We start from the raw sequence: 72,089 nt of genomic DNA on the forward strand, positions 1-72,089 counted from the left end.
AGATTTTCTGGAAATCAACCAAGAATAATATAATCAATTATTTAGCTGGATAATCGGTTATTCCAGAGAGTTGTTCCTGGGATAATCGATTATTTTGGCAAATAATCGATTATTACAGCAAGGCATTCCACTTAGCCTATTTGCTTAAATAATCGATTATATTTAACAATAATCGATTATTTTGAGTTAGTTCTTAAAATCTCATTTTAAGACTCAAAATAACTTTTCAATGTTTTTAACTCATCATCATATACTCTCTACTTAGTTTAGATAAGATTTGCTCATGCACAAAGCATACTAAATACACAAAATATAGAAACACATTCAAAACAATCTATATCCTAAGTTCTATTACATAGCTCCATCTCATAGCATTTTCTTGATTCTTCTTTGACTTTGTTTTTGTGCTCCAAGTTGTTGTTCTCATGTTGTGATCATCAAAACTCTTCAAGCTTCTCCTAAGCTCAACAGCTAACACTATCTATCATTCCTCTAATTACAATATAATCTAACAGTATCAAACTCAACAATATCAACACAAGGAGAACATCATCATCATTATTATCAAAGCAAAGCATCATCAAAGTACACAACAAACAAAACACTATCAGAATACACAACAGAATCATGATAAGTACATAACTCATGGCCGATTGGATCGACCTGCTCTGATACCACTAAATGTGACACCCTTACTACCCCCAACACATATATTGTAATAATGCAAATAAACTAAGGAAATAAATTTTTCAACATCGGTAAAAGGGTTCACATAAAAACCTTTAGAAACATTCTTCAATATCTAAAATATTTTGAAAATGAAACTTGGAAAATAAAACATAAGTGGTTACAAATTGTTTTCAAAATAATAAGTACAACTCCATACACAAATAAAATCCATGTCCTAGAAATCCTCTGCCTCGATGTCACAATATCAGAGCATACCCATAATTCAACTGTTGGTATTCTAGATGCCACTCATAGCCAGATCTTCCTCACCTAAAATATCCACAGATTGTACGGTGAGAAAAGAAAACATCTACATGTAAAGCACATAAGGAAAAACACAAAATAATCTCATCATAACTCATTACTTAATGAAATATTCACAAGCATTTCTATATATCATAACTCTATCAACCATGCATCATCTTCACGTCATAACTCACAATCACACCAATCCATCACAAATCTTGCAATTAACACTATCATTTTCACATTCATAATCCACACAAATCTTACAATTAAAACTATGCCAAGGCCATGCTACGACTGACATAAGTGATACGGGTTAATTGCCTCACTCATCCCACACTATGCCAAGGTCACATCGTCCTTGTAGCATCACTTACCCAAGGGTCGTGCCATCCCTGGTCATTAGTGTGAGGAACCACAATCACATTCATAATCCACACAAATCTTACAATTAACTCTATGCCAAGGCCACGCCACGTCTGGCATAAGTGATACGTGTTAATTCCCTCACTCATCCCACACTATGCGAAAGTCACGCCGTCCTTGTAGCATCACTTACCCAAGGGTCGTGCCATCCCTGGTCATTAGTGTGAGGAACAACAATCATATTCACATTCAATACATCTCATCTCATAATTCAATTTCATATCACATACACACAACAGATAAGTCTAACAAAATAGTGGTTCACATACCCCTCAAGCAATTCACCATGAATTCACTTCTAGATCATCAAGTTTTTACTATATAATATAATATAACAATAACATTTATAAAATAATATAACACTTAATTGAATCACTAATTTAATAGAATCTTAACTCAAATAGTAAAACCCACAATTTTTCCAAAACCTAACTCACAGACACTTTTCTACAATTTCGTTCTCTCTCCCAGATCATCATTTTTACAAATTAATTATATATTCATAATCCTTAACATATATAGAATCTCATAATACCAATAATTCTCCAAACAGAAACAATTATAAAATTACTCATAATATTACGAGCTTCCTCCTCTACCCAATTCCCTTATGTAACTTTAAATATAAATAATTTCCTTTTCCCACGTACCTCGATAACCAGTAGCTGAAACTAAGCAGGATTTGGTTGGTCTCCTCCGTTGGGTTCCCCTCGGTCTTTAGAGAGTGTAGAAGAAAAGAAGTCAGAAGTGAAATGTGTGCTTGTTGGGAGTGCCAGAGTGCTCTATTTATAAGCATCAGGAGTTGCCAAAATGGCCCGTTCTTGACTCTTATCATGTGTAAAATTTCACATACAGAACGGCCTGTTCTAAAACCAGAATGACCAGTTTTGGGGTTACATTTTAACCCATAACGGCCATGTTTAGAACGAACCGTTCTTAAACCGACCCATTCCCATATAGGGTTACAAGCCTTTTTGGTCGCTTGGAACGCCCTGTTCCAATTGGGAACGCCCCGTTCTCAACTAAGATTTGTAGGCAATTTTAGTAGTTTGGAATGACCCGTTCCAGTTTAGGAATGGTCCATTCTGGGCTACTAAATCACTCTTATTGGGCTTTGGGCCTTCGTACTATCTGTGAAAATTGGGTTGTTACATAATGCATCAACGAATACTTCTAATCTTAAGGAACTTATAATGAAGACAGAAAAAGTAAGCTTGTGAGAAATCATCAAGGTTTTGCAACGGTCATCTTCATCCAAGCTACTATATAAGAAACTTCAAGAGTAGAAAGAATGATGATTATCCTGTGAAAAGATAACTTTTGTACAAATTATTATTCATTCATTCTTTTTCTAAAAAATATTATTCTTAATTGGTTGTACCATGTCTTGTCTGTAAGACGAAACAACATTTGTAAAGATTTTACCTAGATATAACTGTTGTTATAAAGTTGAGCTTGGAGAGGTTTGTATGTAAAAGAATACTCGTTTAAGCTTAGACTTAACCATAAAAGAATACTTGATATTGAAGCCTGGAGAGGTTTTGTATGAAAGAATACTTGGGTAGATTGCTTGAAGAGGAAATTCAAAGAACACTTAGGTTTGAGCTAGAATAACTTAATGTAGTTGGATTGAGAACTAGATGTAGTGTTGATGGTTAAGACAAGTATGTTTTGTCTACCTCTTCTTTTTCACTCTTTACTATTAGCATTACTATTTCACTACTTGAAAAAGCGCAAAATATTTTATAAATACTATTCAACTCCCCTTCTAGTCTTTGTGTTTTTCCCACATATGTCAATATACATATATGCTTAATCAGTAATAATGCTATAAAATGTATAATAAGATCAAAAGAATACACAAATATACATACTTAAAAGAATGCATGTGTAAAATTGAATTGCTTGTGTGACACCCTATTTTACAAAGATGATAATATTTTTATATTATTACATTTTGGTCATAAATATTTTTATTATTATAGGGGGAAAGTATTTTATATTATATATTTAGTTATTCATTTAATTATTTTAGGAAAAAAAGCGGGTCAAGAAGAGAAGGAAAATGGGTTGGGTTGACTCGGCTTAGTGGATTATTTTAAGAAAGGGGTTAGGCAGAGTTAATCTTATCTGCCTCATTTTGCATTCTGAAGGGTTAGAAGAGAAAGAGAAAAGAAGAAGGGAGCTCTAAGGAGGAGTGCTTAGGTGCAATCCCAAACTAAATCAGAATTGTTCCTATTATCTCAACAAGTTACAAGGAAAAGTGAGTGTTTAATATGCGTGGTTACAAGAGGGAATGTGTAGAAGGGGAAGTCCCTAAAGTTCTTAATTAGGATTTTCTAATTCATTTCTGTTTATGATTTTGATAATTTAATTAATTTCTGTGAAAACGTATGGTTATAATTTAGGCACTTTTTGATAAAAATTGTTGTTCTATTTGATAATTTAATCCACTTGAAATGCCTCTTGCGCTAGGGTTTATGAGGGATTGAGATTTTGTTGATTGGTATGTTGTTTTGTGAAATTGGAAATTCAATTAGGTTTTATATTAATTTATAAATATGGTTGTTATATTGTTTGGTAAAATTGATGATCTAGATGATAATTGAGTTCATTGAGATGTACTCTGTAAGTTAGCGTTCTTGTAGATTGATGAAAACCCTTAATTATATAAATTAATAAGTAATTGGGAGATTTTACTTATGGATGTACCTTAGTATTTTTGTAATATCATCTTGTGCGATTTACCAAATCAATTTCCATTTGGTGGATTAGAAATTAGACACTTGGGGCTATAATTTAGACTATAGAATTGCGTAAAAATGTTAAGAATTGATTGAGTTATGCAAGTTATAAGTTCAATCTCCATTCGAGTGTGTGAAATATTAAGTTTTATTTTGTTAGCCATGCGAGGTGACCTTAATGACATTTTTAGGCTTTATGATCTTCACAAAAGTTGTATGCTTGGGTGTTATCTTTCCATTGGTGTTGGAATCACTCAAAAAGGATGTGTATAACTCAAGTTATGATCAAAATAGTGAATACAGGTCAAGTTATTAGGATTTACGGTGCCCAACACGAGTATTCTATTTCAGTTTATGATTTTGACGTTTTGGGACTCCTTTTTGGCATGTTTGTGATACTTTATGATTTCTTAGTGATGTTTTATAATACTTATGATATGATTGAATGAGTTTGATGTGGGATTATGAAATATGGTATTATATTGATGAATTTTGATAATGGTTGTGAATTGTATGATGTCCAGTAATGACTATTGTATGAATATATATAAATGGTATGTATTTGGATGAGTATATTTGAGTACAAATGGTTTGTATTCAGATGAGTGATATATAAATGTGGTTGTATCTGAATGGTTAATAAATGTGCATTAGCATGAATGAAGATGAGGAGTGGATTTGGTGGTATGGATTAACCATCGATAGACGCATATACATTACCCTAGCATGTATGGTGATTAATATGGAATGTATAATATATATGTATAACTTCCTTGGCCTGTGTGGTGATTAACAAGGTAGTGCATTACCTTGACCTGTGTGGTGATTAACAAGGGATGCATGTTATACTTATATATCCACTTACTTGTGTGGTGTTTAATAGTCGGGAAGTGCATGGTGGTGCTTTGAGGGGATTGATAAGGTTTTCCCAATGTGCGGTGCTTCGAGTCAATGCTTCTTAGGAGGTTGTAGTGCATTAGCATTGGTGTGAGTATGCTCATATGAATAATCATGTTGGGATGTGATGATAGACTTGGATGGCTTTGGAATTGCTAATATGACGTGAGATTGATTGATATGTTTAATTATATATTTTTTGGACTAAGTTGTAATAGATGAAATTTCTTTTTATAACTTACATGTGAATGCTTACTTTTTTCACCGTACTATTTGTGCTTGTTTTATGTGAGGATGAATTGGATGTGGGTGGCACTGAAGGTGTTGAAAGTTGAAGTATAGGTTGCTCTGATAGTGTGACATCGAGGCAATGGGCTAGATTTGGAGTTTATTTCATTTGCACATTATGTTTCTTTGCTAGATGCAATTGTAAAGTTTATATTTTATAAATTTTGTTTCAAATTGGTTGGATGTTTAGGATTGTTTTATATATGATCTGTTTTACTCAAGTTATAACTAATTTTCTTCTTTATTATATTTGTTTTATATGTTGGGGTAGAACGGGTGTCACAACTTGTATGATCTTATACACAACGTTTGACAGATGCGTTCTTGTACTATAATAATTTTATAATGCTTCCATGTCTTAAAGAAAATCTCATTAAACAATTTTCTCTAATTAAGTTTCAAAAAAATCACTTTGTCCTAATCAACATAAATATTTTCTAAGACAAGAAAAACCTTAATTACAAAAATGTGTTTGTCACCATCAATAAGGGGAAGATTGTTAGGTCAAAAGACGATCTTGGATTCTTGAAACTTTTAAGTTTTAATGATAACAAATAGAATATATTTGCAAAGGGAAAGTATTCTTATAAAATATAAAACAAACGAAGCATAAGACATAAACTTTTAGACAAACGATGTGTCATAAAACAAAGCATACACTCTTACTTCATAAAATATTAAATATGTATCATTTACAATGAGCAATGACTACTTGGTGCATGACTAATCGATTCCTTAACGGATCAAACAAAGAAATCTCATTGGAACTCACAATTTGTAAAAAGTTAATGAAGCTATGTTGTGCACAAAAAACAAGGACAAGCAAATCCCTGAAATCAATAAAAAGTTAGCAAAAGTTGATGTAGAACTTGCTTTTCACTGACACACAACATAAAAATTCCATTTGGCATCTTAAAGTTGATAAGTAGTCTCCTTGATCATATAAGAAGTGACAATTTGGTGAAATGTAATAAATGCAAGCATTTAATATATCAACGAATATTTCTTATCTCAAGGAACTCATAATAAAGACAGACGAAGCAAACTCTTGAGGAATTATCAAGATTTTGCAACGGTCATCTTCATCCGGGCTACTATATAAGGAACTTTAAGATAAAAAAGAATGATGATCACGCACTTGCTCACCATTATCTCTAGGAGCATTATAGAGGGAGGTAATACATATTTAAATGAATTTACTTATTTTAATTGACATTTTATTGTTTATTTATTGACTAATGTTTATATATCTTTATTTTCAATTTATAGATGTTTTAAAATCTAATTTTATTTATCGATGAAAAGTTGGAAGACATTTGTACTAGGTAGACAACATGTTTGTTTTTACATATCCTATGAACATTGGTTTCTTTAGTTATGACTTGTTTGCTTTAGATTTGTTTTGTAGTTAATTTACATCATATGTATGAAGTATAAATTGGTTATGACATTGATTATAGTTTATTACCTTTGTCTACTTGTTTATTAACATTTCTACTTTATCATCATGTTAATTTGTTTATATTTTGTCACACATACATATCATAATATATCATATTGTAATTTGTTCATAGTTTAACATTACCTACTTTAGTTTATGCACAAATTATACATATATAATGAAATATATAATATACAAGGTTGTTACTGGTAAACCTTATATTATATTGAACTCTGTAAATTTTGTTTTTTGTTTATAGGTTAGGAAAAATTAAAAAATTAAAAAAAATATAAAAATTCTTTCTATGGCAAGTGTGACCTTAACTTCCATAGAAAGTGCACTTTCTATTATAGGTGTAATAGCTCCGACACATCAGAATGAGATGGATCTAGAGACTTGTACAAGTGTGAGACTATATAGTTGAGAATGACTTAAAAGTATTAATTTGTACTACCTATACCAACAAGATGCATATACTTTTTAGTAGCTCATCACATAAGAACTTCACAGTTAAGTGTGCTTGGCTTGGAGCAATTTAGGGATGGGTGACCTTTTGAAAAGTTTTCCAAAAAAACATGTGAGTGAGGAAAAAACATGTTAAAAAGTCTTGTGTTGGTTTGTGGGGTCAGTCATTGATCCTAAAAGTGGATAAAAATCTTAGAAATGGATAGCTATGAAGGGTTCTGATTGGTGAAGGATTCTGACTAACAAAAAGTTGTGTGAAGTATCACCGTGTGAAGTGTCGTAGAGTGGAACTGTTGAGATGTCAAATCTAAGAGGAGTTACAATAGGTAAGTCTACACTCGACATAGAAAGTGGGTTGTCAATGTGTCAAAACACTACATTCGGCACACATACTATGATAGGTGTAACACCCACCATGCATAGAAAACATGTTACGATTGAAAGAAGAGGAAAAGTATCTAAAGATATTGAAGAATTGAAGAAGGTTTTAGCTTCTCACATGAAGAAATATTGAAAAACCAAACTTCAAAGTCATAAAAGGTCAAGTCAAGGATAAAATTAATCAAATAAAGTCAAGTGAAGCAAGTCTACTTAAACTTAAAAGTTTTCTAAATCGAAAATTTAAATAAACAAGTTAAAAATAAAAACATGAGACACTACTAGAAAAATTAAAATTAGAGAGGGAAAAAATCCGTCACTAAACTTCATAAAATCCGTCACAAATAAGTTAGTGACGGAATTTGTGACGGAAATGATTCCATCACAAAATTTGGCGTCACAAAATATTTAGTGACGGATTATTTTCTCCGTCACAATTAGTGACGGAATTAAGGCGTCACAAACAATATAATTTCCGTCACTAATTTGTAACAATAAATGTTTAGAAATTAATAAAAATCCGTCGCAATTTGTGAGGGATTAAATCCCTCGCAATTTGTGAGGGATTAAATCCGTCACAAACTGTGATGACTCTAATTAAGTAGAATCCGTCACAATTTGCGAGGGATTAAATCCCTCGCAATTTGTGAGGGATTAAATCCGTCACAAACTGTGATGACTTTAATTAAGTAGAATCCGTCACAATTTGCGAGGGATTAAATCCCTCGCAATTTGTGAGGGATTAAATCCGTCACAAACTGGGATGAATCCCTCACTAACTGTTGATGACTAAATCTGAGGAAACCATTGTTTTTAAGAGTCTGGTAATCGATTACCTATACATGTAATCGATTACCAGACATCATATGTTCGAAATTTACTTATTAAAAGGTTCTCTGGTAATCGATTACCCATTTCTTGTAATCGATTACCAGAGCAAAATATCAAAATAAGGTTCAGCTAAAGCAATATTGAAATCAGAAACCCAAAATATAACAATTCTAAAAAGCAGGGAATCAAATTAAAAGCAAGGGATAGTAGAGCCAATTCAAAAGGATAACCAAAGCCACTTAAAAGAAATCCAATGTAGTTAGTGTTTAAAAACATCCAAGTAAATACAATATAGCGCAATGTGACCAGAAATTAACAAGAACACAACAATCACACTACTATAGGTTTAAAAACCTCACTCTGTGCCAAAATATCACCAATCACAGTACTCCCTCTGTCTCATTAGAACATAGTTACATATCTAGAATCACTAGTCAAATGAAAAGATCAAGTCAAGTGAGCAAAAAAAATTAGGAAACATGTATTAGTTGTAGGTCATAACAGACCAAAAGAACCTTCTTAGTAAATATTTATACGTTACTCATCAACATAAATTCCAATACCCCCTTTTCTTAACATATTTGTGCACAACAAATATATAAATCTAGTGTTCAATGAATTATGGAAGGGAGATCTTCATAAATTTTATACATCATACATATTAACAAACATAAATAAGGTACCTTGCTATCAGCATCATACATGTAACAGCCCAAGCAACCCGCATGAGGATATTGTCCGCTTTGGCCCACGGCCTCACGGCTTTGTTCTCGGGAATGGCCAACACCACCCCAAAACGCGTCCTCAAGAGTAAGGTATCCACACCCATATATATGGCATGCTTCGTTCACCTTACTAGCCGATGTGGGACTTCACAATCCACCCCCCCTCGGGGAGCCCAGCGCCCTCGCTGGCACACCTGCCCGGGTCCCGGCTCTGATACCAAATGTAACAGCCCAAGCAACCCGCATGAGGATATTGTCCGCTTTGGCCCACGGCCTCACGGCTTTGTTCTCGGGAATGGCCAACACCACCCCAAAACGCGTCCTCAAGAGTAAGGTATCCACACCCATATATATGGCATGCTTCGTTCACCTTACTAGCCGATGTGGGACTTCACAATACATATATAAAGCATTAGGGGAATTGCTAAGAAGGCATTATCTTGTATAGATTATAATGCCTACTTTCCCCATCTGGGATCATACATATATAACATATTTGTGCACAACAAATATCATAGAATGCCACACGCCCATTGCTAGTTCCAGCAGTCAGCATCCAACCATCATCTCTAAAGGCCAACGAAGAGAAAGGTGCTTCATAAGAAATGCAAGATGATGGTCTTCTAGCAAGGCCAACACTAGCAATGATCTGTTGATTGCAGAAAGATACCAGAAAGCAAAATCATATTAAGTCAAAGAAAAGTCTCACTTTCAAATCAAGCTTTTATGGTTGCACCCTGCTTCCCAATCAAGCTTCCTGCTTGTGTATCTGCCACTAGAAGCCTGGTAACAACTGAACGTGTAGTAGCCAAAGTGTTATCCCCAAGGTCACGGTCTACATTGATAACTTGCTTATGGAACCTTAACAAACCATCAACAGCAGGCGGTATGGGGCGATCTGGCTCTTCTTTTGCAGAAACCATTACCTTTCAAAATCATCAAAGAAAAAGAATTCAAAAATACTAAATAAGAGATGATGAAAACTAAAAAGTATCAAAAACAGGGAAGTTAAAATAGACCGAATTGTATTCAAAGAACCAAGGAGATCAAATAAATAAGCATGACAAATAGACAATGATATATATCCAATGTCATCCTTACTGCATAAAATAACAGGGAAATTGAAACTCACTTCTCTTTCTGAGATTCCAGGTGGGCCATCAAGAATTTCAATCCGCGCCTTACTCTCTCCTGTAATTTTTTTTTATAAACTTGCCCTTTCGACCAATGATACTGCCAACCTTTTGCACTGGAACCAACATCCTGAAAACATTCTCTCCCAAAGAAAACTTGAGTTTTGTAACACCCCAGTTTTCCAAAATGGTTATTATTATTATATTTGATAGTTATCTTTTATTCCAAATGTAGCTAATTCACACTACATTTATGCTTAATTATAGGCTTTAGAAACATATGTATATTGTTGGGATTAATTAGATAGTTGTAAACTTTCTTTTTGTTAAAATCGTTTTCGCTGGGCTGACTGGCAAGCCTCGGTTTTTGGGGAATAACTCGGTCTGTGGTTGTCCAAATGATACAAACTTTATATCAATGGAAAGCTAAGATAAAATACGATAACTTTTGTGAAGAAACCATTTTCAAATTCCTTCATCTACCATGTTGAATATTCTAAACACCGCAACAGCTTTGACTCACGCTGGCAGCCTGACTCCTATTCACTAAAACGGTCATATCTGGAGTTATAGATCTCCTTTTTCGGTGATTCCAAAACTATTGAAAAGATAACATCCTAAGCTACAACTTTCATGAAGACCTCGTGACCAAATTCAGTCGTCTAGAAGGTCAAAATGGGAGTGCCAAAGGACGTGTCCACTAAACTCCACTAACCATCCACCATCACCACTAACTCCTCCACTACCACCACTAACTCATCCACTAAACCTAATTTCCTTATATTTTAATGTCTTTTGAAGGCTATAAATAGCCCCTCAATTCTTCATTTCAGAACCTCCCTAAAACACTTCTCATTTCTCTTCTCTTGTAATTTTTCTCTCTACGTTCTGCTTAGACTGAAGGAGCCTAGGGGAAGAAGTTCTGCTCTAAGTTTTAGCGAGATTCTGCCCAAATTTCTGTATATCCAGGTAAGGGGGGAGTGGGAAACCTTGCTTGGGGGTGTAGAAATAATTGTTAAATAGTCTGTTTGTTGGATTGGCTCCCGATCCCTTGTCTGTTGTTTGATTATTTGAATATATATTACTACTGTGTTTTGTTTGTACTACTTGATTTTCTTGTTGCGGTAATTAATAATTATAATTAATGGATAACTTCATTTTTACTATTATAAAATATTCATTGAATGGAAAACTAAGTCTCCTATTAACTTATAAATTTAGACTTTATTATCTAAATGGAAGGCCGAGCCTCCTTATTTTCATTAAGCTTCCTATTTTACTTAAGGATTTAATTATACCATGAAATATAAATTATATGATCCCTAAAGACCTTTGAACTATTGGACCCTTGACTTAATGACCTTGGACTATTGAACTGTTGGACTGTTGGACTGTTGGACAATGGACTATTGGACTATTGAACCTTTGCACTATGGGACTATTGAAGTATTGGACCTTTGGACTATTGGATTAATAAAATATAATATAAGTATGAATTATGCTTATGATATGGTATATTATAGGAAATTCTGTAATATGTGAAATGTTAAGTTTATGATTGTATGACATGCATCATATGCATATATACTCCAGGTGTGCCGCTGAGGCCGCATACCCACGACTAACAAGGTGTGCCTTTGGGTCACCAATGATGTAACTAGGTGTTCCTTTGGGTCACCCACGATATGCTAACTAGGTGTGCCTTAGGGTCACCAATGATGATATGTGAACTTCCGTATGGCGCCACATGCATATATTTATGAGTTGAGTCTATGACATCATTGCATGATAAATAATTATTATATATGATAATGATTATGTGTGTGTGCTATTTAACTTTTATTTCTTCATCTACAACTGAGTGAGATGTTTCTCACTCCCTTGTTATTTTTTTGTATATGTTTAAATTTATGTTGCAGGTGATCATCATCATGAGGATGTTGGTGATGAGGCCTAAAGGCTTCTTGGGGCATACTCTGATAGGATGTGACATCGGGTTTAGCTAGGATTTCTCTTATGTCTTTATTTTTCTAAAAATATTTTCTTTTCTTGTGTAATTTAATAAATTATAAATTGATTCCTAACTAGGAGGCACTGCCACCTTTACTGGGATTAATTTATAATCTTTGTTTTATAATAACTTCTTGAGTTTAATATTTATGTGTATGAATTATGAATGTGCATCTTCTACCTTATGATACTTATTGTTTTATATCATTCTATGAAAATCTTTTATAAATATAGTTTATGTTTATTAATGATGTTGGGGTAGAGGGTGTCACAAGTTTCCTGATTCGTTCCTATGATTCCTGAAATTATGATTTGAAGGAAATATGTAAGATTAGTGGAAAAACATTAAATAAATAATTTGTCCCATACATATTACCGGCAAGGCATAGTTTGGAAAAACAACTACTGTTGAACGATTAAAAACTCTTCTCCAATCATTCAAAAAGTTCAATCTGCCCATTAGCGGCATATTTCCTTGATCGATAAGCAAGAGCATTTTCATGAAGGATCCATATAAGAGGGATAGACTTGAAAGGCTCCTGCAAAAAACTGTAAGAACTACAATCATATGTGCTACTTGAATACGGATATTCATGACAAAAAACCTCAAACACAAATTATAGGTGCAAAATCAGAAAGGATTCAGGTTAAAAAAACTCAAGTATCATACCAAGAAAAGGCACCCTTGGCTTCCAGAGAGCTCACAATTATACCATCATAGCTGGAAAAAAAAAAAAGATAGAATAATTCTTATCAGTTGCAATCAGAATTTGCTAATCCGATCAAAACAATAGCATTTTCTTAGTCGGCAACAAATTAAGAAACAAGTCAAAGTGAATTCACGTGAATTCAGATATACTATTTTCAATGTTCAAATATTATAAGGATTAATTCACATCATTAAAAAGACAAACTGAACGTAATGATTAAGAGAATCAAATAACATTTTTTTTCTCAAACTGAAAATAAACATAACTGAGTAAAGGATAGAGAATTAATCAATATTGTAATCTAGCCATATAAAAACAAATTATTTTACTGCAATTTTTCGATGATTAACTTCAGTATACCTAAAAACCAGAAGTTATAGAAGGTGCATCAACAACAAAGTAGAAAAGATATATAAAGCTTGAAAGGATTAAACAGACCGTCATTTTATCAGTTACCAAATAGTTGGTTTAGATTTCTAGACATTCCAATTATTAAAACCATGCAAAATGCTCTTAGTCCAGAAGTAAAAACTATAACAACAATCATACTTTAGCCAGTCTACAGAGTTGTTGCGCTTATCACAAGTTCTAATGACAGTGATTGGAACTCTTAAGTTTCTGCACACATTATGCCCTGGTCCATCTTGAAGTGAAAAGACCTGCAAAACATAAGACAATATTTGAGCTAAAATAAATATATTAAAAATAAAACACTGAAAGAGACGTGGAGGCAAACATCTTAATATTTTTTAGCCTAACTTCGATAAGTCACCACATTCTTAAGGACATCAATCAACAATTTTAAACCCATAGGCCTGCTTCAATTTCAAACACTTCTCTAGCAAGGTTCTACGTGGAAGGTGAATTAACATCTAGTAGAGTTATCTTCACTTATCCCGTGAGGTGTTTGAAAGTTGAAACCAATAGTAAAATAAACACACGCACACACATTTGCGTAAGAGGAACATTTGACTTATTATCGACTTGTTTGCGTTCTCCATCTCTTCCAGAAATCAAGAACCACATTCAAACCCACACCGGTGCATAAACCTAAATTCAGAAGTATATACCTGCAGGCAAGCAATAAACCATGGCCAACTTAAAAGCTATTTTTGCACTAGTGGCAGCCTCTAACTCGCTGTCAAATAGCCCCAGATATATATACCTGCAGGCAAGCAATAAACCATGGCCAACTTAAAAACTGAACTTTGATTCATCACGAACGAAACCAACCCAAGTAAAATAGCGTTTATGAAGAGTAACTCCCCTGTATTTTGAGCTTCCCCTCGAAAAGCCAGTGCTCTGTCGACGCAGAATATGCACAAACTCCTCCTTCGTGAAATTACTCATCTGCACAACACAATAACGGAAAACCGAAGCTAAAGTCACAAATTCCATTCAAGCTTCTAAAAATACCAACAGATTAAAACCATCACTTCATTCACCTATAAGAAAAAGAAAAAAAAGAAAAGCGAACATAGCATGGTTTCTTCCTCTTTGCCACTGAACAGTTCACAGCGGCGTGACCTTCCTCGCGGCGCATCTCTTCGATGAAGGCATAGCCGTCGAGGAGGATGGTTTCCTTGGGGGGGCGGTTGGACCAGTTGGGGTTGGGGTCGTTGAGGGAGGAGGTGGTGGCGCGTGTGGAGAGGGCGCGAAGGGAGGGGGTGGCGGTCTGGGAAAGCTCTTGGTTGGGGAAGGCGAGGGAGTCGGAGGGAGAGAAGGAGGGGAGGGTTTGAGTGATGTGGCGGAGGAAGAAGGGGGTTGGGTTCGCGGAATGAAGGAAGGGGCTTAGGGTTTGGTGAGAGAGGGAAACCAAAAGATAAGTGAGAGGGAAATGAAAAAAAAAATTATCATTACAAAAATAAAAATAAAATTTAAAAATTATATTATTAAAAATATATTTTTTATTCAAAAAAAACTACCATTTTAACTCCTATAAATAATATGAAATAAATATCTTTAAAATATAATTATTTTTAAAATTAGTACCTTATATTTTTATTAATTAAATTATATAAATAATATTTTGAATTTAAACTTGAAAATAATGATTAATATAATTTAATTTAAATGCAAAATAGTAGTATTTCAAATTTAAAATAATAATATATTTATAATAACAATAATAATAGTTCAATTTTGAAATTTTAACAAAATTTTAAAGTTTTATGTACAACACTTTTTCTTTGGATATAAAAAAATTATATTCTCTCTAAATAACTACATAAAATCTTCTAACAAAAACACAAGATCGAGTAATACCTGTCATATTAATATTCTCTCTAAATGATTTAACACAGCTGGAGGTGTGGTGGCCGGCGAGAGACTGTTGGAACGGTTTAACACAAAAAGAGGTGTGGTGGCCGGGTGAGGGACTGTTAGAATGGTTAAACCGAGAAGGAGCTGTGGTGGCCGGCGAGGGAGTGTGGATTCGTTTAACAGAGAAGAGAAAGAGGTCTGCTAGGACAAGAGAGAGTGTGGATTCGTTTAACAAATTTTAGATTTTATTTATTATGTTTTATAATAAATAAAATCCAATATTAAATCAAAAGATTATAAAAATCATAACTCAAATCTAGGTAAATATTTTGATATTAAATTTATTATATTAAAATTAATTAAATATTTTTATCAAACAAACTCATTCAGATTTTAAATTTTATTTACTATCTTTCATAATCAAAAGAAATCCAATATTAATTCAAAAGATAATAAAAATTATAACTAAAATATTTATAAATTTTCTAATATTAAATTTAGTATATATTAAAATTAATTAATTAAATATTTGTATTTAAGAAATTGTTAAAGATTTTAGATATTTATTTTAAAGTTTTTATTTTATTAAATTAATTAAATTTTATCACTTTTTAATAAAGTGAGTGAATGATAATGAATTAACTAAAATTCAAAAATATATTTTAATTAAAAATATTTTTTTGGTTAATACAGTAACTAAAAAGTATTATAATAAATAATTAAACTAAAAAAATAAATTTTATAATGGTTATTTTTTTAATGATGTTAAATTAAATATTTTAATTATTTTACAATAAATTAAATAATAATAATAATAATAAAATATGTTAATTGATATTTTAAATAAAATATATTAAAATATCATAACCAAAAGAAATCAAGTATTATATCGAAAGATGAATAATTGATTTAGTATGTATATACCTAATTTTATTTAAATTATATATTGAATTTAATTTTTACGTATGAATTTTTTATTACCGAAACAATTAAATTCTTTGTTTAAATATATTTATATTATAAACAATATAAATTGTTAAGATAATTCTATAAGATATAGTTTAGATATACTAGTTTATACTCTCTTAATTTATTGTTTAGTTTCCTTAGTCAGTTTTATCTAAATTCCTAAACTTTAGGGATTGATTATGTTTTATGTCTATTTATTTTATTGTATCCATCAATTCAATAACATGAAAATCATTCAGATTCAAGTACTAAGGAAACTAAATTAGAAATTAGGAGAGGATAAACTAGTATATCTAAACTATATCTTATAGAATTATCTTAACATAAATATATAACAAAAAACACAATATTTTTTTAAAAATAATGTAATTTACTCTACTCACATACAAAAATTAATAAACGTACAAAGTAATCAAATATAAAGATAATAAAATAATTTAATTATTTTACAATAAATTAAATATAAAGATAATAAAATAATTATTATTATAATTACTAGCAAGAAAAAGGCACTTCGTGTCTGCATTGTATTAAAAAAAATTAAAAGAAAAAAATAAAAAAATACTCATAAAAAAGTAGTTATTAAAAAATAAATAAAGGATAAAATAATTCATGTAAAAATAAAAAGTAAAAGTAATTATTGTAAAAATGATTTATTAGTTTCAAATTCTTAAATTTGATTAAAAAAAAATTTTCTAACTTTTTAACATAAAAGGGTATAATGGTCCAAAAAAAAATGGAGACCAAAGTAGTTACTGAAAATTATATTCCCTTTATATATTAGTATAGATATTAAATTTACAATAATATATTGAAATTATATATACTTTTATTTATCTTTTTAAATATTAAACTTGTTGATTTATATAATAAAGTGAAATTTATAAGTCTAAAAATTTGTATACTTTTATTTATCTTTTAATCAATATTAAACTTGTTCCAGACATGGCTGTTGTACCTTAAAATGTGATTCCAGAACGGGCCGTTCTGGATATACATGCTTCTTTTGTTATTTTTCTTATATTTAAATATAAATGTATAATTTTAATATCTCTATGGTTCCTATGAGAAACCTAAGGGAATGCATTTGTAATTGTAAGAGACAATTATATGAGTCAGATGTTTATTGTATGGATTAAAGTGCTCTGTGGGTTCTTAAGAGAACCATGAGAGAAACAAATAAACTATACAAGTTTATATTTTGCTTTTTGATTGTTCTGTTGTATTCCTTGTTGCATGAGATGTATGAATATCTATTTAATTTCACAAATAGATGAGTTTTGATTTGAATTAAACATGTTTGATCTCTTATTTCATTTCAACTTTTGAAATATATATATATATATATATATATATATATATATATATATATTATTTATTTTATATTTTTCAATAAATAACTAAATTAATACTTTTGAAATATATAAAATTAAAAATTATGAAATTAGAAAGATATTTTTTAATAAATAAATAAATTAGTTAATTATTATTTATTTTATATTTGTGGACATTATCTTCTTATAGTTATTTTAATGACTTTTATAGAATGTTTTAAAGGTTTTTAATAATTATTAGTATTTTAATAATGAATATTTATGAAAATTAAATTTTGTAATATTTTGATTTTTAAGTAGCCCAAAACGGGCCGTTCTCAAACTTGGGCTTCTACGCTCTTAAGTAAAAATAGTTGCGCCCTGACTATCAGCTGCTTTTGGTTTAGTGGCCTACCATGGTCATGTAATCGATTACCAGTGCGTGTTTGCTTGTTCTGATATATGTAATCGATTACAGAGTAGTGTAATCGATTACCAGGGGCAAAATGCACAGAATCTGAAAAGGGGTAATCGATTACCATATTAATGTAATCGATTACTCGGCGCATCTGCACTTATATTCGGGCAGTTCGTCTTCTTCCTCATGAAAGAAAACCCAAATAAAAATTTAATCTTTTGATTTGAATTCCAAGCATTTGTGAAATTCTTTGAAATAGTAGAATTTCAAATTCTCCCAAAAATGTAAGAATTTGAAATTCCTCATATTTTTTTCCCTTATTTCACTTATATATTTTATCTTATATCTTCATATTTTTAATTATTGAATATTCAAAAATACTTTAAAAATTATTAAATATTAACTAAATTAATTTTTAAAATTATTAAATATTTAAAAATTGGTTAACATTTTTTTTATAAAATTTTATTTAAAAATCTCAACATATAAATATCCTTTTAAAAGCAATTTTATCATGATAGAATCATATTATCATATCCAAATTAACAATTTAAAATTTAAAAAAAATTGAATTGACTTATCCAAACAAAATATTTTAACAATGATAGAAATTGAAATCAAAGTAATTCAAATATCAAGAATTTCAAATTCCTTGAATTTGTAAAATTACTCATCCAAACACACCATAAAGGAATGCAATTGTAAGAGACAATTATATGAGTAAGATGTTTATTGTATGGATTAGAGTACTCTGTGGGTTCTTAAGAGAACCTGAGAGAAACAAATAAACTATGTAAGTTTATATTTTGCTTTTTGATTGTTCTGTTGTATATTTATACATAAACTAATAATTTGATAAATATAACTTATTATATATTAATATACTTTTACAAAAATATAAATATACATATCTTATATATCTACTATATTTATATTTTTGTAAAAGTATATTAATATATACTAACTTATATTTATCAAATTATCAATTTATCTATAAATATACTAAAAATATTATTGATATTAATTTATTAGCAATATTAAATTATTAATAATATATAAATTTTATTTATTTAGTAATAATAAATATATATCATTTGTTACATTAATAAAAATTATAGTATATGTTAACTTAAATAAGCAAATAATTGTATAATTTTAAATTATTATTATTATTATTATATATATATATATATATATTAAAATTTTAAAATTATTAAATTTTTAATGGGAGAGATTCAAATTGCACAATTATGATTTTTGAGGGACTATAATTGTTCAATTAAAAATTAAACGACTAAAATTGCACAATTACAATCCTTTAGGGACTAAAATTATCCAATTAAAATCTTAGGGATCAAAATTGCACAATTACAATACTTGAGGGATCAAAAATGTAATTAAGCCAAAATTAAATTAATATTCTTTTTTTTTAATTTCACAAGTTTTTTTTTAAATATTTTTAATGAATGTCTTAGTTTCTTATGTGACACCCTTACACACCCTTACTACCCCAACACATATATAAAAAAAAAAATTATAATACATTTAAGAAAGTTAAATTTTCTAAGTTGGTAAAAGGGTTCACATAAAAATTCGACAATCACATTAATAGAGATATAAAACATAAAACACGAGAGTTTTACAAATTGTTTTCAAAACAATATTACAGTGCCAAATACACATAAATATTTCATCCTAGAAATCCTCTGCCCCGATGTCACACTATCAGAGCATTCCCAGAATTTTAACTGTTGGCATCCTAGAAGCCATTCGTAGCTGGATCTTCTTCTCCTAAAATATCCACAGTTTATACGGTGAGAAAAGAAAATATCTATATGCAAAGTACATACAAACACATCACAATATAATCTCATAATAACTCATTATTTAATAAAATATTCATAAGCATTTATCTATATATATATATATATATATATATATATATGTGTGTGTGTATCATAATTTATCAACCATTCATCATTTTCACACCTCAATTCACAATTACATCAATCCATCACAATCCACTTGAACATTACAATTCATTCATAATCCACACAAATTTCACTATGTCAAGGTCACGCTACCCTTTTTTCCAGCCTAGGGCCGTGCTCACCCCTGACATAACACTGTGCCAAGGTCACGCTACCCTTTTTAGTAGCCTAGGGCCGTGCTCACCCCTGACATAACACTGTGCCAAGGTCACGCTACCCATCAGCTTAGGGCCGTGCTCACCCCTGGTCATCAGTACCACAATCATATCTCATTCACATCTCATTCACATTCCACACTTCTCATTGCATAACTTAAATTCACATCACGTACACAATTCCACATCACATACACAACAGATAAGCCCAACAAAATGAGGATTTACACACCCCTCAAGCAATTCACATCAAGATCATCCATTCTTAACGAGTAATATAGCAATAATATTCATAAATCATAATAATCAACAAGATAATCAATTTTAATATAACAGTGAAACTCATAATTATTCCAAATTCTAGTTCACAGCATTTATGATTTCTTCTTTCTTCCCAGATCATTATTCCTACAATTTGGCATATCTATAAACCTCAACACATAATTTCAATAGAACTAATGATTCTTCAAATAAAATAATTATAAAATCATAATCTTAAGAAATTCTTCCTCTACCCAATTCCCTCATGTACTCTACATATAAATAATCCCCTTTTCCCCCGTACCTGGATGAATAGTAACTTGAGCAGAACCTCCTCTTCTTTTTCCTTAAACGGTAGTCAAAATTCGGGCAGAACTTTCTCTTCTCTCTCCTTAAATCGGGACCGGAACTAGGGTAGAACCTCCACCCCTAAGCTCCTTCCATCAACAGCAGGAAGTAGAGAGAGAAAGAAAAGAGAGAAGGGAGAGAAGATGAGAGGTGTGAGGATTTGAGAGGGAGGAGGGGCCTTTTTATAGGCATTTTCGCGGACCTATCCGGAACGGCCGTTCCGAAAAGTGGAACGCCCGTTCTGGACCCTTCAAATCTACGCAAAATTTTCAACTGGAACGGCCCGTTCTGAAATCAGAACGGCCCGTTCCAAAACCCAGCAGAACGCCCCGTTCTCCTTCTGGAACGGCCCGTTCTGCAAGGAGAACGCCCCGTTCTCCTTTGGAGAACGGCCCGTTCTGGGCCCGTTCTGGACGTCCCAAAAATACACAATTTTATCATTTGGAACGGCCCGTTCCACATTTGGAACGGCCCGTTCCAGAAACCAAAAATACCCCAAAAACTTTAACAAAATTACGAGAATGCCATTAAAAATTACGAAAATGCCATTAATAATAAATTTACAAAAATACCCTCATTTCTCTATTAAAATTACGAAAATACCATTACTAAATACGAAAATGCCATTAATACAAAAATACTCTTTATAAAAAAATTGGGGTGTTACAATTCTTCCCTCCTTTTAGAAATTTCGTCCTCGAAATTTTTGCAATGGTAAATTCTTATCCATCACCTTATCCTATAATCTCATATCTTGTTATCAAATGAATCAACTAATTATGCTTCTCCAATTTCTTTCAACGATCCACTTAGTATTCGAGTCATACCTAGTTTTACACTATTAAGAGTAATCTCATAAGTCAAACTTAAATCCCTAATTTGAATCTCTAATCATAAAGGAAAATAAATATAAAGATTTCCTACTCAAAATATCGGTTACCACAATGACTTTACTCAAATAACAACTAAGTTTGAAATATTAGTCCTCTTAGAAGTTTAAACTTAACTTAACTCTTTCAGTCAACAAATAATTGAGGCTCTAACGATCAATAAATACCTCAAGCTTATAATTATATAGGCAATGTCTCTAAATATTACAACCGTTAACTTAAAATCATAAGTAAGGTAATTCCTATGATGAGTTTTCAGTTGCCTAGAATCACAAGCCACTATCTTTCCTTCTTGCATCAACACTCCACTCAAACCTATTTTAGAAGCATCACAATAAACCACAAAAGTCAAGCAATACTAAAACAGGTGTACTAGTCAACTTTTCCTCAAGGGCCCGGTAAACTATCCTTGCATTTACTATCCTATACAAACACAACTCCTTTCGTAGTCAAACTTGTCAAGGTAATGCTAACTTGGAGAATCCCTCTATGAATTTTCTATAGTATTCAGCCAATCCAAGGAAGCTCCTAATTTCACTAGCTAACTTATCGGCAAACAAATTAAGTCAACCATGAATTCTCTACCAACAATAGTCAAGGGACACCTTGGACAGACATCAGAAGTGATCACTGAACCATTAGTGGGTGTCTCTACTATTAGTTCAAAAGACAAGGAAAAAAAATAGGTAATTTAGACATACACGTGATATAAAAGAGTGAGTCGCACCAGTCATATAAAACAATTAGAGGGGTTCCATTGATGAAACACATACCCTGGATGAAATCTTTGGATTAAGTAGCTTCAACACCACTCAAGGCAAATACTCTCCCTGTGGCTCTAGGCTTGCTAGCCCTCCCTTCAACCTCTGTTGTTTCTTTCTTATTCTTGGGGCACTCCCGAGCTTTGTGTCCCTTCTCGTAACAGTTGTAACATGTTATCACTCTTGGTACCCAACACTCATATGCCTTATGACCTGTCTTCCCACAGTTGAAGCAATTATCGCGTGGAACAGAACCCTCACTCCCCCATTTTGATGTTTGTCCAACCATTGGAGATTGACTCTTTCGTTGCATCGAATCTTGATTATTCACCTTAGAACTTGAATTCCTAGTAGACTTGGTGTAAGGTTTACTTTTACCTAAAGCACTAGAATTTGTGGTACGCATAGGACCTCCAGCTCCCTTGTAATAGTCAGCACGTGCACGATTGTCACGGTCGTAAATTCTACTCTTGTTGACAAGAGTTGGGTAGTGATAAATTTCTTGATAATTGATTGCTGTTTTTATCTCAGGGCGAAGGCCATTCACGAACTTAATACACTTAGCCCTTTCGCCATCCTCACCATGGTAATGAGTACAGTAGCGAACCAAGGCATCAAATTTTGCAGCATACTCTGCCACTGTGTCATTCCCTTGCTTTAGTTCAAGAAATTCAACTTCTTTCTGGCTTCTTACATCATCCGGGAAATACTTCTCAAGAAAAACCCTCTTGAAGTTGTCCCAATTCAATTGCATTTCTCCATCAATCATCCTTTGAAGTGCTCCTTCCCACCAAAAATGGGCATCAGCAGTCAACATGAAGGTAGCCAACCTCACTTTCTGAGTGAAAGGACACTCCATGGCATTGAAAATCTTTTCGATTTCCATTAGCCAATTCATCGCAACATCTGGGTCATATCCTCCTTGGAAAGTAGGTGGATTATTTCGTTGAAATCGCTCTAACCAATTAGGAGCGATTTCAGTCCTATAGTTGTTACTTACAGCTTGTGCTAATGCTTGAAGAGCATCAGCAATTGCACGGTCATTCCTACCAGCCATAATCTAAGAAAATAGTACACAATCAAATAAACAACAGACATAAGGAATTATCATACTAGCATTAGTGTACTAACATTTCACAAAATACCTTAACCATTCCAAACTCATTTTTTTTTTCCACCTTAAACTCATATTCAAGCTTTCCAAAATAGTTCACAAAGGACTTAGAATAAAATTTACATACTACCTAAACCATAAAGTTAACATGCAAGCACCAATACTCAAGGAACATTCCAATCTCTCATCAAAATATCAAAACTCCAATTCTCAAATACAACCACCTTTGATTCAATTGCTTACTACTATAGATTCCTAAATTCCATTAACCGTAAACTCTTAAATCATCCAAATCTAAGGTCTTTTTACGTAAAAAATATCAAACAAATAAGAAATTATGAAAAGATCAATCAAAAATAGCATCATCAAGTTATATCATGTCTATAAGACAAATCTTGAGAATACAATGCACACAAATAAATAAATAAGAACATAATTAATCATCTCATTAGCACATCAATCAACTCATCACATTATTAATCTACCAAACAAGCATAGTAGACTCATTACTCACGGCCGATTGGATCGGCCTGCTCTGATACCACTAAATGTGACACCCTTACTACCCCAACACATATATAAAAAAAAAATTATAATACATTTAAGAAAGTTAAATTTTCTAAGTTGGTAAAAGGGTTCACATAAAAATTCGACAATCACATTAATAGAGATATAAAACATAAAACACGAGAGTTTTACAAATTGTTTTCAAAACAATATTACAGTGCCAAATACACATAAATATTTCATCCTAGAAATCCTCTGCCCCGATGTCACACTATCAGAGCATTCCCAGAATTTTAACTGTTGGCATCCTAGAAGCCATTCGTAGCTGGATCTTCTTCTCCTAAAATATCCACAGTTTATACGGTGAGAAAAGAAAATATCTATATGCAAAGTACATACAAACACATCACAATATAATCTCATAATAACTCATTATTTAATAAAATATTCATAAGCATTTATCTATATATATATATATATATGTGTGTGTGTGTGTATCATAATTTATCAACCATTCATCATTTTCACACCTCAATTCACAATTACATCAATCCATCACAATCCACTTGAACATTACAATTCATTCATAATCCACACAAATTTCACTATGTCAAGGTCACGCTACCCTTTTTTCCAGCCTAGGGCCGTGCTCACCCCTGACATAACACTGTGCCAAGGTCACGCTACCCTTTTTAGTAGCCTAGGGCCGTGCTCACCCCTGACATAACACTGTGCCAAGGTCACGCTACCCATCAGCTTAGGGCCGTGCTCACCCCTGGTCATCAGTACCACAATCATATCTCATTCACATCTCATTCACATTCCACACTTCTCATTGCATAACTTAAATTCACATCACGTACACAATTCCACATCACATACACAACAGATAAGCCCAACAAAATGAGGATTTACACACCCCTCAAGCAATTCACATCAAGATCATCCATTCTTAACGAGTAATATAGCAATAATATTCATAAATCATAATAATCAACAAGATAATCAATTTTAATATAACAGTGAAACTCATAATTATTCCAAATTCTAGTTCACAGCATTTATGATTTCTTCTTTCTTCCCAGATCATTATTCCTACAATTTGGCATATCTATAAACCTCAACACATAATTTCAATAGAACTAATGATTCTTCAAATAAAATAATTATAAAATCATAATCTTAAGAAATTCTTCCTCTACCCAATTCCCTCATGTACTCTACATATAAATAATCCCCTTTTCCCCCGTACCTGGATGAATAGTAACTTGAGCAGAACCTCCTCTTCTTTTTCCTTAAACGGTAGTCAAAATTCGGGCAGAACTTTCTCTTCTCTCTCCTTAAATCGGGACCGGAACTAGGGTAGAACCTCCACCCCTAAGCTCCTTCCATCAACAGCAGGAAGTAGAGAGAGAAAGAAAAGAGAGAAGGGAGAGAAGATGAGAGGTGTGAGGATTTGAGAGGGAGGAGGGGCCTTTTTATAGGCATTTTCGCGGACCTATCCGGAACGGCCGTTCCGAAAAGTGGAACGCCCGTTCTGGACCCTTCAAATCTACGCAAAATTTTCAACTGGAACGGCCCGTTCTGAAATCAGAACGGCCCGTTCCAAAACCCAGCAGAACGCCCCGTTCTCCTTCTGGAACGGCCCGTTCTGCAAGGAGAACGCCCCGTTCTCCTTCTGGAACGGCCCGTTCTGCAAGGAGAACGCCCCGTTCTCCTTTGGAGAACGGCCCGTTCTGGGCCCGTTCTGGACGTCCCAAAAATACACAATTTTATCATTTGGAACGGCCCGTTCCACATTTGGAACGGCCCGTTCCAGAAACCAAAAATACCCCAAAAACTTTAACAAAATTACGAGAATGCCATTAAAAATTACGAAAATGCCATTAATAATAAATTTACAAAAATACCCTCATTTCTCTATTAAAATTACGAAAATACCATTACTAAATACGAAAATGCCATTAATACAAAAATACTCTTTATAAAAAAATTGGGGTGTTACATCTTATGTTCAAAATTGACAATTTTTTATTTAATTAAATGAATTTCATAATTTTTTCAGTCCTTTAATGAAATAAAATATTTTTCATTTTATTATTTTTTTAAAAAAAATTTAACATATTTTCTTTAATTATGCATAATTCTTAAATATATAAGTTTCATAAATAAAATTTAATATTTTGAGAGGAAACAATTTGTCACAAATTTTTCACAAAATATTAACCTATTTGTGACGGAATTTTGAGAGGGAAAAATCCGTCACTAAATTTTTTCATTTTAGTGACGAACTTTGTGACGGATTTTTTAGAGACGAAGTTCATTCCGTCACAAAATCCGTCACAAACATTTTTTTCTATTTAGCGATGAAATTTGTGACGGATTTTTAGAGACGAAAGTTTTTCCGTCACAAAATCCGTCACAAATTTTTTTTTTTTGATTCAGTGACGAAATTTGTGACGGATTTTTAGAGACGGAATATATTCCGTCACAAAATCCGTCATAAAAGTCAATAAATTCTAGTCCGTCACAAAACTTAAAATTCCCTCACAAAATCCGTCACTATTAGCGATGCTATTTTTTCCGTCACAAAATTCGTCACAAATATGAATTTTTCTAGTAGTGAGATTTTCAAAAGTAAAATTAATCAAGCTAGAAAAATGTTTTCTAAAATGGATTTAAGTTTTTCAAAGCAAAATGTTATGTTGTAATTGATCATATAAGCATCAGACTAATTGATTATATAAGTGTTTGACGTTTCCAAATAAGAACAAAACTTTATGTTGTAACTGATTACATGAACAAAGTAATTGATTACAATTTTATTATAGAATTTTGGAAAACCAAAATCCTCTATTGTAATTGATTATTAAACAAAGTAATCAATTACATAAGAGTTACAATGTTTCTCAGAAAGGTTTTTAAAAGAAGTAACTCAGTCAGAAAACATTTTGGAATGGGTCAAGTTTTCAAACATTAAAGCAAGTTCACATGTAACCAATTACAATTAAATTGCATTTGATTACAAACAATTATGTGTAAATGAAAAAAGTGAAAAACTTTTATGTTTTAACCAATTACAATGTGTAATAAAATTACATAACTTATAAACAAGCTTCTAGAAATCCCAAAATGTAACTATGTTGAATGTAAATGATTATGTATTAATTTAATCAATTTCGTCAATTTCAATTTTTTCCCATATAAACCTTACACCTTATTTTTTATAGAAGAGTTGAAAAATGTTTGAAGCACATTTGAGATTTTGTCAAAGCACTAAAAATGTCTTCATTCTCTAAGTGTAAGAAAGGTTCAACATTTGTGTTCATCAAGATAAACATCATGGATTCATCATGAAAATGATTTTAAAGCTTTCATAATTAAAGAACCTTGTTCTTGGTTTTCATGAAACGTGAAAGGTTAAAGTGGAAATCTTCACATAGGTCAATTCATTCTTTCTATACATTGTCTATAGAGATCGAGATAGATTTCTTGTAGGAGTCTTAAATTCTATTGTATGAAGAGTGTAATCTTGATATTGATTTTCATGGGTTTGTGGGTCTGAGAAATGGGTTCTCAACTTAGGGTATTTTCTAAATGTTTTTATTAGGTGTAATAAGAATGCCTATGATCTACGGTTGATCAAGTTAGATTAATTTGTAATTACTCTCTTTCTTATAAGTGATGACTGTCGGAACCCGACCTAAAAAAGGATGGCTTATTTGACTTCCATTGTTAAAATTCTCATCGACATTGGAATGCTCGATTACCAGACTAAACCTCTGTCATTGGTTTTAAAAAAGGTTCTTGGAGTCGCCACCAATATTTTTCTCTAAACATCAGAAAAAGAAAGGTTTTCGCAATCATAGTTGAGTACAAGGGTCATTTACGTGTGCGGTGTCGGAACCCAAAAAATTTTGATCTAACAAATAGATGGTTTGGACTCCCGTTTGAAAATCTCACCAATTAAGGAATTCCCGGAGTCCATACTAATCTTTGATTGATGATTTTGAAGAGAGTTGGAAGGAGTCACCATTGATGTTTCATTCAAAACATCGGAAAAAAAAAGTTTTTAAAAAAATGCCAAAACGGCCTTTACAACTAGAATTTGGGATCGGAGGTCGGTTACGCGTAGGGAAGGTGTTAGGCACCCTATCATGCCCTAAATCGGTACCCTATAATAAAATTAGCGATCGAGAATAATAATTTAAATTTTTAGTTCCCTTTTATTAATGATTATTTACATGCTTGAATTTAAATTTACACGATTTACCCTAAAATATCTATATGATTGCTTTTGGTTATGGTATCGTTTATGATAGAAGAAATAGGTAGTGAAGAAAGGATTTGATGAAAATACCTCTCTAAACGAGCTTTTATAAATACTTTGAACATGGTGGTCTTGAGGTGTTTTTTGGCTGCCTTTCACACTATAGTATATCTACCAACTCTCAAGAAATACAAGAGTGATAAGAAAAAGGGGAAATTTGAATTATATGGAACTCCAGAATGCAATTTTTTCAGTCTTGAGCACTGCATACGATGCTCATGTTTATAGACGTCGAATAGACCAAAACGACCCATTCTGGATTAGTTTGTTAAGAGCAAATTTTAAATCTGGAACAACCCATTCTAAAATCGAAAAGGCCCGTTCCAAATTTGAATGCACCTCAAAACAACATGGGTCAAAACAGTCTGTTTTGAATTGGGAACGGTCCGTTCCAGACTCCTAATTCAACTTTTTTGGGCTTTAGGCTTTCTAATGTCATTTTTGGGCTTTCGAGAACTCCTTTGTCTCGTGCTAAAGGCCCATTTCCCTACTTGCATGTCCTAGACAAAATTAGGTGTCTACACGGGGAAGGTGTTAGGCACCCCACAATGCCTAAAATTAGTACCGTATGACATATTTATTAACAAAATAAAGCAAAGTTTAACATTTTTACCCCATAATTAAGTATATATGACAATGAACTATCTACATGATGTTTATTCTAATTATATGATTAAATCAATAAATAAAGCAATAAATAGAGAAAGAGAGAAATTGGAACCTCCGAAGCAAGCTTTATAAATGAAGGTTGAAGATTTTTTTTGGCGACCTCCTCACTCTACAAGAACCTTACTTTCTCGGAATTTAGACTAAGAAACTCCAAAATCTCTATCAAACGAACCAGAAATCTCTAAATCAGGCTCTTAATGAACTTTTTGTTTTACTTAGAGTGCTTTTGAAAAGAGTCAAGGGGGAAGAGAGAATCCAGTGTGTCTTCAAATGAAGCTAATTAAATGCTTAAATAGATGCTAAAGGAACAGAATGGCCATTCTCCCTTTGGAACATCTGTTTTCAACCTCTTTTTACATGGAAAAACCCAATTTGAAATGGCCATACTCAGCATGAGAATGATCGTTTTGGTAAACCATGGGAACGACCATTTTCATGACCAAAACTGTCATTTTTATGCCTCCAAGTTTGGTTCTTGGTTGCTTGACCCTTGGAATGTCTTTTGGAGGCCCCCTACTCCATCTTGATGCATTTCAAAGTCTTCAAAGTCCCCTGAGGGTCACTTCTCTTGCTTTAGAAGCTTTCCATCTTTGGATTCTCATCCCGGACAAAAATTGGTTTCTACAATGACTTATTATCTAAGATTGATTACAAAAGACTAGATGTAGCTTTCTGAGGAAAGTAAACTAGTATAGATCCTTATATGATTTCATCTTTCCTACACTTTTAATTCTTGATATTGCTTGATATATATTGTGAACTTAATTATGTATTTTCTATGATATGAATTTGTTTGTTTGATATTTGTTTCACCAATATGACTTAATCATTTCAAAAGATCAAAAAAGTCTTTGCAAGAAATAATCTTCAAGAGAGAGTTTTCCAATTCAAACCAATTCAAACCGCTTTCATATTGAAGAAGTTTTGTGAACACCAATTCAAACCCCCTCCTTGGGGAACCCTTACTCCAATAAGACGCGTATTCTATGTATGGAGTTTCCATGTCATAGAACGTTTTCCATGAAATCTAGGCAGACCTTTTACTAAATCTTTTTTTATTAATTTTGAAATATGTTTCACATTGACATGCCCAAAGTTTTTATGCCAAATCCACCTTTCGTATTCTCTGAAAACTAGACATGTTATATTCTATTTGCCCATATTTTCTAGATTAATCTCATAGAGAATATTCTTTCTGAAAGCAATAAAAGGCATAAACTCATCATCTTGCTTGACTATGCATGCATCTTTGTCAAAAGATACAGTATATCTGTTGTCAGAAAATTAACTTATGCTAAGTAGATTATACTTCAATCCTTTAACATGCAAGACATTATTTATAGTAGGAATAGAGTTTTTACCTATTTTACCAATACCTCTAATCTTTCTTTTTTCACTTCCTCCAAAGGTGACAAACCCTTTATAGGGTTGATGGTCTAGGAACATAGACCTTTCTCCTATGTGTTATGAGTAGCTACTGTCCAGGTACCATTTTGAATCTTTCATTTCTCTCATTAAGGATATCTGCAATAAAAATTATCTATGACTTTGGTACCTAAATCTTTTTGGGTCCTTTTCTATCAGTACCCATACCCTTAGACTTGTCTTTTTGTCTGCTTGGAGTTTATCCTTCCTTCTTTTCCACTAGCCTTACGAAAATTCATCTTAGGTTCGGATTGAGATGTCTCGGATCTAATATCAAATCCAAAACACTTTTGTCTTATGGAAGTCTTCTATGTTATAAAAACATGTTTAATTTAAAGACCCATCAACAAGTTTAGCTAGGTTAATCCTTAGTATTATGTTTTCAGTCTCTAATGTTGTAACCTCAGGTGGAATACTACTAATGATCTTCTCTTTAAGAGTCTGTATCTTTCTTGTAGCGTCTGACATGTCTTTCTTGAGTTTGTCATCCTCATTTTGTAAAATCTTACATTTTTTTAGTTTATTATATTCAAGAGAGATCATGTTAAAGTTTGTAAGAAAAGACTCATAATATATCTCTTCCTCATTAGAATCATATGAACATGATTTGGAATATGAATTTACCTTAATCATCGTATCATCTGATTTAGAGTCAGCGTCTTCCACGAGACATATGTTGCTTTCTCTTTGTTTGAATTGTTGTTACTACTGATGCTATCTAGACCTTTCCAGGTGGCCATCAAACTTTTCTTAGCCTTCTTTTTACTAGTCTATTGCTTTCTGAGTGTAGGATATTCACCTTTCATGTGTTTGGGCTTCTTACACTCATATTAGACGACCTCTTATTGTCATTTTGACTAGGTTTCTTGAGCATGTATTTTTCCTTGTGGATGCTCCTTAGTCTTTATTTTTTTTCCAACATGTACTTGAACCTTCTAGACATGAGAGATATCTCATAGCCAGTCAAATTCTTAGAATTATCACCTGAGCTACTGGGCTCAGACTTAACCTTTAGAGCCTTTCTTTTATCTCTTTTCTTACTAGTTTCACCACTTCTCAAAGAAAAAAACTTGTCAGCTTTAAGATAGTACTTGTTGTTTGGGTGAACTTCATGAACTTGTAGAGCTCCAAGAAGTTCATTAAGATTAAGTGCCTTTAGGTCACATGCCTTTGAGATTTTTTTGGCTTTGGGCTCCCAGATCTTAGGAAAACTATCCATGATCTTGAGATTTTTTTGAGCTTTCGAAAACTTCGTTCCTAGAGATTTTAACCCCGTTTAGAATTTTTTAGAATCTCCAAAATATTCCATCAATGGTCTCATTTTTCTTCATGGAAAACTATCCAAGATCTTGAGATTGTTTGAGTTTGACATCCTCAGTACTCTCATGAGTTACCCTGATGGCTTACCACATTTCTTTGGTCATCGAGTAGCTCTAGAACTTGTTGTACTTAGTTTTGGATGAGGAGCACACCAAAATGTATTTGGATTTTGTGTTGAGCTGTAGAATGTTGTATTCCTCTTAAATGTATATGCTTTTAGACTTGGTAACAACTACATCTCCTTGTGTGATGTTTTTCCAGAGGTGGTATTAGGTGGATTTAATGAACATCTCCATTTTATTCTTTCAATATAGGTAGTCTTCTTTATTAAAGCTCAATGGCCTCGTAAGAGAAGTTATTTATATTTATGGTAGGTACTGACCTTCACTACTTTTCATAATGGATTATTTTCCTTTAGCATGATTAGATGCTCAATCCATCAAATGTTAAGCTTTGATACCAAACTGTGGAGAAAAGATAGACACTAGAAGGGGTTTGAATAGTGTTAGTCCAATTTTTCAAATAGTGAAGTAGTAACGCTAATCTAAATAGCACTAAAGAAGTGACAAACGAAACATAAGGTATTTTTATATTGGTTCATCTCAAAGACACAAATTACGTCCAGTTCTAAATCCAACCAGATTGAGTTCTACAATCTTAAACAAGATCTAAGTATTCTTTTACCAAGCCACTTTTGACTCAAACATAATTGTTCTTTCAATTGCCTTTTTCAAGTAATCTACCAAAGTATTCCTTTTTCACACAAAGCTTCTTTAGGCTTTAACACCAAGTATTCTTTTGCAGTTAAGCTTCTCCATTCTCAAACAAGTAATTTTTTTGCAATCAAACCCCTTTAGGCTCAAACAAGTATTATTTTATAGACAAGCTTCTATAGGCTTAAATAAATATTCTTTTGTAGACAAGCTTTTTCAAGCTCAACCTTATAACAATAATTATATCTGGGTAAAGTTTTACAAATGTTGTTTCGTCTTATAAACAAGGTGTGATACATTCAATTAAGAACAAAAGTCTTTATAGAAAGAGTGAAAAAATTAGGGTTTGTACAAAAAGTTCTCATTTTTTTTTTCTGATCATGAAGCTTATTATATAGTAGCCCAAATGAAGATGACCATTGCAAAACCTTGAAGGTCCCTTAAAAGCTTGCTTCATCTGTCTTCGTTACCATTTCCTTGAGGTGAGAAGTGTTCGTTGATGCATTAAATGCTTGCGTTAATTGTTTTTCATTAAATAGTCACTTCTTATCTAATCAAGGAAGTTGCTTATCAAATTTAGGATACCAAACAAACTATTTGTGGCATGTGTCGTAGTGAGGAGCAAGTTCTACATCAACTTTTGATGACTTTATCCATGATTTCAGGGATCTGTTTGTCCTTGTTTCTCGTGCAAAGCATAGATTCATTCACTTTAACAAATTTGTGAGTTCCAACGAGCTTTCTTAGTTTGATATGTTAAGGAATTAATTAGACAAGAAACAAATGGTTGTTATTCATTATAAATAATAATATGCATATAAGACTTTATGAAGCCAAACTATATATTTTTTCTGATGACACATTGTATGTCTAACATTTTGCATTTTATGCTTCGTCTGATTTGTGTTTTGTAATAATATTTTCTCTTATAAAAATGTTTTTTTTTTATCATTAAAACTTGAAAGCTTGAGGGATCTAAGATCATATTTTGACTTAGTAATCTTTATATCCATATGCTCTAATATATATTACATGATCAAATACATATATACTATGATAATCATGCATATAAATTCGTTGATATACATTAGTAAACCTCTATGATCTTATCCTCTAATATATGATGATATGCTTTGTTATGATATTACATTATGACTTTGATGTTGATACTTATGTATAACTTGTATAAATAACGTTTGATGCATGATATATATATATATATATAAACTTTCGTATTTGCATCAAAAAAGGATTAGCATATCCTATAAATTACATAATTCTTCAAAAAAAGTCATTTTGACCTGACACGCGTATGGTTCAACTCATTTGGTACCTAAAAGGTGATAAGTGACTTCTTTGTTCGGATAAGATGTAACACCTTATTTTGAATAAAATATAGTATAAGTATTTTATTAATAATTTTGGTGTTTTTATTTTTATTAATGAGAGTTGATTAATATTTATCTTATTATTAATTATTATATTTTGTGATAATTAAATGTGTTAGTTTTGATGATTATTTGTAATTATTTTTATATGAATATATTGTGAGATTTTATAATTAAAGGTCATATTATTTAATTATTTATTATTAATTAATAGGGAAGGAAAATAGTAACTAAGTTTAAGTGTTTTAACTTAAGGGTTAGAGAGAGATTAAGGTTTTTTAAAAAGCAATTTTCTATCAAACCATTTTACACTTTCATTTTACGTACACACTTTAGAGCTCGAAGAACAAAAGTAAGAAGGTAATCACTGTATAGTTGTGCATCCGTTTTCTTTTGCTTACCAAGGTAAGAGAGAAGTGAGAAACCTCGTTCTGGGTATGAGATTGTATGTTGGATAGTGGGATTGACCCTAAATCTTGTGTATGTTGTGTGCCTATGTATAGGGGTTTTTCCCAAATGTGTTTGTTTTGTCTCTTGTTCTTCGTACACATTCCTAATGACATTAATTGTTTGAATACATGACCAATTCTATGTTTTGGGTTGTAATTGTATGATCTAAAGTTCTTGTGGGTTCCTATGGGAAATCCTAAGGGAACTTTTTGTGATAGTTGTGAAGATATTAATTGATATGTGTAAATTGAGTGATTTGAAATGTTAATTGCATGTTATATATAGAGCAATTTTATTGATTGTATGTGTTTAGGTGTGAAATTAGATGTGGGTAACTTGTAATCACTAAGGAGACGTGATTTTCAGGGAGGAAGATTGTGTTATTACTAAGTGAGATGTTTTGGGTCACTTAGTGAGAAGCCCTAGGGGGCTCAACTTGCTTAACTAGATGTTGGTCGCTCAATGAGAAGCCTTAAGGGGTCCAGCTTGCTCAGCTAGATGTCATCTTGCTTAGCTAAATGTCAACTCGCTCAGCTAGATGTTGGTGGCTCAACTAGATGTTGTTGGGTAGCGACTGTTAATTGGTTGTTTTACCTTTGTGATCTTGATACTACCTTTTACAAATGGCTAACTAATGTATTTGAGAATGTACATGGGATATATGAGGTGATATGAGAAATATGTGATATGTGAAGTGAAAGCATATGTATATTATTGCATCAAGTCTGTTTAACATGCATCATATGCATGCAAATCAGCAAATCGTTTAATATGCACTACACATATCTTGAGATTGGTGCGACCAGCATGGAAATTGAGAGTTTGTGTCATGGATGAGTAATTGTGTCGATGATGATAAATGAGTTATTGTATTGATCGTGATAATTGAGGAATATGTGATATGTGAAGTGAGAGCACGTAAATTGAAAAATTGGAAAATCAGTAAATCATTTAATATGTATTGCACATATCTTGAGGTTGGTACCACATGCATGAAAATAAAAGTCCGTGTCATTTCCATTCCATACTTACAAGTGAATGAATTAATTATGATTGATGTGTCATGGATGAGTAATTGTGTCGATGATGATAAATAAGTTATTATATTGATCATGATAATTATTCATTATTCATTAATATCATACTATTGTATAAATGGAGTGTGTATGGCTATTCGTTATTTATTTCATGCCATGAGCTAGAGTGAGAAGTGTGTATGGCTATGTCTTGTTGTATGCGTTATTTGTGTTTGACTATTCGATTTACATTATTGCACCATGAGTCAAAGTGAAATGTTTTCTCACTCCCTTTGTCTTTGTTGTTGCTCTTATGTTGATTCTATAGGTGATGATTAGCATGATATTGAAGATGTTGGTAATAAGGCTTAGGCTTCATGTTGGGTTTCTCTAATAAGATATGTGACATCGGGGTATAGTTAGGAGTTTTCTAGAACTAGATTAGGATGTTGTTTTATTGAATTATTTTAGAAAACATTAGTTTTATTTCTTTGTAATTTCAATTGATTATGTCATCTTTTTAAGTTAAGAATGTGATGCTTTCTACCTGAATACATTTGATTTTATTTATAAAGAGTTATGTTATTCAATTTTCATTATTTATCTATTATGGCATGCGTGATAAAGGGTGTCACATAAGAAATGATGATTTGGTGAAATTCATTTAATGAAGCATGTAATGCACCAACGAACACTTATTACCAAAAGGAATGAAGATGAAGAATACTAATCAAGCATGTGAAAGAGCTTAAGGATTTGCAATGATCATTTTTACCAAAATCGTATATAAGGAAACTTGAAGATTTCAAAAATAAGAAAAATTGAACACATTGTAAAAATTATATTCATTCTTTTTGTCAATAAATTTTGTATTTATATTGTATTACATTTTGATATTAAGACAACAATACAATTATCTTACCCAATTTTAACTTAATGTTATTTTGAGCCTGAAAGACTTGACTATAAAAAAGTACTTGGTTATTTGGAGCCTAGAGAGACTTTGTGTTTAAAAAACACTTAGGTAATTACTTAAAGTGGTAAACAAATACTTAGGTTGAGTCAGAAGTGAGTTGTGACAAAAATACTTATATCTTTGCAAAAGATAGTGAAGCTTGATCAAGTTGATCAAAAACTAAACATAGTCTCTCGGTGGTTGAGATGAACTATCATAAAAAATACCTTGTTATTCTTGCTCATCACTTCGTTTACACTCCTAAAGTTAAGATATTACTTTGGAGTTTTGAAAAAAATAAATTTTTTTATTAACATTATTCAACCTTACTTCTAGTATCTCTCTTTTCTTCACAATTTCTTTTCGGTAATTAGACTTTTGTCATCTCCATGACTATTTTATTTAAACATGACATATTATTTCTATAAAAGTTAGATTTAGAAATTTTCACATGACTTATTATTTACATAAAAGTTAAAACTGATTATGCATATGATCATCATATTTTACATTTTTCACACTTTTTTTCTTTTTCATTATATTCTATTTTTAATTGTTCGTATAAATTTGTCACTGTTCACAATAAATCTGTGTGCTATGTTCATAAGGCAAAATAGAAAAAGTGTATTTGTCGACCCTTGTTCCTTTCTCTGTTTCTCATCTATTTTCGCGAAATTCCTTGTGATTTCCTCGGTCATAGGACTTGATTAGTGACAAGAAATTCTGTGAGACTAAGCAAACACACCATCCAAGTAAAAAAGCAATGTGGTGACAACTACTTAAGCTAGCGCCCACAATGGAGGAAAACATCGAATCCTATATTTTTTGCAAATTAAAAAACAACTTTTAATGATAATAAATATTAATTATAAACTAAATAATTTTGTGACAAATAAATATTAATTGTTAAAATTTATTATTTATTAACTATTATTATTATATATAATTATTTAATTATTTTATTTTTAACTTTGGATACACTAGCCAATATTTACCTGTTGAATGATCATTTATATGACTCTGAAAAGAGAAAACAATGATTGTAAAAAAGTTAACTTCGATATAGTGATGTGAAAGTTAAGTTGTGGAATAGGATGGAAAAAATATTTGCATCGGCCTACATGTATATATGCATAGAAAACTCACTATTGATTTTAAATAGTAATTAAATAGGTACAAGCTTAATAATGTGACAAAGATAGATAATAAAATATTTGTATTTATAGATATTCATACTTTAAAAGTATTCAAAATTTTCAATTATGTATAAAATAATTTATTTTATTTTTATAGTAAATATGTATATTATAATTATTTATTTTAGTACTAGGCTTAGTTTTCTTAATCTTGATCTTGGTCATTAATAACCTATTCTTACTTTTATTACCAATAGTAGTTACAAAAGCATCGGTAGCAATAATTGACTCTCTCTTTGTGTTAGGTAGAATTTTCCTTCCTTCTAAATCATCCTCCTTGCTACCAAAAAAGACATCAACATTCATGATTGTAATATTCAAAAGCAAACAAGTTTACTCTTTTAATTCATAGTTCACACAATTGGTTATAAAGCAACAAGCTAATATAATTTTTAGTTCAGTTCACAAGTAACAATAATCAATAAAGCAAGAACAACCAAAAATTCAGTGTGACTACGTATTCATCTTCTTCGACAAACAAAACACAAGGTAATTATAACACTCATGTTTAAGGTGTGTGTTGTAAGTGGTGTGATTTAATAAAAGGTTATTTTTTAGTTAAGTTGGTTTAGCTTTAGCAGGGGTTTATATAGGTTTTCTTGAGAAAAAGGGGCTCATAACTCTAGTTTTTAATAAATCTTTATAGAGAAACTAGAGAGAGCTTCTCTGTAATCTTACCTCCCTTTTCTTCACTAAGATCCATTTCCTCTTCTCTTCTTGTAGCTAATCCAACTTATTTGGTGTGGGTGATTTGAAGCCTCGAAGCCAAGAGTCCCGAAGTTGAAGTCATATAGAGCTCATCATCTTCTTTATTCCTCTTGTTAGTTCTAGATCATCAACGACGCAAGGGAAAATTGTGTTTTTTTTGTGAATCTTAATTAGCTTGTCTTGTATGATTCATGTTATTGTTGTTAAGGAAGATGAGGTGATGGTTTTTCGTTATAGTGGTTGGTTTTGAATCCACTTGCATGTTGAAGTTGGGGTTGTCTTTGGATGAAAAAGGCTTGTGTTAAGTCAGACGAAGAAACTCCCGACAAGGTTTTGAACATGACAAATATAATGTATATTGTTATTTCTAACATGTGTGTTATTAGTGTTTCAGATAAATATAATAACAGAATGAAAAATGGAGTACGTGTTTTTGCACATACCATGTCTGGTTGAGCTATACAAAACATCAGACGAATTGATCAAGCATCAAGAACTAAGCCAAACAAAAGCCAGAAGAAAATAAAAGACATGGCGTATTGCCAATCGAAGTCTTGAAGTATCAGACGAAAGGCCAAAACAAGCATCAAACAAGGCTAAGTCAAGAACAAGACAAAGTTGGAGCCTAATGGTCAACTAGATGAAGTTCAAAATATCAGATGATGGATAATCTAAGACAAAGAAGACAAATCAGATGAAAGAAAAGGTCAAACCAGATAAAAGGAAAAGTCAAAGTCTATCTCTTAGACAGAGACTCAAATTCCAGACGCAGACGAAGAATATTAAAAAGTGTCTGAAGTCCACTATTCACAACGAGAAACATCATACATCATCTTCGCTCATAAGAAGAACATACTAGAACATCAATATGGTGAAAAGAAAGAAGAAAAATGGACGAGCGCGAAACCACAAGTCAAAGTTGCGTGTGTCAGAGCAAGTACACCTATTTTTCAGAGAAATACAACACCTCTGCAACTACACTAATGGAAAGAGATAAGAAATACCTAGGTTATGATTGAAGTCAGAAATAAAAGTAAACAAACTACACAAAAGACTTCACGTAACTCAGATTTGGCAAGAAAACATTTAATGGAAGATCAAATGCATTAATTGAAAGATCTACATAGCCATGAACGAACTGCTATATGCACCAACGGGAAGCTCCGCCTCAACGGACACATTCAAATTCAAACAACGGGCAGATTTATCACAAGGCTATAAATATCAAGACCTGAGAAGAGAAAAGACAAAGAAGCGAAGCGACAAAAAAAAGTGAACATTAAAACAATCTTATATCTCTTCCAGTACAGTCTTGTATATCTGTGTAAAACTAAGATAGTTTATCTTAGTGAGTGTAGAAATTATCCTATCCTCTCTACGAGAGTTATATACACACTCTAAACACATATCCTTATAACACTAAGGTTGAATACCTTAGCAAGTGTAGAAACCATACTATCCTCTCTGTGAGAGTCATATACTCACTTAAAACATCTATTGTTTGTAAAGCTTGAAGAGGCTAGTAAAAGAATAATTGGGGAACCAGAAGTGGTTTAAGAATACTAGCGTCAGCGAGTGAAGTTGACGAACTAAGAGTGGTTAAGAATACTTGGGGAACCAGAAATAGTTTAAGAATACTAGCATCAGCGAGTAAAGTTGACGAATCAGAAGTGGTTGAGAATACTTGTAATCTATTGTGATTAGTGGAACCCTTCAGTTGAAGGAGACTGGACGTAGCTCAGGTCGAGCGAATCAGTATAAAACTCTTTGCACTTCTTACCCTTTCTTCAGACATAATTTTGTCAGACGAGAAACATACTTACTCAACTCATTATCTAAAGAAATATTTTTCTCATAAGAAACATTTTCTTCAAGCATACGATAAATCCTCAGACAAAAAATCTTTTTCTAAGCCAACCTTACATCATTTCTAAGTATTCAAAATAATATTCTCATTAGACGAAAGGGAGTCTCTTTTCGAAAACAGTTTTTAAAATTCCTTCGTTCTCACATACACACATTCAACCCCCCCCCTTCTGTGTGTTTTCCGCTAACTTCAGCATGAACTTGATTGTGTAAATTTAGGTGCATGTCATTTTGGTGTGGATAAATAAGTGAAAATGATATTGTAGATGATGTTTAGGGAGAAAAGTTATGAAGTGCAGGTGAAAAACAAAGGGAAAATCATGAATATGCAAAAAATAAAAATAAAAAATAAAAAACTCTCCGCCCAACGCTATAGTCCTAGTAGAGCGCTATAGCCATGGGGAAAATTAGGATGATTGAGATCCAACGTTGCAGCTGTAGTTGAGTGCTATAGCCATGGGAAAAAAACTAGGATGGCCGACATCTAGCAGTACAACCATGGGGAAAAATTTGATTGGTAGAAATCTTCTACTGAAGTGCCAAATTGACCACTGCGATAATAGGAATAAATGACCAAATTTGATCTTGGATTCTTCATGAAAGTTTTAGCATTGGATTTTATCTTTCTAATCGCTTTGGAATCACCTAAAATGAAGGTCTAGAACTCTAGCTATGACCTTTTCAGTGACCAAGGGTCAAGTTGTAAGCAATTAGACAAACTATTATGGTTTTTGTAATTTTCAGTATAATATATGATGGAGGTAGAACTTGAAGTCTTCATAAGAGTTGTGGATAGCCTTTTTAGCTTTCATATGAGACAAAGATAAGTTTTATCGAAGCAGTGGAACTCCAATTGTGTTATGTTATGTGGAAGTTGTCGTGGTATGCTAATTGATAATTACATGTTGAGAATGATATGTGTTAATTCCATCATAGCATATGGTAATATATATTATAAAAGATTGCCTAACCAAGAAGGGGGTGAATTGGTTTTTATAAGCTTCTTGCGTAGCTTTCTTGGTTTCCAAAACTTTTATAAATTTTTCCTAAGAAGTGTGTTCACTTATAGTTTTTAGATAGGATACTCAGTTCAGATTTTATACAAGTCTAAATTCAATCAATTCTTAATGAAATGAATATGCCTAAGTACACATATCACTAAGCATGAAAACAAAAATGCGAAAATATGAATTCAAGTGTAGGGAGAGAGAAGAGTTCACACTAGTTCATCTACATCAACCACTACAAGAAAAATGATAAATTGCGACGGGCAAATTGCGACAGTTATCCAGAAACCGTCGTCGCTTTGATATTGCGACCCTTCATACGACAGTTTTTCAAAACCGTCGCAAAATTGTTCAACATTGCGACGGTTTATCGTAAACCGTCGCAAAATTTGTTTAACATTGCGACGGTTTATCATAAACTGTCGCAAAATTTGTTTAACATTGCGACGGTTTATGATAAACCGTCGCAAGTTTAACATTGCGACAGTTAATCATAAACCGTCACAAATTTAACATTGCGACAGTTAGTCATAAACCGTCGCAAAATTTTCAGCATTTTTTTTATTAGAATTTAAATTTTTTTTTTTTGAAGTATTATGTATATTATCTTAATGAACTTATATTTTAATAACAATTTTATATATACTTTCTTTAACATGAGGTACACGATTTTTTTTCTTTATAGAATTTCAAAATCGTGACTAGAATATAAATTTATCTTTCAACAAACTTATGAATTTATCTTGTATGTAAGATGTGTTAGAGTATATAAATAAGTATAATTATCATTTTATAACTTAATTTTTGAGTTATCACATCACATATTATTAAATAATTTACAATGTTAAATTTTATAAATTTTATTTTAAATGTCCATCTTTTTAACACTATTAAAAATATAAAAATAAATATGTTAAATTTTATAAAAATCCAGTTTAATTTATTTATGATATAAATATGTTTTTAATATCTAATATATATTTTTAGATGATAATTTATTTTAAAATATATCTTATAATAACAATTCTAAATGGAACATAAATCTTCTGATTTTTCTTATTTTGATTTTTTTCTTCAACATATACAATTTTACTATTTTGATTTTTTCAATCAACGTATACAATAAATAAAAAACACAAAAGATAAACATGCATGGTAAAAATTTTATTTTATCAAAAAACTTTTTATTTTAATATATTACATTATATATGTGAATATTAAGACATATATATATATATACAAATATATATTATAATTAAACTTTTTTTAAAAATTAATTCATTATTAAGAAATTTTTTTTATTACATGAGAATTAATTTCTTTCAAAAATTTGACAAATATAAAATAAATAAACATTTTTTCTGAATCTATATTTTTATTTTATTAGAATACAATTTTTATTTTTTAAAATATATTATTTTTTTAGATAAAAAATTATGTATATGTCAAATAGTAGTGGGGCAAGTGCCCACTATTCCAAACTTACATCCGTCCCTGTATATATATATATATATATATATATATATATATATATATATATATATATAATATAGGGGGTTATAATTATACCAATGTAACTTTTATTAAGTATTATGCTGCTCAATAACTTTATATTAAATGTGTATTTTGTAAATCCAACCGTTAAATTGAAAGTTCATATCACTTTATAAGTGTATATCAAATTTTGTTAAAATTGAACAACAACTGGAAGGTAATCAAATTATTTATATTTTAGTGTATTTTGAAATGAATATATTACATCAATTTTGTTTTATAAAAATGAAGTATCAAATCATCTTGGTTAATATAAAGTTTTGTATATATAATCTATGAGAGATATGAACTTTCAATCTAACAGTTGGATTTACCAAATTCACATTTAATATAAAGTTATTGAGCGGTGTAATACTTAGTAAAAGTCACATTTAATATATATATATATATATATATATATATGAGGGGGTTTATAATTACATCAGTGTAAATTTTACTAAGTGTTACACCACTCAATAACTTTATATTAAATGTGAATTTTGTAAATTTAACCGTTAAATTGAAAATCTTTTACTGTTATATCATATATACAAAATGTTATATTAATCGAAGTTGATTTCTTATAAAAACAAAATTAAATCTGTCGAAAAATTTATATTTTCGATGAGAAAATTTTTGTAGGAAAAGTTATATTATTGATGGAATATTTCAGAAAAATTTATATTTGTTGAAAATGTAAGAACTGGTTTTAAATTTGATATGAAAATATTATGATATAATTAGATAAGATTTTAAGTTAGTATTTTATTAATGGTTGATAATTAAAAAATAAAACAAGGATAAATACATTTTTTGAATTTTATATGTTTGATTTAAGATAACTTACAAAATAACTCTTGGTAAAGTTATTACGCTCAATAACTCATCGTGTGTGTTGAATTTCATCGATCCAATTAATTGTTAATTTAAAAATTATTAAATTTTACTAATAATTAATATAAAAAAAATTAATTAGTTTTGGAATAAATTATTTTCTAATTAACAATATAATTGAAACATTAATTATTTTAAATTATTTAACTAAAATCTTATTGAAAATTTACTATATGATCTTAATATTTTTGTATAACTAATATCTGGTTTTAAATTTGATATGAGAATATTATATATAATTAGATAAGATTTTAAGTTAGTATTTTATTAATAGTTGATAATTAGAAAATAAAACAAGGATAAATACATTTTTTTTAATTTTATATGTTTGATTTAAGGTAAATAAATATATTAAATTAATTAATAATTTATTTAAAATATTAAAATTTAATTTATAAGTATGTAATAAATAAATATTTATAATTTTATAAATTATATTGTCATTATAAATTAAAAATTTTAAATAATTTAAATTATAATTTTAAATCGAAATAAGTAGATGTTAATTATAAAAGTAAGTACATATAAATAAAGAATAACTAAATATATTATTATTATTATTATTATTATTATTATTATTTGTAATATAAAATTATTATATATTATTATTATAGTACAAATATGAGATTGTATATTTAAGGATGACTTAAATGAATTAATTTGTACAAGTTATACTGACAACATACATATACATTTCGGTAGCTTACTCATCAGAACTTCACAGTTAAGCGTGCTTGACCTGGAGTAGTACATGGATGGGTGACCTTCTGGGAAGTTTCCCAGAAATTGCACAAGTAAGGATAAAACATGTTAAACAGTGAAATATCGTGAAATAAAATCCTTGAAAGGCCAAATATGAGGATTGTTACATTAATAAATTTATTAAAATAAAAAAAAAATTATAATTTCCGACGGGTAAAAAAAGGGTTGTAATATTAATTTAGAGGCAGTTGGTGCGACAGTTGATGAAAGGGTCGCAATGTTAATATAGAGGCATTTGGTGCGACAGTTGATGAAACGGTCGCAATTCCAATTTTGCGACGGTTTGTGCAACGGTTCTGATAACCGTCGCAAAATTGCCTGGTGACGGACGGTTCCCAAACCGTCGCAATGTTGTCTTTGCGGCAGTTCTAACCGTCGCAATGTAGGCCATATAACCGTCGCAAAATCGTCATTTTCTTGTAGTGAACTTATGACCTACATTCAGTCTCCAATCAACCTGATTAAGATTTTACACTAATCTTTAATGTCAGAAGTTTTACAATCACAATACCACGTGCAATAAACTTCTACACTATTAAAGAAACCACTTCTTGAACCCTAAGAAGAACTTATTTGTAGCACCCCACTACAAGATTCTCTCTTCTTAAGAAACCAAATTAATATAACTACAAATACTGTAACATCCCAAATTTTATTTAATGAAAAGAAATATTTTTTTTATGTATTTATTATGTGAATAAGTATTTTATTTATGTATTTTACTATTTACGTATACGTATTTTACTATTTATGTATACATATTTTTACTATTTATGTATACGTATTTTACTATTTACGAATACGTATTTATGAATAGTATTTTACTATTCATATGAATAGTAATTTTGAAAAAAAACGTAAGCGCTCAAATTATTTGGATGAATAGTATTTTACTATTCATGAATAGTAATTATATTATTATTTTAATGAATAGTATTTTACTATGCAATTACACAGTGAAGGGCGGCTGAAACGTGGGCTGCGGATTCTTTCCGTTTCAAAATTTTAATTAATTTGAATATAATAATGAATAGTGCATAGTGCATAGTAACTTATAATATTATTTTAATGAATAGTGCATAGTGCATAGTAACTTCAAAATTTCTATAAATAGGGACCTAAGGATTTTGAAAATTCATAACTAGAGAGAAGAAAAGTTTAGAGAGAAGGAATTCTAGAGAGATAGAAAGAGAAAATAAGAGAGAAGGTTCTGCCTAGGTTGTGAACAGAGGAGGAGAATAGAGAAGGTTCTGCTCTAGTTCCGGTTCCGGTTTAAGGAAAAAGAGAGGAGATTCTGCCCAAATTCCTATTTATCCAGGTAAGGGGGGAGTGGGAAACCTCGCTTGGGGGTGTGAGAATAATTGTTAAATAGTTTGTTTGTTGGATTGGCTCCCGATCCCTTACCTGTTGTTTATTTCTTTGAATATGTATTATTGATGTGTTTTGTTTTATATCTTATATTTACATATTAGAATCTGTTATTTGAATGGAAGGCTAAGCCTCCTAAGTATTTATAAATTTGTAATCTATTATTTAAATGGAAGGCTGAGCCTCCTTATTATCTTATATTACCTTTTAAGCTTCCTACTTTACTTAAAAGATCTTAATATATTATTATTGAAAAATATGATACCTAAGCAACCTCTGGATTGTTTGGACTGTTGGACTATTGGACTATTAAATTGGATTATTGAAATAATTCTTAATTATGAAATATGAATATGATATGTGTAACATGCTAAAGGTTGAGTCTGTGAATGTATGACATGCATCATATGCACATATTACTCCAGGTGTGCCGCTGAGGCCGCATACCCACGACTAACAAGGTGTACCTTTGGGTCACCCACGATATGCTAACGAGGTGTATGAACACCAATGATAGGTGTACCTTAGGGTCACCGACAATTGTATAGGTGTGCCTTCGGGTCACCAGTGATGAATTCTGCAACTTCCGTATGGCGCCACATGCATACATTAGTGAGTCAAGTCAAGAAAATCATTATACATAAGCATATATGTGAGATTGATTATATATGTGAATTATATTGCGTGTGTGTGTGCTATTTAACTTTTATTTCTATATCTGCAACTGAGTGAGAAGTTTCTCACTCCCTTGTCATTTTTGTGTATATTTAAATTATGATGCAGATAATTAGCATGAGGCTGAGGATGTTGGTGGTGAAGCTTAGGCTTCTGTTTGGGTTTCGCTCTGATAGGATGTGACATCGGGATTAGCTAGACTTATTGTTAAATTATTATTATTTTTCTTTTGTAATTTTTATGTTATTTATGTTGAAAGTGTGTATTTTTGTCATATTATAATTTTACTAAAAGATTATAAGTTAATTCCTAACTAGGAGGCTCTGCCACCTTTACTGGGATTAATCTATAATCTTTATTTTATTATTTCTTGACAATTTGATACTTACAGTTGAAAATTATGAATGTGCATCTTTTACCCAATGATACTTGAGATAATTATTTTATATTAGACTAAGAAAGAATTTATATATAGATGGTTTATATCTATTGTAATTATGTTGGGGTAGAGGGTGTCACAAATACAAAGAATTAATGGATCGAATTCACCTAATTTACAAAATAGATTATAGAATATGAATCACCCATGTAACTTAGCCTTTCAACCTAATGAAGATGATGATTTACTCAATTCTTAAAACTTTCTTGAGGTTACCACAAAGGTTAAAGAACCTTTTTCTTGTAGAGAGAAATGTGTTACATAGAGTGTTTTTCGTAAAATGAAAACACTATTATTATTATTATTATTATTATTTTATAAAATGTTACAAATTTATAAATTAATGATTGTTCAAATAATTTCATTTATTAGTTAATTTATCAACCTATAAGTTTGTGAGCCAACCCAACTTGTACCCACTTTTATCTATTAGGCTTAGTGAACTAGGTCAAAAATGACCTAATTCTATTTAGTTCACCATTCTTAAAGTTTATCTCGACTTTATTTGTAGACTCACTCATGAAATCGGACACAAATTCACAGCTCTATTACTTTAACTCCCTTACCAATCATGGACTCTATTCCTACACCCGTAGATCCTACTGCTCAACCCATACAAGAACTTATGAAGTTATAAATGTTAGATTTGAAAGTTTTAACATGACTAAGTATTTATATGAAAGTTAAAACTAATTATGCATATTATTATTATATTTTACATTTTTCACATTTTTTCTTTTTCATTATATTCTATTTTTAATTGTCCGTATAAAATTGAGTGTTACTATTTACTAGGGATGGCAAAACGGGCCAACCCGTCCCGTTTTGGCCTGACCCGCCATAGGCTCTCCAAAAATGGGCCGAGGTTGGGCCAGCCCGCCAATGTAAAAGGGGTTGGGGATGCTGGCCCGTCCCGTCTAAGGACGGGCTGGCGGGTTGGCAGGCCAGCCCGCATACAAAAAAATTAAAAAAATAGAAAAAAAATATTTTATGTTCAAATAAAAACTTTTTGCTACAAATAAATAAATATAACTATATGAAATTAAAAATGCATACATATTGTACATAATATATGTTCAACAAAAGTAAATTACAAACTTAGAACAAAATCAAATAGAAATTAGTCCACTTTCACCAAAATCAAAAACCAAGTTATAAATTTACAAATTACTTATAAACTAAATTTTTTTATAGTCCACAAAATAAGTTCAAATACAATTAATTAACTTTGATTTTTTATTTTAAGAATATTATAAGCTCTCTTGGAAGAAGTTGTCTTTACTTTTTTTTTTTTAATCATCTTCATCCTTATCTTCTACATCAAAATAAAATAAACATAAAAATAATTAAATTAAAAAAAATATGCGGGCCGGCGGGTTGTAGCGTACCGGCCCGCTATTTAGCCCGGTGGGTTGGCGAGCTTAGCGAGTTGACGGGTTGAAATGATGAGCTCAGCCCGCCAATTTTTGGCAGATCAACGAGCTAACCCGCGAGCTACAGTCCACTTTGTCATCCCTACTGTTTACAATAAATCTGTGTGCTTTGTTCATAAGTCAAAAAGAAAAAATGCAATTTGTCGTCCCTTGTTCCTTTCTCATCTCTTTTTGTGAAATTCCTTGTGATTTCCTCGATCACATTGATTAGTGACAATAATTTCTAAAGATTCCCATCCATGGAACGGCTGAGACTAACTAGACAGACCATCCAATAAATGTTTGCAATAATCAATTCTTCAATGTTGACAAGAAATAACATCACAATAAATAAAAAATAATGTAAAATATGATTTGATAATTAATTCGTTAAATTTAATTCATAAATAAAATAAATTTAATTTGATAAAAAAAATTGAGCTTATAAATAAATTAGCTAAATTTGAAATACCACTACTAGAAAAATTAATATTTGTGACGAATTTTGTGACGGAAAAAATAGCATCGCTAATAGTGACGGATTTTGTGAGGGAATTTTAAGTTTTGTGACGGACTAGAATTTATTGACTTTTGTGACGGATTTTGTGACGGAATATATTCCGTCTCTAAAAATCCGTCACAAATTTCGTCACTGAATAAAAAAAAAAAAATTTGTGACGGATTTTGTGACGGAAAAATTTTCGTCTCTAAAAATCCGTCACAAATTTCATCGCTAAATAAAAAAAAAATTTGTGACGGATTTTGTGACGGAATGATCTTCTTCTCTAAAAAATCCGTCACAAATTTCGTCACTAAAATGAAACAATTTAGTGACGGATTTTTCCCTCTCAAAATTCCGTCACAAATAGGTTAAAATATTTTGTGAAAAATTTGTGACAAATTGTTTCCTCTCAAAATATTAAATTTTATTTATGAAACTTTTATATTTAAGAATTATGCATAATTAAAGAAAATATGTTAAATTTTTTTTAAGAAAATAATAAAATTAAAAATATTTTATTTCATTAAAGGACTAAAAAAATTATGAAATTCATTTAATTAAATAAAAAATTGTCAATTTTGAACATAAGAAACTAAGACATTCATTAAAAATATTTTAAAAAAAACTTGTGAAATTAAAAAAAAAATATTAATTTAATTTTGGCTTAATTACATTTTTGATCCCTCAAGTATTGTAATTGTGCAATTTTGATCCCTAAGATTTTAATTGGATAATTTTAGTCCCTAAAGGATTGTAATTGTGCAATTTTAGTCGTTTAATTTTTAATTGAACAATTATAGTCCCTCAAAAATCATAATTGTGCAATTTGAATCTCTCCCATTAAAAATTTAATAATTTTAAAATTTTAATATATATATATATATAATAATAATTTAAAATTATACAATTATTTGCTTATTTAAGTTAACATATACTATAATTTTTATTAATGTAACAAATGATATATATTTATTATTACTAAATAAATAAAATTTATATATTATTAATAATTTAATATTGCTAATAAATTAATATCAATAATATTTTTAGTATATTTATAGATAAATTGATAATTTGATAAATATAACTTAGTATATATTAATATACTTTTACAAAAATATAAATATAGTAGATAAGATATGTATATTTATATTTTTGTAAAAGTATATTAATATATAATAAGTTATATTTATCAAATTATTAGTTTATGTATAAATATACTAATAATATTATTGATATTAATTTATGAATAATATTATAAAAATATAATATATATATATATATTATGTATTTATTAATAATAAATATATATCATTTGTGTGACACCCTCTATCCCACATACCATAACACAAATAACAAAAATTGAATAACATAATATTTTTCATAATTGAAATACCAAACATGTTTAATTCAAATCAAAACTCATGTATTTGTGGAATTAAATAGATATTCATACATGTCTTGCAACAAGGAATACAACAGAACAATCAAAAAGCAAAATATAAACTTGCATAGTTTGTTTGTTTCTCTCAGGATTCTCTTAAGAGCCTACATAGTATTCTAATTCATACAATAAACATCTTACTCATATAATTGTCTCTTACAATTGCATTCTCTTATGGTGTGTTTGGATGAAGAATTTTACAAATTCAAGATTGCATTCTCTTATGGTGTGTTTGGATGAAGAATTTTACAAATTCAAGGAATTTTAAATTCTTGGTATTTGAATTACTTTGATTTCAATTTCTATCATTCTTAAAATATTTTGTTTGGATAATTAAGTCAATTCAAATATCTCAAATTTTAAATTATTAGGTTAGATATGATAATTTGATTCCATCATGATAAAATTAATTTTAAAAATATATTTATATGTTGAGATTTTTAAAATAAATTTTATAAAAATAAATATTAGCTAATTTTTAAATATTTAATAATTTTAAAAATTAATATAAGATAATATTTAGTAGAAAATCTTGTTTTTAATTTTAATGTGTGCAAAATATTTTCATATGACAAAGAAAAAGTTTCCAAGACAATAAATTTCAAACAAATAGTCAATTTATCTGCTAGAATTGAGGATTTAGACAATTTTATAATTTGCCACACAATCTATTATATTTTTCATTTATTTCATTCATTGTCAATATAAATTTAATTATAACATTATTTCCAATTAAATTATTTTTATTTTCACTATTTTTTTCTTAAATTGTTATATGCATTATAATTTGTCACATACTATATTATATATTTTCATTTATAGTAAAAAATATGAATTTAAATTTTAACAAAAATATTCTTTTTTAGAATTTGTTTGATCTTTCTAGATTTGTTTTGATTTCAATTTCAATGTTTACTTAAATGAGTGATGAGTATCCTCTATTTCCATATTTCTTTTAGAATTAGGCTATAAATATAACAAAAAATTTAGAATTAGATTGATTTTCTGGATTTTATCTTCTGAATTTATTTATCTTGATTTCATTTTCAATTTTTATATAATCGGGTGATAAATATGAATAAAAAATTATATATAGTTAGATTTAATTTTTCTAAATTTATGTGTTGTTATATATATATATATTAATTTCTTTTTTTTTTTATATTTTAAATTTCACAATGAAGATAAAAACATATTTAACAATTACTTTGATCTCTTGACTTGATTATGTGAATTTAATTTATTTAATTGAATGATCAATATTAAAATATTTTAAGAACTAACTCTAATCTTTTCAAATCACTCGGTTGTTATTTGAGAATAATAATCAATACTACCAGAGAGTTGTTATATGGTATACTTAAGAGTGATTTTTTTTTTAAATCTGTCGATCTAGATTGTGTTTGAGAGAAGCTAATTCGATTAAATAAGCTTGTTTAGTATGAGTGTTTATAATTTATTTTTATAAATTAATTGAAATAACTCAGTTTGTAAGTCTTTTTTTTATTCTTTTTACTTTTTTATCCTTATTATTTTTTTGAAATTATTTTTTATTCTTTTTAATTTAAAAACTACTTTATCTTTCATGTCATTTTCTCATCCTCGTTATAAGAATTATTTCTTGACATTTTATAATTATCAATTATCCTACAAATCAAAACTCATGTATATGTAAAATATGACATTGTTCTATTTTTAAAGATGTCATTATTATTTGTTTCTAAACTAAACTTATTTTTCTCTCAAATTTAACTAAATGAATTTTGAAATTTGAATTCCCATTTTTTGTCTTTTATTATTTATTAAGTAGATATTCATTTTATTAATTATTTAAAAAATTCTTTAAGAAATTTTAAAAACTTAAAACTATAAATTAAATTGAATCTTAATTAATTAGAAATATTAATACTTTGTTGGAAGGATATTAATATTGCTTGCAAATAATAGCTGATTGCACTAAAAAAAATGCTAAATAAGAGAGGTTATTTTGTAAAGATTTTTAAAATTTTTTGTAAATTATTAAAAATTTAAGAATTTGATTTAACGTTGCAAAGTTGAAAAGTTCAATTTTTTTTTTTACTTAATCTATGGAGGTTTATGACCTCTTCTAATTAAAATTTTCATTTTCCCGCTTAAATTATTTTTTCCCTCTTTAAAATATAAAAAATTAGAGTAAATTAATTTTTTCCCTCTCAAATTTCTACCCAAAAAAAATCTGGAAATCATTCACTTTCCTTTCTCTCGTACATTTCCAAAAAGAAACCCCTAAACCTAATTGCTTAGTTCTCCTTTCCCTCCGCCTCTTCCGCCTCGCAGTCCACATCCGCGAGGTCTGCGTCCTCACCGCCCTCTTCTTCGCCTCCAACACCACCCTCGTCGCTTACTTCTTCGCCAAGGAGGTTTGGGACTCCGGTGCCGGCCTCGTTGCCGCCGCGCTCATCGCGATCTGCCCCGGCTACATCTCCCGCTCCGTTGCTGGCTCCTACGACAATGAGGGGGTCGCAATCTTCGCCCTCTTGCTCACGTTTTACCTCTTTGTGAAGGCTGTGAATACTGGGTCGCTGGCGTGGGCTTTGGGCTCGGCGTTTGGGTATTTCTACATGGTTTCGGCGTGGGGGGTTATGTGTTTATAATCAACCTGGTGCCGCTTTATGTGTTGGAGCTGCTGGTCACGGGGAGGTACTCGTTGAGGCTCTATGTGGCGTATAACTGCATGTATGTGTTGGGGATGTTGTTGGCTATGCAGATTTTATTTTTTCAGTGTGATTGGTTTTGCCCACTAACTGTTTGATGTAGGTTCTAAACAAGAAGAGCGGCAAATTGTGATTCATGGGGCCCATTCATTTTTATTATTGAATTTCTGATGGTCTTTAATGCAACCCAGTTGATAGCATTTCTGATGGAAGAGAGTTTTTAAAGACGTAAATTGATGGGGATTCAAGCTTCTTCTATGCTCAAATCCCAGGTGGCACAATTCTGCTGCATCATGTTGAAGAGAAAGAGAGATTTCCTGCCCAATTTGGTCGTGAGGTATCTGTCCAATAGGGATGCACTGAGCAAATATAGAATCGTATCAATATATTTCTTAACAATTTCCTTTTTAAGAAGAGGTCTTCAATGATTAGATGTTTTTGTTATAAGATTGCAACTCTTTCTATTTTTTTTTTGGAGAGAAAATCTTTGTATTTATTAGTAAGAGTTTACACTTGTAAACATGAATCAGGTTCTGGCCGGGTTCCTTAATGCTGATTGGAGGAATCGCAAACATAGCAAAGATGAAGAAATGAAAATTGTTGTAGATTTCAAGAGACGATTTCAAGAATATGATCAAAACTGTTGATTGTTCATGCATTGATTTCTTAATTTACTGCAATGCCATCATGATTATGGCAGTTCCTTGTGCATCTTTCGGTTATATGTCCTAATTTCTTCGGTGCTGAATGGCAGACTGAAAGGTGCATATTTATTCAATTTTGTAATCATCAACCTGTTTACTTGATTATTAGAGTGAACTATTTTTATCTATTAATTGGTGCATAGGAGATTTTATAGTCTTGCTGGATTTCAATTAGTACCCTTGTAGTGTGATATATTCACTACAAAAAAAATATTAAATAATAGAGGTTATTTTGCAGAGGTTTTTAAAACCTCCTTAAATTATTAAATTAGATAGAATGTTTGTGGGAATGTTTATTATACTGTCTCTTCTCTTTGTGTTGTGGAATTGTGTTACAGGTGTTGCTGGTTTTGGGTGCTGCTAGAGGTGTGGGCCTTGCTGCTGTGCAAATTGGAAAAAGCTTGTGGGACCATTGTTGTACTGCTGAGTTGGCTGGTTTTGGGCGCACTGTTGTCTTTCATAAGGTAACTGACATTCCTTTTTTGTTTACTAGAGCAATTGTTTGATCAGTGTAATAAAACTCTTAGATTCTCCCTTAAGAAAGTTTGCCATATTGAATCATGTGTTCCTATGATGATATTTATGCATCAAACCAATCAAACCAATATATTATTTAGTTAGTTTACCTCTCCTGCATGAATGGTCAAAGAAAGATCTTTGAATACAAGAACCTTAGGCCTGGTTGGATACTTGAAAGTGACTTGGTGAAACTCAATCTCTCCCTTCACCTCTGGCAGTGTCATTCCAGACTCATCCTTGGGGTCTATTCTTGATTTTTGATCAAGAATAGTAAATATAGAAGCAATAGAGTGCTTGCAAGTTTTTTTTAAAAAAAATATTAAAAAAATGCATTTTAAAATAGATTTGAAATGATTTGAACTTAATTTCAAAACATTTTTAGTTAAATGAGATATTAACATAAAGAATTAGTAGATGATAGTATATAAAAAAGTTTACTTAGCTGCACACAATTAGGCCGTGATTTAAAAATTGAGTCCTGTTTTTATTATTCTACTTTAAAGATATTTGTATAACTGGAAGCTAATATTCAGTCCTATCATTTTTTTCCTTACATTATATCATATTATTCAAACTGATCCAATCTTATTTTCTACTGTATGACTTTCGCACATTCGAATTATCAATCAAATTGACTGTTCAAATAAGGTTTCCTCTATTTTTCAAAAGAAAATGTATCCATAGACCTAGTCTTTAGAAATTTGATACATAACGTCATTTTAATTTAATTGACTTACAACATTTTTAAGTATATGGAATTTTATGAGAAATAGGAACATACTGATTTGAGATCTCAAATGAAAGTGGTAAGAATACACCACTCATCTTTAGGTAAGAAAAGACATGCAGTAGATCTCTTGACTAACATGCATAATTTCATATACTTCCAATAATACACCACTCATCTTTAGGTTTGAAAACAATGCATAAGCTCAATTCTTTTTTACTTACGCTAATTCTAGCAAGATTCATTTTTCTTGGGAAGTAAACCATTGAGATACAGGAATACCCTAAAGAAAGGTCTAAGACTTCTTGAAGTTATAAACTTCAATTAATACAAAAAAAAATTACCATTAAACTTTAATTTAAAATCTTCTACTTTCTTCATGTCATTCCCTCTTATAAGTATTTTCAGAAACAATCTTCCACAAAACATTGGAATCTTCGGTTCTTTACTACAAAAATTTGGTGCTCAATACTATTTCATAGACATGGATCTTCAAATTTTAGTCTCCTAAGCTATCCTACCAAACATTTCCATTGGTTGCCTCAACTTTCTTTCTACCACCCAGTACAAACTATATTCTCTCTATATCAATGTCAATATTTCTGTAAGCCTTGGATATATCAGAGTTGAAATATTTCTCAAGAAATTTCCCATACTTGCTGAGTGCTACATTTAGCTCCTTCTGTGTACCTTCCATTTGACTAACCAGAGCAATTTTAAGTAAACTAGCCTTAAGCTCATTTAGAAAAATTTTATAACCAAGTCCATGGCCAGCGTTCTTCACTGACTGCATTGTGTCTGAAAAACTCTCAATTTCCTGTCTGATCTGATCAATTGCTTCTTGGGTCTTGGAACAAGATGATTTCTGTTTCTTAATTGTATCTACAACTTGTAATGCCTTAAAGCTAAGACGTAATTCACCTGGCCACCTGCAAAGGTTCATATATAGTGTTAATACAATAATCTAGAGACATGCATGAAATCAAAGGTTGTTCATGATGCTTTCTAACAAATTGTCCATTCTTTATTTTTTTTTAGTTTGAGATTGTTTTCTAACAAAATATATCCATTACAAACACATGAGAAAATCACTAGTCATTAAATGCTTCTTGGAATCTAATTCATATTCTTATCCTTATATTTAATGAGGTTGTGAAGAGGAGAAAGACAACAACGACGATGAGGAAGACTATATTGGTTAATGATACTGTCAAGGTTTTGGAGGGTCCATCTAAGGTCTGTTATCTCTGAGACTATATTTGAATTTTTGTATGATTTGATTTGGAACATGTTGCCTCTATTAATTGTATGTTTGGTAGATAGGTATAAGGTCATCACTATATAAGCAATCTAGCTTAGTAAAATTAGGTTGCTTCATGTGTATTGTTTGAAGGGGTTTCTTTGCCTAAATGTGTGCCTTGTGGATTTTGATCTCTAAATGATGAAAAGTATCATGGCTATGGATATACTCCAATGAAGCTTTATTGTCATAGTTACACTGATAGAGGTCATTCATTATTTTTCATGTGTTGTCTTGCCGATTAAGCACATCATTAATCTTGGGAACTCCTCTTGATGTCTGTATTGTTCTTTTATCTTCATTTTAAATGATATCATGCATTTTCATAAAAAAAAACTTGATATTTTTGTTTTGATTGAAATTGTTTAAATAATAGGCTCTGGTAATCGATTACAATAAATAGGTAATCGATTACCAGAGAACCTTTTAATAAGTAAATTTTGAATACATGATTTTCCATTGTCTGGTAATCGATTACATGTATACGTAATCGATTACCAGACTCTTAAAAACAAATGGTTCCCTCAAGTTTAGTCATCAACAGTTAGTGAGGGATTCATCCCAGTTAGTGAGGGATTTAATCCCTCACAATTTGTGAGGGATTTAATCCCTCACAATTTGCGAGGGATTTAATCCCTCACAAACTGCGAGGGATTAAATCCGTCACAATTTGCGACGGATTCTACTTAATTAAAGTCATCACAGTTTGTGACGGATTTAATCCTTCACAATTTGCGAGGGATTTAATCCCTCACAAACTGCGAGGGATTAAATCCGTCACAATTTGCGACGGATTCTACTTAATTAAAGTCATCACAGTTTGTGACGGATTTAATCCCTCACAAATTGCGAGGGATTTAATCCTTCACAAATTGCGACGGATTTTTATTAATTTCTAAACATTTATTATTAGAAATTAGTGACGGAAATTATACTGTTTGTGATGCCTTAATTCCGTCACTAATTGTGACGGAAAAAATAATCCGTCACTAAATATTTTGTGACGCCAAATTTTGTGACGGAATTATTTCCGTCACAAATTCCGTCACTAATTGATTTGTGACGGATTTTATCAAAATTAGTGACGGATTTGTTCCCTCTCTAATTTTAATTTTTCTAGTAGTGTACGTATAGTTCAGTTTGTTTGGTTTATAAATCAGTTTGACATGTAAATATATATAATTTATATAATTAATTTTTTATTTAATTTTAATTTATTGAAATTTAAAAAATATTCTAAATTTAGTTATAAGTTAATAATAATAAAAAAAAGTGCATACTTTAAAATTTCAAAGTTATATATTAGGTTTTCTACTATTTTGAACAAGGTGGAGTAGTTTTTATTGATATCAACTTTGATTGTAATTATATTTATTTTAAAATCATATCGTGTAACCTTACAAAACTAATAAAATAAGTTATATTTTATCTTTCAAAAAAATTAAACAATCTCTTTATCTAAAATTTATTATTAAATTAAAATTTTAAAATATAAAATTCAAAAAATAATTATTATCTATGTAATTTGAGTTAACGAGTTGAATCAAATTCAAACTAAAAAAAATGATTTATGTTAAATTTGAATTAAGTTACAAATTAAACCAAATATTATAAGTGGAACTGAATTAATTAAGCCGAGTTGAACTCAGACTCTAAACTCCATGTAAAGCAATGGGTGACAGCTGCTTAATCTAGTGCCCATGCAGGAGCAAACCATCGAATCCTATATTTATGCATGTAAGATGGAAAAAATACCTATATCCGCACATATGGGCAAATATATAAAAGTAAAATAAATTACCATTCCTGCACATATATACAGATAAAATTCATTATAAATAATATATTACTCGTGTTTGTAAGTATTTATATTTTAAATATTTGAAAAATACTCAATTATATATAAAAATAATTATTTTATTTTATTTTTATAATAAATATGTGTATTATAATTAATAATTTGAGTACAAATATATTTTACAAAATTAATTCTTAATATAAATATATGTTTTAAAACTATTTATTTTTAATTTTGTTTTATTAATATTTTTTATTTAAATTTTTATATTTTAAAAAATATTTACATAAGGATATATTCATAAATAGTTATATATAATTTATAAATATCTACAATAATCAAGATGGGTAGTGAGAAATTATTATTTATCCAGATAAAGAGTTGAAGATAAATGATTAATGTGTCGAATTTAAAATTGAATTGTTCGGATAAGATCTGAGTTCAATCATTCACAAAAATTCTTTGATAAAATTTTATTTACTTTCCAACTAAACCAGATTTGTTTAAAACAAAATCTTAGTGCGTGTTTGGTTTTGATTTATGAACGTGATTTTTCTTTCTCTTTTCACGTTTACAATCAAATTTACGTGGAAGCTTGAATTTTTTGCTTCTTGTAAACGTGAATTTTCACGTCCAAAATCGGAAGCAAACACACACTTAGAAAATTGGTGAAGAAAAAATTACTGCCAATGCCATTTTTAACCTTAACTAAGAGGGTGGGAGAATAAAAAACAACCAACTATCATTTTAGTCGCATAGCATAACAACAGTTTAGTTTCGGACAAAATCTATGAAGCTGTTCGCCAATTTCAAATATTTTCGCCCACAAAAGATGCAGTTTTTTGTTTCTAATTTCTATGGAGTAATCTTTGTTGCAATTTATGGATTGGTTATTGTGGGGACTGTAATGAATGCAGGTTCTTCACCTACACCATAGCAGCTTCGATTGGAACCAAACGCAATAGTTAATAGTGAGTGGTGGAACCAATCACAGTCAGATTCACATACACAATATTTGTTCGTGGGACGGTATAGTTTGCAATGACAATCTCAATCACATCTAAGCATTTAACAAGAACGATTCAAATTAGCAACATTTAACTTCTCTGGGGAATTTAGAATTGCTATGGGTCTCCAATGGTGAACTAGCTATAGGTACTATTCCCCCTGAAATTGGTAATCTTTCTAAACTCACTTATCTATTTCACTAGGAAATCTTACCCAATTAAAGTGCCTCGGCATCTCTCACAATTACATTCAAGGCTCCATTCCTGAATTGTTGTTCCTGAAACGAGGTCAAAGTATTATCATAAATAAAGCATCGACGTATTGTGAGGCTCTATCGATTTTGTTTGCTCCAAAGAATGATATGTTTCTAATCTGCGACTACATGGAGAAAGGAAGCTTGTTTTCTATTTTGTTTGATGATGCAGAAGCAATGGAATATTTGGATTGGAGAAAGAGGGTTAACATGGTGAAAGGCACTGCACTTGGTTTGTCATATCGTCACCAAAGATTGCACCCTCCAATAGTCCAAAGAGACGTATTAGCCAACAATGTCTTTAATTAACAGTGGGAGTCCACAGTTTCTTACTTTGGAACAGCTCGATTCCTCCTCTATGACTCATCGTATCCAACAATGGTTGCTGGAACCATTGATTATATGGCTTCAGGTAAGTTCATATCTTTATTTATTTATTTTTTCTTTTGTTCCTTTTGTTTTTTAACCTATGTCCAATTGTTTATATAATTTATTGTTCAGCATTTTGGAAAGATATTATCTCAGTCATATAAGAATTTACCTTTAATTTAATTATTCTATTAATCTAATTTATTGTTTGATTATAAAAAATTGTTATAAAATAATAATTGGTTATTAAGAGTTATAATAAATTTATTTTATTGGGTTTCAATAAAGGAACTAAGTATAATAATAAAGAAAATGATCCCTAATCTTACATATAAAATGTCTTTTAATGTTCCATTATCTAATGAACTTAATGTAGGACTAAGACTAAAAGAACTCTCTATTTTTAAAAATATCTAAATACCTTGTTATATATTTAATAATTTGGTAACAATAACTATAAGATATATGTTTTTATTATTATAAGTTATAGATTAAGATTTTATTTTTCTAACAGAACATGCTTAATCCATACAGTAAGTTGTAGATATCTTTCTAATAGTGATAACAGTGATGGTGGTAATAATGGTGATGTTAGTAACAATATAGTTATTACCAGCACCGTCTCCAACAACAACAATAATGATAGTGATAATAATAACAATAATAACAATGATAACAATGAATATATAATTGCAACGTTGATAGTGAAAGTGACAACAACAATGACAGTGGCAAAGGAATAATAGTGGCAGTGGTGATGTGGGTACTAATAATGTTGATAACTTTTAAGAGTAATAATTTTGTAAAAGAATGTCTATATTTAAATTTTAATTTTAATAATTAGTTATTTTTATTTATAATCCAATACATTACTTCTCTCATGTCCTATAATAAGACATATATATATACGGAGTGTATCAGATGAGAGTGTAATTTATTGTGAGAGACAAGATGATTAAATATAATCCTTAGATTAATTTAACAAATTAGATGAAATTAAATAATTAAATCTCTAATAACCCAATACTTCTCTACTCCTTCCCTTGTTACTCCCTTTTTTTTTCTCCACCGCCTCCTCTTTTCTATTCTCTCATCTCCTCTATCCCTTCTAGTCAACATTGATCATCACTCTCTACTTTTTACTATTTGAAAGGACAAACAAATATATATATATATATATATATATATATATATATATATATGTTTATATATATATATGTTTATATATTTAAAAATAACATTTTAAATCTAGAGTGGTGAACCATAATTGACAGTTCACACTATAGCATGCTTCTGCAAGTAGAGCAATACTCCATCTTCTATCTGCCACGATGGCAAGCCGCGTTGAATGTTGATGGGTAATTTCCGTGACGATGGCAAGTCGCGGCTGAACAGTGATGTGAATCATGTTTTGTGTGACAAGTAGGAGTTTTTTGTTCAATGGTAGAAGATGGTTAGGGCTCAAAGATGGTGAATAAATGTGACTAAGATTTAGGAAAACTTGGATACAGGGGAAGGAGGAGGGACATGTGTAAGTGTATGCTCGTGTATTATAAACGTTTCATAAATTTAAGTTTTTAAAACTTCCCAACTGACATAAGTGATACGGGTTAATTGCTCACTCATCCCACACTATGTCAAGGTCACGTCGTCCATGTAGCATCACTTACCCAACGGTCATGCCATCCCTGGTCATTAGTGTGAGGAACCACAATCACATTCATAATCCACACAAATCTTACAATTAACCCTATGTCAAGGCCATGCCACATTTGACATAAGTGATACGTGTTAATTGCCTCACTCATCCCACACTATGCCAAGGTCACGCCGTCCTTGTAGCATCACTTACCCAAGGGTCGTGCCATCCTTGATCATTAGTGTGAGGAACCACAATCATATTCACATTCAATACATCTTATCTCATAATTCAATTTCATATTACATACACACAATAGATAAGTCCAACAAAATAGTGGTTCATATACCCATCAAGCAATTCACCATGAATTCACTTCTAGATCATCAATTTTTACCATATAATATAATAATAACATTTATAAATTAATATAACACTCAATTGAATCACTAATTTAATAGAATCTCAACTCAAATAGTAAAACCCCAAATTTTCCCAAAATCTAACTCACAAACATTTTTCTACAATTTCGTTCTCTCTCCCAGATCATCATTTTTACAAATTAATTATATATTCATAATCATTAACACATACAGAATCTCATAAATACCAATAAATCTCCAAACATAAATAATTATAAAATTACTCTTAATCCTACGAGCTTCGTCCTCTACCCAATTCCTTTATGTAACTTTGCATACAAATAATTTCATTTTTCCCCGTACTTCGATAAGCAATAACTGAAACTAAAGCAGGATCTGGTTGGTCTTCTCCTCTAGGTTCCCCTCGGTCTTCAGAAAATGTAGAAGGACAAGAAGTCAGAACTGAAAGAAGTCAGAACTGAAAGAAGTCAGAACTGAAAAGTGTGCTTTTTGGGAGTGCCAGAGCGCTCTATTTATAGGCATCACGAGTGGCCAGAACTGTAACACCCCAAATTTTCTACTAATGCAATATTTACTATTATTTATTTTTTATGTTTATGAAGATTATTTTCTTATAGTTGTTTTAGTTAATAAAAAGGATTTTTATAAAAGATTGTAAGGGTTTATAATAATTTAAATTATTTACGAAAATTTTTATATAAAATTCTATTTTTAGGCTGGAACGGGTGTTCCAAAAGTGGAATGGGTCGTTCCAAACAATGAAAATAAACTGTTTTTGAGGAAGCAGAACGGGTCGTTCCAAAATGGAACGGGCCGTTCCAAATGTGTAAAATGGCCTATTTGGGTTTTTCCGGAACGGGCCGTTCCCAAAGTGAAATGGGCCGTTCCAGTGTAAGAAAAATGCCTAGAAAATTAAGTTGGAAACGGGCCGTTCCAACTATAGTCAATGTGTGTTAACGTGGATCCCAGAACGGGGCGTTCTGATTTCAGAACGGGACGTTCTGATTTCAGAACGGGACGTTCTGATTTCAGAACGGGACGTTCTGCTTTTTGGAAATTGGTCGTTCCGATTTTGGAACGGGCCGTTCCAGTTGAGAATTTTACGTATATTTGAAGGTTCCGGAACGGGCCGTTCCGACATCAGTACGGGCCGTTCCGGGTGCGCCAGGATGCCTATAAATAGGGGCAGGGGGTGAAAATTTTATACAAAATAAGAAAGTGAAATCTTAGAGAGAGAAAGAAAGAAAGAAAGAAAGAAAGAAAGAGAGAGAGAGAGAGAGAGAGAGAGAGAGAGAGAAAGAGAGAGGGAAGGAAATAGGGAATCCAGAGGAGGAGGCCCTGCCCAAGTTTCAACTCCGCTTATCCAGGTAAGGGGGGCGTGAGAAACCTCGCTTGGGGGTGTGGGGATAATTGTTGGATAGTTTGATTGTCGGATTGACCCCCAATCCCTTGCCTGTTGTTCTGTTTTTTCTATTTGGTCTACTTTGTTCCTTGTTATTTTGTTCCTTGTTACTTTGTTCCTTGTTACTTTGTTCCTTGAAAGTAATAAATGAATACGTAATTAATGTTAAAAATAAATAAGTTTTAATATGAAAAAGAATGTTCTCTGTGAATTCCTGTGCGGACCTTATGAGAAGTATTGATGACATACCTTGTGAAATATAGAAAAATGACATGAGACCTAAGAATGGACTATTGAGACAAGTTATGATTATGAGAATATGAAAAATAATGACATGATGTACTAAATAAAATTATGTAATAAGTTAAATGTTGAGTCAATGAGATTATGTATGTATGACATGCATCATATGCATATATTACTCCAGGTGTGCCGCTGAGGCCGCATACCCACGATGTAACATGCTAATAAGGTGTACCTTATGGTCACCCACGAAGTAACCTGCTAATAAGGTGTACCTTAGGGTCACCCATGATGTAACATGCTAATAAGGTGTACCTTATGGTCACCCACGATGTAACATGCTAATAAGGTGTACCTTAGGGTCATCCACGATGTAACTTGCTAACAAGGTGTACCTTAGGGTCACCAACGATGTAACATGCTAACAAGGTGTACCTTAGGGTCACCAGTGATGTAACCAGGTGTACCTTTGAGTCACTAGTGATGTAACCAGGTGTACCTTAGGGTCACCAGTGATGATATGTGAAACTTCCGTATGGCGCCACATGCATGCATTTTTGAGTCGAGTCCATGACATCGTTGCATGATAAATGAGTGTATATGTAATATTTGTGAAGTCCCACATCGGCTAGTAAGGTGAACGAAGCATGCCATATATATGGGTGTGGATACCTTACTCTTGAGGACGCGTTTTGGGGTGGTGTTGGCCATTCCCGAGAACAAAGCCGTGAGGCCGTGGGCCAAAGCGGACAATATCCTCATGCGGGTTGCTTGGGCTGTTACATTTGTGAAGTCCCACATCGGCTAGTAAGGTGAACGAAGCATGCCATATATATGGGTGTGGATACCTTACTCTTGAGGACGCGTTTTGGGGTGGTGTTGGCCATTCCCGAGAACAAAGCCGTGAGGCCGTGGGCCAAAGCGGACAATATCCTCATGCGGGTTGCTTGGGCTGTTACATTTGGTATCAGAGCGAAACCCAAACAGAAGCCTAAGCTTCACCACCAACATCCTCAGCCTCATGCTAATTATCTGCATCATAATTTAAATACACACAAAAATGACAAGGGAGTGAGAAACTTCTCACTCAGTTGCAGATATAGAAATAAAAGTTAAATAGCACACACACACGCAATATAATTCACATATATAATCAATCTCACATATATGCTTATGTATAATGATTTTCTTGACTTGACTCACTAATGTATGCATGTGGCGCCATACGGAAGTTCACATATCATCATTGGTGACCCGAAGGCACACCTATACAATTGTCGGTGACCCTAAGGTACACCTATCATTGGTGTTCATACACCTCGTTAGCATATCGTGGGTGACCCAAAGGTACACCTTGTTAGTCGTGGGTATGCGGCCTCAGCGGCACACCTGGAGTAATATGTGCATATGATGCATGTCATACATTCACAGACTCAACCTTTAGCATGTTACACATATCATATTCATATTTCATAATTAAGAATTATTTCAATAATCCAATTTAATAGTCCAATAGTCCAACAGTCCAAACAGTCCAACAGTCCAAACAGTCCAATAGTTCAACAGTCCAACAATCCAACAGTCCAGAGGTTGCTTAGGTATCATATTTTTCAATAATAATATATTAAGATCTTTTAAGTAAAGTAGGAAGCTTAAAAGGTAATATAAGATAATAAGGAGGCTCAGCCTTCCATTTAAATAATAGATTACAAATTTATAAATACTTAGGAGGCTTAGCCTTCCATTCAAATAACAGATTCTAATATGTAAATAAATAAGATATAAAACAAAACACATCAATAATACATATTCAAAGAAATAAACAACAGGCAAGGGATCGGGAGCCAATCCAACAAACAGACTATTTAACAATTATTTCTACACCCCCAAGCAAGGTTTCCCACTCCCCCCTTACCTGGGTTTACAGAAATTTGGGCAGAATCTCCTCCTCTCTATCTTTCCTTAAAAGGAATCGGAATTAGGGCAGAATCTCTTCCTCTTTCTCCTTAAACAAGGCACTAGAGCAGAACCTCCTTTTCTTTCTCCTTCTCTCTCTCTTACTTTCTCTCTCTATTTCTCCAGAATTTCCTTCTCTCTAGAATTCTAAATTTTCAAAACCTTAGGCCTCTATTTATAGAATTTTTGAAGTTACTATGCACTATGCACTATTCATTAAAATAATATTATAAATTACTATGCACTATGCACTATTCATTATTATATTCAAATTAATTAAAATTTTGAAACGGAAAGAATCCGCAGTCCACGTTTCAGCCGCCCCTTCACTGTGCAATTGCATAGTAAAATACTATTCATTAAAATAATAATATAATTACTATTCATGAATAGTAAAATACTATTCATCCAAATAATTTGAGTTTTGCGTAAGCCGCTTACGTTTTTTCAAAATTACTATTCATATGAATAGTAAAATACAATTCATAAATACGTATTCGTAAATAGTAAAATACATATACATAAATAGTAAAAATATGTATACATAAATAGTAAAATACGTATACGTAAATAGTAAAATACATAAATAAAATACTTATTCACATAATAAATACATAAAAAATATTTCTTTTCATTAAATAAAATTTGGGATGTTACAATATTGATGATGTATGTGTATTTTTTACATGTGACTTATATTTGTTGTGTGTGTGGGTGCTATCTAACCTTTATTTCTTCACCTAAAACTGAGTGAGAAGTTTCTCACTCCCTTGTTGTTCTTGTATATATTTTAAATTATTTTGCAGATGATCAGCATCATGAGGATGTTGGTGATGAGGCTTAAGGCTTCAGTTGGGCATGCTCTGATAGGATGTGACATCGGGCATAGCTAGGCTTATTTTGGGATGTTATTGTTTTAAAAGCTTTAATTTTCTCTTCTTTTGTAATTTTGAACATTCTTGATAAAAGACCAAAATGTGTATCTTTGTCATATTATTTTTATTACATAATTTGAAAGTTATAAATTAATTCCTAACTAGGAGGCACTGCCACCTTTGCTGGAATTAATCTATATTTTCCTTTATATGATTTCTTGAGTTTTGATACTTACGTGTTGACCTTTTTATGATTTATGAGTTACGAATGTGAATCTTCTACCTTATGATATTGAGACAATTATTTTATCCATGAAAGAGGTTGTCAACTATGAAAGATTTTATTTACTCAAAAAGAAAAAGAAAAAAATTATTGTTTACATTTATTGTTTATTAATGTTGGGGTAGAGGGTGTCACATTTAGTGGTATCAGAGCAGGTCGATCTAATCGACCGTGAGTTATGAGTTTACTATGCTTATTTGGTACATGAATGATGGACTGAACTGATTGTGAAACTTGTTGGTATGCTAGTATGATGATTGATTATGTTTATTAATTGTATTATTTTCTTAGACTATGGCTGGTAGAAATGATCATGTGATTGCTGATGCTCTTCAAGCATTAGCACAAGCTATGAATAATAACAATAGGGCTGAGGTCGCTCCTAACTAGTTGGAGCAATTTCAACGAAATCACCCACCTACCTTTAAAGGAGGGTATGACCCAGATGTTGCTATGAATTGGCTAACGGAGATTGAGAAGATCTTCAATGTTATGGATTGTCCCCTCAATCAGAAGGTGAAGTTGGCCACCTTCATGTTGACTGCTGATGCTCACTTTTGGTGGGAAGGAGCACTTTGGAGGATGATTGATGGAGGGGTGCACTTGAATTGGGACAACTTTAAGAAAGCTTTCCTTGAGAAGTATTTCCCGGATGATGTGAAGAGTCGGAAAGAAATGGAATTCCTTGAGTTGAATCAAGGGAACGACACAGTGGCAGAGTATGCTGCCAAATTTGATGCTTTGGTTCGTTATTGTACACACTACCATGGTGAGGGTGGTGAAAGAGCTAAATGCATAAAATTTGTAAATGGTCTGCGTCCTGAAGTAAAAACTACAATTAACTATTAGGAGATATATCACTTTCCCACTCTGGTCAATAAGTGCAGCATTTATGATCGTGACAACCGTGCTCGTGCTGCTTTTTATAAAGGAGTTGGAGGTCCTATCCGTGCTGTAAGTTCTAGTACTTCGGGTAGGAGTAAGCCTTAAGTACTTGTTTGACCAAAAGGAATTGAATATGAGGCAGAGAAGATTGTTAGAGTTCCTTAAGGATTATGACTTTCAATTGAATTATCACCCCGGCAAAGCTAATGTTGTAGCTGACGCTTTAAGTAGAAAATCTTTGAGAGTGTCTTCCTTGATGATTAGGGAATTGCATATGATTGAGGAGTTTAGGGATATGAGCTTAGGGTGTGAGTTAACCTCTAAGAGTATTAAGTTGGGAGCTTTGAGAGTGACTAATATCTTGATAGATGAGATTAGAAAAGGTCAGAAGATAGATCCTTTCTTATTGAGTCAAGTAGAGAAGTTGAATCAAGGTGTGGAGGGTGAGTTTAGATTTGGAGTGGATGGAGTGTTGAGATTTAAGGATAGGTTGTGCATTCCTAGTGTGCCAGAACTTAAGAGAGCAATCCTAGAAGAAGGTCATAAGAGTAGCCTTAGTATCCATCCAGGAGCCACTAAGATGTACCAAGATCTTAAGAAGATGTTTTGGTGGCCTAAGATGAAGAAGGAAGAGTATAAATTTGTGTATGCTTGCTTAGAATGTGAGAAAGCTAAGGTAGAACACCAAAAACTTTCAGATTTATTGCAACCTTTAGACGTCCTAAATTGGAAATAAGATTATGTATCTATGGATTTAGTTGTAGTATGTATGATATTCTTAAGAAATTTGATCTTATGGATAGGCTTACCGAGTTTGCGCACCTTGTACTTATGAACATTAGACATTTCTTAGAGAGATTGATAGATTTGTACATCAATAAGGTAGTAAGTGCTACATGGGAATTAGAAAGCAAGATGCGAGAAAAACTTATCCATTTCTGTTTTCAGGTAAATTTCGGGGATGAAATTTCTAAAAGGAGGGGAGAATTATAACACCCCAAATTTTCTACTAATGCAATATTTACTATTATTTATATTTTATGTTTATAAAGATTATTTTCTTATAGTTGTTTTAGTTAATAAAAAGGATTTTTATAAAAGATTGTAAGGGTTTATAATAATTTAAATTATTTATGAAAATTTTTATATAAAATTATGTTTTTAGGCTGGAACGGGTGTTCCAAAAGTGGAACGGGCCGTTCCAAACAATGAAAATAAACTATTTTTGAGGAAGCAGAACGGGTCGTTCCAAGATGGAACGGGCCGTTCCAAATGTGTAAAATGGCCTATTTGGGTTTTTCCAGAACGGGTCGTTCCCAAAGTGAAACGGGCCGACGGCCCGTTCTAGTGTAAGAAAAATGCCTAGAAAATTAAGTTGGAAAAGGGTCGTTCCAACTATAGTCAATGTGTGTTAACGTGGATCCCAGAACGGGCCGTTCTGATTTCAGAATGGTCGTTCTGCTTTTTGGAAACTGGCCGTTCCGATTTTGGAATGAGCCGTTCCAGTTGAGAATTTTACGTATATTTGAAGGTCCTGGAACGGGCCGTTCCGAAATCAGTACGGGCCGTTCCGGGTGCACTAGGATGCCTATAAATAGGGGCAGGGGGTGAAAATTTTATACAGAATAAGAAAGTGAAATCTTAGAGAGAGAAAAAAAGAAAGAAAGAGAGAGAGAGAGAGAGAGAGAGAGAGAGAGAGAAAGAAAGAAAGAAAGAAAGAGAGGGAAGGAAAGAGGGAATCCAGAGGAGGAGGCCCTGCCCAAGTTTCAACTCCGCTTATCTAGGTAAGGGGGGAGTGAGAAACCTCGCTCGGGGGTGTGGGGATAATTGTTGGATAGTTTGATTGTCGGATTGGCCCCCAATCCCTTGCCTGTTGTTCTGTTTTTTCTGTTTGGTCTACTTTGGTCCTTGTTATTTTGTTCCTTGTTACTTTGTTCCTTGTTACTTTGTTCCTTGTTACTTTGTTCCTTGAAATTAATAAATGAATACGTAATTAATGTTAAAAATAAATAAGTTTTAATATGAAAAAGAATGTTCTCTGTGAATTCCTGTGCGGACCTTATGAGGAGTATTGATGACATGACCTTGTGAAATATGGACAAATGAAATGAGACCTAACAATGGACTATTGAGACAAGTTATGATTATGAGAATATGAAAAATAATGACATGATGTACTAAATAAAATTATGTAATAAGTTAAATGTTGAGTCAATGAGATTATGTATGTATGACATGCATCATATGCATATATTACTCCAGGTGTGCCGCTGAGGCCGCATACCCACGATGTAACATGCTAATAAGGTGTACCTTATGGTCACCCACGATGTAACATGCTAATAAGGTGTACCTTAGGGTCACCCACGATGTAACATGCTAATAAGGTATACCTTATGGTCACCCACGATGTAACATGCTAATAAGGTGTACCTTAGGGTCATCCACGATGTAACATGCTAACAAGGTGTACCTTAGGGTCACCAACGATGTAACATGCTAACAAGGTGTACCTTAGGGTCACCAGTGATGTAACCAGGTGTACCTTAGGGACACCAGTGATGATATGTGAAACTTCCGTATGGCGCCACATGCATGCATTTTTGAGTCGAGTCCATGACATCATTGCATGATAAATGAGTGTATATGTAATATTGATTATGTATGTGTATTGTTTACATGTGACTTATATTTGTTGTGTGTGTGGGTGCTATCTAACCTTTATTTCTTCACCTAAAACTGAGTGAGAAGTTTCTCACTCCCTTGTTGTTCTTGTATATGTTTTAAATTATGTTGCAGATGATCAGCATCATGAGGATGTTGGTGATGAGACTTAAGGCTTCAGTTGGGCATGCTCTGATAGGATGTGACATCGGGCATAGCTAGGCTTATTTTGGGATGCTATTGTTTTAAAAGCTTTAATTTTCTCTTCTTTTGTAATTTTGAACATTCATGATAAAAGACCAAAATGTGTATCTTTGTCATATTATTTTTATTACATAATTTGAAAGTTATAAATTAATTCTTAACTAGGAGGCACTGTCACCTTTGCTGGAATTAATCTATATTTTCCTTTATATGATTTCTTGAGTTTTGATACTTACGTGTTGACCTTTTTATGATTTATGAGTTACGAATGTGAATCTTCTACCTTATGATATTGAGACAATTATTTTATCCATGAAAGAGGTTGTCAACTATGAAAGATTTTATTTACTCAAAAAGAAAAAGAAAAAAATTATTGTTTACATTTATTGTGTATTAATGTTGGGGTCGAGGGTGTCACAAGAACGGCCCGTTTCAAATCCGGAACGACTCATTATGGATTCTTCGTCATATGTAAAATTTCACATCCAGAACGGTCCGTTCTAAAACCAGAACGGTGTGAAGTCCCACATCGGCTAGTAAGGTGAACGAAGCATGCCATATATATGGGTGTGGATACCTTACTCTTGAGGACGCGTTTTGGGGTGGTGTTGGCCATTCCCGAGAACAAAGCCGTGAGGCCGTGGGCCAAAGCGGACAATATCCTCATGCGGGTTGCTTGGGCTGTTACATTTGGTATCAGAGCCGGGACCCGGGCAGGTGTGCCAGCGAGGGCGCTGGGCTCCCCGAGGGGGGGTGGATTGTGAAGTCCCACATCGGCTAGTAAGGTGAACGAAGCATGCCATATATATGGGTGTGGATACCTTACTCTTGAGGACGCGTTTTGGGGTGGTGTTGGCCATTCCCGAGAACAAAGCCGTGAGGCCGTGGGCCAAAGCGGACAATATCCTCATGCGGGTTGCTTGGGCTGTTACAAACGGCCCGTTCTGGGGTTACATTTTAACAAATAACGACCATGTTTGGAACGGTCCATTCTTAAACTAGAACGGTCCGTTCCCAACTAGGGTTACAAGCCTTTTTGGTAATTTGGAACGCCCCGTTCCAGTTGGAAATGCCCCGTTCTCAACTAAGATTCGTAGGCAATTTTATTAGTTTGGAACGGCCCGTTCTGAGCTACTAAATTACCCTTATTGAGCTTAGAACCTTAGTACAATCTGTGAAAATCAGGTTGTTACATAAATCCTTATAATGTTCTAATTTAATATTTTTTTATCTTAACTATATAAATTTCTACATTGAATAAACTATCATTTAAGTTGCATATTAATTGAATTCTCTAACACTGAAAGTTTTTTTCATACTTAACGATGCATATACAACATTGTTTAAGAAATAGTTAAATTTAAAAAAAAAACATATTAATAAACTCAAAAATTTTACTAAATAGAACTGCGTAAGTGTTATTCATAATAAACTTATAGAATATTTAATACATATTTATTTCCTAAAATAAAATAATTAATAAAAAATATATAAATAAGAATTTTCAAAAAAAGAATTCGGTGCAAAAAAAAAACCTAGGGCGTTAGATTAATATAATTATTATTACTATATATTTTTTATTATTAATTATTAACATATTTATGATTAAATTATGAGATTAATGAGAATTTGTGACAAAGATGGATGTGATTTTTAATTGTCTTTTTTGTAGATGTATCTTATAAAATTAAATAAGGTATGTAATTATTTAATAATTTATTTATATTATTTAATATATGAAAAGACATTAAATTTTTAATAATAAATAATTTCAATCATAAATAAAAAATCAAATTTTAATATTTTCTATTTTAAATATAATTTGTAACATTGTTATTTTTCATATATTTTTCTGTTCGATTATATGATTTATTTTGTGTTGTTAGTTGTTTGAGGGTGATTTACGGATGTTAATTTGTAATATATGTAACTTCAATAATATTTATAGTATATTGTTAATTTTGAATTATATAATATACATATTTAGATAGTATTTATATTTTTAATTTGTATTCATGTGTATAATTTGACATGTAATTTTTTTTGTATTTTTTTATATAAAATAAAAAATAATAATTTTAAATAAGATAAGAACTAAAC

General features: G+C 31.4%; 1 protein-coding gene and 4 long non-coding RNA genes across 9 annotated transcripts; 1 reads left to right on the top strand and 4 right to left on the bottom strand.

Annotated features, from left to right (window-relative positions):
* Positions 1 to 12,628: 12,628 nt before the first annotated feature.
* On the bottom strand, positions 12,629 to 14,504 carry LOC145954277 (uncharacterized). Its single transcript, XR_014431469.1, has 3 exons — positions 13,573 to 14,504; positions 12,984 to 13,034; positions 12,629 to 12,862 (listed from the first exon to the last, which is right to left on the bottom strand). It is a non-coding gene; the product is annotated as an uncharacterized LOC145954277 (long non-coding RNA).
* Positions 14,505 to 19,565: 5,061 nt separating this feature from the next.
* LOC145955285 (uncharacterized) lies at positions 19,566 to 21,458 on the bottom strand. Its single transcript, XR_014431911.1, has 2 exons — positions 20,697 to 21,458; positions 19,566 to 19,776 (listed from the first exon to the last, which is right to left on the bottom strand). It is a non-coding gene; the product is annotated as an uncharacterized LOC145955285 (long non-coding RNA).
* A 964-nt stretch (positions 21,459 to 22,422) lies between these two features.
* LOC145954936 (uncharacterized) lies at positions 22,423 to 23,545 on the bottom strand. Its single transcript, XM_083069629.1, has 3 exons — positions 23,537 to 23,545; positions 23,227 to 23,451; positions 22,423 to 23,100 (listed from the first exon to the last, which is right to left on the bottom strand). Exons 1-3 carry the CDS (start codon positions 23,543 to 23,545, stop codon positions 22,423 to 22,425), a joined length of 912 nt encoding a protein of 303 aa, XP_082925755.1.
* Positions 23,546 to 24,141: 596 nt separating this feature from the next.
* On the bottom strand, positions 24,142 to 26,012 carry LOC145955286 (uncharacterized). Its single transcript, XR_014431912.1, has 2 exons — positions 25,265 to 26,012; positions 24,142 to 24,352 (listed from the first exon to the last, which is right to left on the bottom strand). It is a non-coding gene; the product is annotated as an uncharacterized LOC145955286 (long non-coding RNA).
* A 26,275-nt stretch (positions 26,013 to 52,287) lies between these two features.
* On the top strand, positions 52,288 to 66,702 carry LOC145954278 (uncharacterized). Of its 5 annotated transcripts, none has more exons than XR_014431472.1 (7): positions 52,288 to 52,799; positions 52,881 to 53,114; positions 53,308 to 53,539; positions 53,820 to 53,945; positions 55,877 to 55,963; positions 58,743 to 59,498; positions 61,874 to 62,786. It is a non-coding gene; the product is annotated as an uncharacterized LOC145954278 (long non-coding RNA). The 5 variants fall into 5 exon arrangements; XR_014431474.1 differs by having other exon boundaries at positions 52,969 to 53,114; XR_014431473.1 differs by having other exon boundaries at positions 52,289 to 53,114; positions 58,743 to 58,854; positions 59,037 to 59,498.
* Positions 66,703 to 72,089: the final 5,387 nt, after the last annotated feature.

Source organism: Cajanus cajan, chromosome 2, assembly GCF_000230855.2.
Source record: "Cajanus cajan strain Asha chromosome 2, NIPB_CcT2T_4, whole genome shotgun sequence".
Classification (NCBI taxonomy): domain Eukaryota; kingdom Viridiplantae; phylum Streptophyta; class Magnoliopsida; order Fabales; family Fabaceae; genus Cajanus; species Cajanus cajan.

Excerpts from the sequence above, each read along its gene's own strand:
- LOC145954936 (XM_083069629.1), bottom strand. Across the intron at positions 23,101-23,226 it reads AGTGTCCTTTCACTCAGAAA|TATTTCCCGGATGATGTAAG; the intron begins GTGAGGTTGGCT and ends TTTCTTGAGAAG.